Consider the following 60,948-nt stretch of genomic DNA (forward strand, 5'->3'; position numbering starts at 1 on the left):
TTGTGAAGGGTGCTTACCCTTGGGAGAAACTTCGCAGACGACATTGAGGCTCAGATCGCAGACTTTTGCCTCGATCTCTCCGGACCGTGTGAGAGCTGCACAATCCAGCATCCCGTTGCCAGGGGAACCAGGAGCCCACAGACTCGTCTGCCAGTCGTTTGGTGCCGTGCAATCTACCCACCTCCAGTCACCCTCCACGGAAATGTCGGAATAACCTTGGCATTTGAGGTAATGAGACAGTTTCGTTTTGGAAATGGAACAGACAGACAGAAAGGGAGAGAGAGGGAGAGAGAGAGAGAGAGAGAGAGGGGGGGGGGGCAAAGGAAGAGTGAGAGAGAGAGAGAATTACCAAAATAATGGAAATGCCATGCTTCAACTTGACAAATTATGTCAGTGCTTATCAGTATATGGAAAAGGGAAAGGAATTGGAAGTAATGTAGCCACAACCACAACACATTTTAGCCGTATTTGAAACGTTATTGGACAGTCCCAAGATGATATATCATCACTAACCCCGAACTTACACACATACACACACACGCACACACACATCCCATATGCACACAAAGTACAATGTACTACAATTACGTTCAAATCACATACCTATCCACCAGGCACCGGTGTCGCTGCTGGCGTTGATTCGGTCCATGATGTAAGCCAGCTCGGCCTCATCGCTCACAATGGCCAAGTCCGAGTCGGTGGCCCCCATACATATGGAGCGACCGTAGTGCCAGAAGTCGTCGTCGTCGTCGATAAAGCGATAACACCTGCCGTTCGGGGCGAGTTCGTAGTTACTTGGACAGGGGACTGCGATGTTTGACAGAAATTCAGTGTAAAGCAAGATTACCGTGGTTACAGTTTTTTCGGACCTTTGTACTTTTCCCGTTTCTTCACAAATATGTGTATACATAATGTACATGTAAGTATTTGTGTAATATAATATAAATACGTATATACACATTTATGTATGTACCTTATCAGAGCTCAATAGCCATGGCTGACAGCATGTAATCACTGAAGTCATTTAAACTATCATCGTTCATCACAAACGAAAAATTAGGAAACTAAATGTCACGTTTTAAACATGCTAAACATAATGACGAAAAAATGATGATCAGCGTAAGTTAGTACTATTACGGGTATTAACGGCTTTCTATTCCGCAGATTTGATACCAGTTAGTACTTACGGGTCTTGGCCACGGCTGGTCCTACGGGGCTCAACTCGATGTCTTTGCTTAGATAGGCAGCGACGCGTATTTCGTATTCGGTGTCGACAGGCAGCCCGCTGACCAACGCGCTTGAAGTGTCTCCACCATACACCGTGACTGCCAACCGGACAGGAAATTGTAATTACGATTTATATACCATTTTTTCCCACTCACATGTACTAGTATTCACACTCGCTTGCACTTTCAATGTGGAACGGTCTTTTTTTTTCAGTGGGTCAATTTGCTTATCAAAGAAACGCTGGAAATATTTGCTTTTTTGATTTTTTTTTTCTGAGCATTCATTACTGAAGTAATAAACTAGTAACTTTCTGTAATAACGGCAAAATGAAGCACTCTTAAGTGATAAATAATATAAGTAAATAAGCAACAAAAAAAAGCAATAGCGACGGCAAGCTAAAACCATGCAGGTGTTTCAAAAACTCTTCTACGACAAACGTTCATCAATTATCAAAGCATTTTTATGGAATTATTATCAAACAATGGGCGGGAGAAAATCATATTCATGTAAAACACCAATTCATCTGTTTTATTATTTTTTTTTTTTACTCTAAGCTAATAATACATTTTAGTTCATAAAAAATGATCGTCAATCCACTTTTACCCGGTACGTGACAATGATAAGAATCAAATACTCACTCGACTTCCTCGTTGAAATATCGCCGGCGATGTTGTAATAAATGCGGTAAGCAACCACGTCGCAGCTGGTCGGGGAAACTGTCCACGTGACCTGGACTCCGTACGACGTTCCCATGGCAACGACGTCTTGCACATTCGCATCGTCTTGGCTGAACCCTTGGTAAGATGAGAGGGGATTAATCATTACACTTCGCTTTGGAATATAATCTCTCCCCACGCAGTTTCACTTCCATTCTCTGGCTTAGAGAAGACTTCATTGTTTGTTTGTTTGTTTCTTTCTTTCTTTCTTTCTTTGTTTGTTTGTTTGTTTGTTTGTTTGTTTGTTTGTTTGTTTGTTTGTTTGTTTCTTTCTTTCTTTCTTTCTTTCTTTCTTTCTTTCTTTCTTTCTTTCTTTCTTTCTTTGTAATACAAAGTCTGTAAATCCAAGGATGACTTTAAGTGGAAATAAAGTGAAATGAAAAATAAAATGAAAAGATAGCAGTGCAAGAGTTTTCTCTCAATATTACTGTAAAAGTGTAAACCCTGATCAGTGACGAGCCTATCACCAATTGGCCTTTCCTCTATTGGCAGCTGTTGATAACTACGTGATAAAGCCACATTAAAGGGATGGTACAGTATTGGTGGAGATGAGAATTGGGCTTTTAACTTTTTGCGAGATACCAAGAAAACACTTATGAAATAGTACAGAGCATACCGTTTTAAGAGGAATTCAGTTTATTTGATGAAAATCGGGTTTGGAAAGACTGAAACATCCAAAAACAAAGTAAAACAAAGCGACCATAATAAAAGGTGGGTCCCACACCTTATTGAAATCGCTCTGTTTTGGATATCTCAGCCATTTCAAAATCAATTTTCATCAAATTAGCGTTGAATTCCTCATGGAATTACATGCTTTTTTCATATTTCATAAGAGGTTTCTCATTATATAACTCACCAAAAAATGTTAGAAACCATAAATTAGGTCTCAATCAAAACTATACGATCCCTTTAGGGCAAACATGAAAAATTTTACTCCTCACAGGATTCAACCATTAATTTGCGGGGATGGAGGAGAGGGACAGACAGATAGATTGTTAGATAGACGGACAAACGGATAGACAGGCAGACGGGGGAAAACGCAAAGAAAGGGGAAAGAGTGAGAGAAAACGGATTGGGAAGGGAATGAATTAAACTGTATACCATTTAGCTCAATTAGGGTGTACGCTTTTATCAGTAAAATGAGATACCTTTTGGTGAAACTTCACACAAGAAGCTAATGGAGGTGTCACACACAATGGATGTGATTTGCCCATCCGGCTGAAGAGCTGCACAGTCCAGACGACCGTTGCCAGGGTTACCGGGTGCCCAGAGTTCGTTCTGCCAATCAGATGACTCGGTGCAATCAAGCCATCGCCAGTCACCCTCGTTTGCTTGGTCGGAGTACCCTGCGATCGCAGACAATTTTCGTGGTAACATTGCAACAGGACATTGGCTCTTCAAAATAGTAGTTTGATTGACAGTGTGTTTATTCAAAACTGGTAATCTAGCTATAACGGCAATAATATCTATAATTTTGTTGAAAGGCAAAGAAAATAAGACATGGGTCAATAAGACAATTGGTTGAATTTACTTGCCGAGATACTGAAAGTTTCATATATTTATTCTATGCATATACATGATTGTGTATGCGGTTACGTCCATTAGATATCTAAAAGCGTTGTCATCTTCATACTTCCTGGTTGTAGATGACGGACTTATGCAACATTTACTTAGTTCATTCCATCAATTTTATCTTCATTATGAAATCTGCAAATGTCCCAACATCCCATATCTCTCAGTACAGGTAGCGGCCAACATTAGCACCACACAGGTTTTAAATCACAGAAGCAATTGGTATTTTAATTTTGAATTCACTACCACATAACTAAGATGATGAGCACTTCACTGAAATGCATGCATGCTATAACAAGTATAACAGGTATTCCACGTCACCCACCCCCCCCCCCCCCCCCCCCATTAAAAAAAAAGAAAAGGAGGGAAAAGTGTACTTTACCTATCCACCACATCATATTCGGGTCCAAGGTTGATGTGACGTTGAGTAGGTAGTCGAGTTCTTCCTGATCGCTGATGATGGCGAGATCGGAGTCCAGTTCGTCGTCGCAATAGCGCCGACCAGTTGGCCACCAGTATCCGTACTCGGGGTTAACAAACTGGTAGCACCTGTGGTTGGGACCCTCTTCAAAGCCATCCGGGCAGGGTACTGGATCGAACGAACAAAAGGCATAATGTGGTATTACGCTTTAAATAACGGGAAGAGTTGACACATTGTGGGCAATCTGGTGGGAGTCGGGCGACTTTGAATATTTCTACAGATAAATGGCGCTATATGAATGCTGTTTCATCATCATCATCATCATCATCACCATCATCATCAAGAGTTCTACATACTGCTGGGTGTGTGAACATTCTGTTGAATATTTTTTTCTTCTATCAGTTTATTCATTTCTAATAGATTTACCTCTAACTCTATTAAGTACACATTTGTAATATTCTCTGTGATACCCCTAGTTCCAGTGAGCAATAAGTGCATTTTTAGAGCCCATGACCATTTTTTTTTCTTTTCTACAAAATTTCACAGAATCTTTATCTTTGATACATGTATAGTTTTCGAGGTGAGAGCTCGCACTTTTACGGGCTGGTGTAAGAATGTTTAGTAATTACCTCTACCGAATCAGTATTTCACTACAAGTTGCACTATAATATTGCAGGACAAACATATGAATGCATACTATCACTACGGTATTTCACAGTCTACACCAGTCTAGCATTTCATTTGGGCTTGAAGGCGAGCTTTACAGCTCCCTGAATGAGAACTTTACAAATGGTCTGCGATCATTTGATCATCTTCATCCAATCACTGACATCTGGCATTTGACTAACTCAGAAGCAAAAGAAATATTTATAATATTTTCTTCCAAGGACCACTGGGACACGTTGCGAGCCATGCCCAGACATTTGTCTCATAATAGCATGACGAATGGTAGCTTATATTTCACATCGCCTTTTATGGCCGACAATGGCAACATGTAGCTTCGTTGATGACTTTTAATTTCGATGAAATGCCGTTGAGGTCACGAATAAACTCACGAGTGGTTGCGGAGACTTGTTCGACCGGATACAGCTCGTAGTCCTGACTGAGTACAGCTGCCACTGTGACGTTGTACGTGGTGTTAAGCATCAAGCCTCTGATTGAAGCGCCATCTACGTCACCGCCGTACACAACCACTGTAAAGAGGTGATCAGTGGCAACATTATTTTGATTAACTGTAATTCGTAACTCAAAAATGCATACACATTTCAGGGAAGAAATCTAGAGGACGGCACAAGCTATAGAGAGAAAGAGAGAGGCAGGCATATCAACAGACTTATGAAGTGTAAGGGAATTGGCTTTAAAGGGGATGGTTAGTAACTGATCACTGGGAATCAGTGGGGATGCTGTATGGGGATTATTGTTCCAATACTTGTGGGATTCATTTAAGAGTACATTATATATCTATTGTTGTGTGAAAATTATTTGCTTCAGAATGGTCTCATATTCAAGTAATGTGCAGTTTAATCGCCCGTCCCTGTACAGACACGCTAACCTGGAAACATTAAACTGCACATAACTTGAATACGAGACCATTCTGAAGCAAACAATTTTCACACAACGATAATGTACTCTAAAATAAATCCAACAAGGATTGGAGCAATCATCCCCCAGCATTCCCACTGATTCCCACTGATCAGTTACAGACATTCCCTTTAATTACTTCATAATTATACTTCAGGTACATTGCATTTCAGAAGGCAGTAAATGCACAGAAAGACTTGAGGTACAAACCGGATCGACCTTACATAATTGATCTTAAAAAGCGAACCTATCAGACAAAATATGGTGATGAACACTCCTTACAAACTTCCTACCAAATTCCTAATCACATTTTCAGTATGATTTAAGTGCAAAGGACTAGAACGCACATAATTATTATAGCAGTCAAAAAAAAGAACTGAAAGAGAAGGTGTCTATCTTTTTTCAATGGTAGTTATTATCAGTGGTAATTATCAATGGTAGTCAGTCATTTTTTATCAATGGTAGACTTATCCAGAACTCAGTAAATTCATGTAATCATTTACGTCGTGATTTTACGAGGCTACAGTTGAATTAATTTGTCCTGCTTCCCAGTATTGATAGATTATCATAGTCATTCGACTGAGTTCTCCCCTGTGGACAAATAGATAACCCTGGGCACAAAGTACTGAAAAACACAGTCTTACTAAACTGATCACGAGCGTCAACTTCGTCCAGCGTGTACGTCACTTTGTAGCCGATAACGTCACAACTGGTAGGAGAAACCGTCCATGTGGCCTGGATGCCGTAGGAAATGCCAGACGCGGACAAATCGCGCGGGTTGGCGTCAAGCAGGCTGAAATCTGACATAGAGCGAGTATAGGGTGCAACAGCAATGTTGGACTTTGAGTTAAAGAAAAACAAGGAGTATGACTAGTTACTATTAGTAGAAATGTGTAGGTCATCGACGACGCACAAAATAGCAAAACACACACACATACACACAACAAAACAAACGAACAAGCAGCAAGTGAAAATGTAAAGTTTGCGTTTCTTGATTGATTGTAATGCAAACAGGTTATATGGGCAATTTCTGTTTATCTTCAATCCACAGCATTTACAAATTACTCTCTGGGACAGCACCTTGAAGCCTGAGGAACTGCGCCAACACGCCCATGGACCTTAAGCGTAATTCGTGATGAACCCATACGACAACATTTAGGGATTCATTTTCTTGGGGGCTTGTCCGGTAATAACTGTCCCAGTGAGACTCTAGAAGGAACCGACAAACCTTTGGGAGATATCTCGCAGATGGCGCTGAGCCTATCGTCACACACTCGGTCCTCCACCAAGCCAGACGGTCGGAGCGCGCCGCAGTCATGGGCTCCGTTGCCAGGGTAACCTGGTGCCCAGAGAGATTTTTGCCACGTGGTTGACGACTGACAATCAACCCACGCCCACTCGCCCTCAACGGACTGGTCGGAGAAACCTGTTTTGAAATAAGCACAGACAAAGGGGGAAAGATAAATGGATAGCAGATATCAAATGCGATATCTTTTGCTATTGACCGTAATCATGATGGCAATGTCCTGGCTGATGATGTCATAATGGTAGCATAATGATAACAAGGTTGTGATGAAATATGTATCTCCATTGATCCTGAAAATGGGTGCGTCCTTTAAAAACGCAAATGAATGTATGTATGGACATCATACTATGCATATAAAAAATAATTGTATTAAGGTATGTATGACGCCAGTTATGTCTCTGGCTGCAATATTGTAGCAACAATAAGCTTTTTTTGTATGTGTACAATACATAAATGCAAGCACAAAAATGTTCAGTGATAATTATGATGTGAGGATATATGTTACTTCAGTTGAAATAAATTCTATGTCACTTTGTGTGTCTCATATAACCCAAGAAGGTTCAGTAATGACATTCAAAATCCTCTTTACCAATCCACCAGGTCATGCTTGCATCGATTTCGGCCGTCCTGTTAAGTAGAAATTCGAGCTCTAAGTCGTCGTTGATGATGACCAGGTCAGAATCGGCCACGTCATAGCAATCTTGTCTACTATACGGCCACCATTCCCCGCGGTCTGGTGGGTTGAGGAAAAGGTAGCATCGGCCGTTTGGTCCTTGCTCGTAGTCTGGATGGCAAGGAGCTGTCAACATGACCGGAAAGGGAAAATGGAAAGGTTGTAGCATTCTGTATCATTTTTGAGTGACACTTTTAAGCTATTACCTCAGCCCGTTACATTTTCGTTGCAGTTTTTTACTCTCTCTCTCTCTCTCTCTCTTTAGCGTTTTTTTTTTCTTGAACTAAGTACTCTATGTGGAGATTGGGAGGGGGAGGAGGGGAGACTACAACGGAAAATGGGCCTGTGTAAACGCATCCATGAGACACCAATTAATGAAAATACCCCTTCTGTTTCTGTCATTTTGCTTCCGAACAAAATTTGAGTGCATCTTGTTTGATGCTGAGTGTTGTGATTGCGTGTGTTGTGATTTTCAATTGAATGCTTTTGAATTGAGAAGCAAAGACTTCTATGTCAAGTCAAAGTCGATATTTGACAAATATAATCATGGTCACCGAGTAGCACATTGCTTAAACCCTCTTATCCATGAGTCGCAAACACTGTAAAATTGTAAAACGCATATTATGACAGAGAAAAATGATTTGAACTGTTATTTCACAAACCGCTATAATCAAAGATAGGACACCTACGTACCCGAACTAACAGTTATAGGTGGTGATTCGTTGAGCTCCACGTCTTTGTTGGTGTAGATGGCGACCGTGACGTCATATGATGTGTTGGCTTGAAGACCTCGTATCACGCCACCCGTTTCCTCACTGCCAGAGACGAACACTGATCGTGGCAAATTGAACAAAAGCGGATACGATTTTCCTTTAGTCCCATAAATTTACAAACTTAGACAGAGACGGGTTTACTTAAAGGGAACGATAGACACGTGATAGACACAGCAGTTCCGGTAGCACGCGGGACTGCTTATCGAACGAAAGAAAGAGAATCTTTCTTTCCACAAACAGAACGCTAGAATTTGTGCCAGTAAGAATCGTTTCCTATAGTTTTTATATCTGCCATTGAATTTGAGAAAAAAATGCAAGTTACGCATAATATTTTTAATAATGCTTGACAAATCTAGGATTGTTCTAGGTTTATCAAAAAGTGAATGAATACACCTGCGTCACATCGATTATTCCAACCCAAGTTTGAGCGACAAATCAGTCATGCCCTGCGACCCCATCATGATTATCCTCGTCTCTAGCACTATCACTACAGTGAAATTAATAAAGGCAAAACCAGACAACAGCGAAATAGCTCAAAATATACCAGACTGTTTATCGACAGCGCCCTCGTCGGCCAGCTCGTAGTAGATCTTGTAGCCCACCGAGTTGCAACTGTTCGGAGGGAGTGTCCACGTGACGTCAATGCTGTAGGTCCCGCCCACACCACTAATGTCTTCGACCACCATGCCATCCAGATCGAAATCTGCACCATACAGACACACGCACACAACGACATTGACAAAAATTAATCTTGTTGTTCTAATGTTTTCTCCCCATCATCCTCCTTCATGGCGTCATACAATTTATAAATTTTCTCTTGCAAAATAGAAAACACTTTGAATTACGAAATTTCATACAGAGAATCGATTGCATATTCCCCAATTCGTAAAGCTTTATATGATCAATTAACTGTTTGACTTCATTGTTGATGCATTTTTCATTTCAGCCAAATCATCATCTCTAATTGATCACACTTAAGTTGGTATTAAAGCATACCAAAGCCAAAAACTGATACGGTTATGACGCAAGAGAACACCGTTGAATTATGTTGTGAAGGAATACAATCTAATAATATAAATAACTTAAAGAAGAGTGATATGATACTGTATCTGGTGACATCATTTTCATTCCGTAATAGGGAATGCTTTCCCGTCGAAAACATAATAAATGTCATATTTTAAGTTGAGAGAAAAAACAAATTGCCGTATTCGACATCAAAAGTTAGTACCTTTAGGCCACAGCTCGCAGATGTAACTGATCCTTCGATCGCAAGGGATGTTGATCAGGTCCCCGCTGGGCTGGAGGGCGACGCACGTGTAGCCCTGGTCGGTCGGGTAATTTGGAGCCCAGAGTGTCTGCTGGTAGGAGTTGGGAGTGGTGCAGTCTACCCATCGCCAGTCGCCCTCAACGGCCAAATCGGACAAACCTAGCGATTCAATAGAGGTCAATTTGGTCTATCGTTGGATGTAGTTCAATCTTGAATCAAATGTGAGAGTTAGGGGATTTTAATTTGTCAGGCATAATAAGCAATCAACCGACAAGTAAATACAGCCCATAAAACTTTACTGAAATTCAGTGTCTTCAAATCAGATGTTTTAAATCTATGCAGAACATTGACAAAATGTTGGGTCCTCAAAATACAATGCCAAATTTATTTTGTCAAAACTTTCAATTCTTCCATTTGTATATTGGTAACCATGGAATCCTTTCTCGGAGTCAGTTTCATTTAAATTGAAGGAATGCAATCTGTTACGTCACAAACTTATGCAAGGTCTCCACAGTATCACTTATTTTGATAGAGTCGACAAGTACAACTCTTCACATCTACTTTGTGATGGTAAGAATAAACTAAAGTAGTTTTTAATAATTCTATTCTTTCTTTTTTTTTTTTTGCTTCCTGTTAAAAGATGAAGACTTATTTAACCTCCCAAAAATTTTCTCTTATTCTGTGAAAAGCTGCGGCGAATGCGTCCCATAAAACCTTATGGTGCTCATATACAGAACTCTGGTAATGCCGTGTGCTTTGGATGCAGGTGTGATAAAGCATGATGTACTCACCCACCCACCACGTCATATCCGGGTTTATTTCCTTGCTCCTATTGAGCAGGAATCCAAACTCGTCCGGGTCGTTGATGATGACCAGATCGGAGTCGACTTCGTTGTCGCACGTGCGACGCCCGGTGGGCCACCACGATCCGTTGTCGAGTATTCTGAACCTATAGCAACGTCCGTTTGGCCCCTCCTCGTAGTTGGTAGGACACTCGGCTGGTTGCGGTAATATTCACGTCGAAATTATTGCAGTCAGAGGGGACAAAGACCTCATTACAATGTGTAATTTTTGTTTCAGTCTTTTTAATTTGCTAGAGGAATATTGCGATAGAATGGCACACTCGAGAACGCAAAAGCACAAAAGCCTGTGCACATCAATACACACTTAAGAAAGGATTCGTCAAGAAACAACAATGACAGATATCTGTGAAACACTGTTCAAATCTGTAAATTGATCATCCCAGCTATAGACTGATAAAGATCTGATTAGTACGAGTTCAGACCGCTTGCTGTTAGATGCCTTGCCATGTAACAAGTAGGTCTACGATTCTTTCCCCTTGCACTTTGCCTCTATGGTCTAGAAAGACATCATTACATTTTCGTGTGTGTGCGTGCGTATAGATGAGATTACAATGTCGTCAGTCATTCTGGCATACTCTTATTTTTTTTTTTTTTTAATGTAGGCATGATCGGTTTGAGTTTGTCTGTAATGGTCGCAGACTCACAAAAAAGTGCGTTCACTTACATGTTGTGGCTGTCAAAGGTTCCGATTCATCGAGTTCCGTGTCCTTACTCGTGTAGATAGCAACCGTGACACTGTAAGACGTGTTCACCCGCAGTCCAGTTACCACTCCACCCGTTGACTCGACACCACTGACAAACACTTTATAGGGAATTATTTGATGAGATGGTGAAACACTGATATCAAAAGTTAACGTTAGAATTTGTGCTTGACTACATGTGGTCTATGTAATAGTCACTGACAGTGTGATTTATACCGTGCTTCGATAACTCTGGGGACTTTTTAACGATATATTCACGTGATCGTCGCTACAAATTCATACATTAAACCGAGACCAATTACAAGATTAGAATAGTTTCAAAAAGGCTTCCAAACGAAGAATGTACAAAACCTTTGTTTTGTTGCTTTAAACAAATGTCACTGAATTTTTTATGCCAACGTACAGGTTATATTTACTCGATGTATTTAATTCCATTACATAAATTCTAAATTTCAGATATGGAAACATCATAAAGAAATATTACTGACTCATTTTCCTTTCTCCTTTCTACTATCCTATCTCTATGCGTGTCATCCCTCCCTCCTATTCTCTTTTCGATGTGTATTATGTGCGGGGGCTGCACGCAAATCAAGCCACGATTATGCTGTAGCCCCACTGTATTATCCATTGTTGTATTACTTATACGTTTTGCTTTACATTGTGTAAAGGCAATGAAGAAAAAATATTCTGTGAACAACTTGTGTCTATGTATGTACATGAATGTGCATGCACAATGATGATACAGAAACCAATAAATCAAATCAAATCAAAATCAAATCAAATCATTTCATTAACTAGAGAATGGACATCTATGCACAAATGTGTGTAATATAGATCTGTGTTGTCATTAAAAAAAAAAAAAGAACATACAGAATAGAGCTCCAATACAGAGAATGTAAATTCGAAAGAGACATATACCGGATCTCTTGATATCTGTGAAATCATCTCCATTTGGCTGGTAATAGATTTTGTAGCCGACGAAATCGCAGTTGGGTTCGGGCACCTCCCACGTCACATTGAGGGAGTACATGCCCCCTGTTACCGCCACATTTTGCACAACCATGGATTCCAAATCAAATCCTGCAGGGGATATAAGAAAAAAACAACAACAACGATTTGTTACCGCATCCAATCACCATTAAATTATTGCTGTCCATTAAGAGTATCTTTTGCTTCTATAACTAGACATCGAGACCAGGTAATGTTGAGGATGCACTTGTTATGTTCTCTGTTTGTTGTTAACTACTTAGTAATCAGTATAAAAGTCATCTACAAACAAATATTTTTCGATTGAGTGATTTCTCACACAGACTATTGAATTGACTTGTGCATAAAATCGAACAAACAAACAAGATCAGCACAAATTGTGTAATCATAATGGCTGTAAAGGCTGGAGCTACACATTGATTGCAAGTATCATGGTAAGTCACAGATGAGCGTAATGTGACAGATTTCGAACCTTTTGGCCACAGCTCGCAGAGGTAGCTGATTCTGCCATCGCAGGGGATGTTGATCAGGTCCCCGCTGGGCTGGAGAGCAGCGCACGTGTAGCCCTGGTCTGTCGGGTAGTTCGGAGCCCAGAGCGTTTCCTGATAGGAGGTGGGCGTGTTGCAATCTACCCATCGCCAGTCGCCCTCAACGGCCAAATCGGACAAACCTGTAAAGAATGATTTCAATATCCATAAAATCCAACATTGAGGAAGCTATACGGAATCTTTGATTCACCAAAGATAGCAATTGTGGTTACCATCAACACCAATGGCAATATGAATACCATAAATTTGGTGTTCTCAGATAAAGTTGTATTCTCTGAGCATATTCGTGTTTGCTTTATTTTTTCTTGACTCTTGGCAATAAGAAATGAGAACCTCGAAAGAAATGAAATCACTGAGGTTTTTCTTTTTTTTTTTCGAACCCTGCATGGCGTCATGATTTCAGCAAAGATAACTATGGTGACGTTCTAGCTGAAAAAAAAAGAAAAACAATGACGATTCAGTTTTTGCCTACTCACCGACCCACCACGTCATGTTCGGGTCGACCTCGCTGCTCCTGTTGACAAGGTAAGCCAGCTCTTCGGCATCGTTAATGATGGCCAGGTCGGAGTTTGCCACGTTGTCGCACGTTCGTCGTCCCGTCGGCCACCACGCCCCGTTGTCGAGAATCCGGAAGCGGTAGCAATGGCCGTTTGGTCCCTCCTCGTAGTTATCTGGACAGATCACTGATGAAAACGCAATTACGCACAGTGGAGCACATGTTCACTGAGAACGCGATCGCAAATAATTATTTAGATAACATCACTACGAATTTTTCTTGCTTAAATCACTTGCAAGCAAATCTTTCCACTTAACATTATCCCATGACATGTAAGGCTACAGCCCCATCATGAAGCCAAAGTTCATCTTTAATTTCTGAAGAAGAAAAAATCCGGTCAAACCATTGTATTATGTTTCAAGAAATCTGTAATAATGAAAAATAATATAGAAGACTTAAAGTTGTTTTGAATGTTCCTTAAAAGAAACAGTTCAATGTAGGCTTGTTCAGTAACAGCTAACATAATGATCGCGTTGATAACCGTTCAAATGGGATGTAATTATGCAATAATCAATGCTAATATCTTTTCAGCATGTACACTGAGGCGTTGGTGTGGCAGTGTATGGTGTCCGATATGAAATCATAATCCACATCATATCACATGACACTCACGTGTCGTGGCTGTTGCAGGTCCCACGGGCGGTAGCTCGGTATCGGTGGTGATGATCGCCGCTACCGTCACCCGGTAGGTTGTGTCTAACGGGAGCTCTTCTATTGACACACCAGCCACGTCACCACCATATACAATCTCTGCTCACAAGGAAAAAAATCAATAAATACAAAATATATGACAAGTAGATGTATAAAGACGACAGTCACCTAATCAATACTTTCACCCTGCTGGAAAGAACACAGTGTCCCACAGTGTGAGAAACACACTGTGAACACAACACAGTGTGAAATCTCTTCACACTGTTAAATTCGAGTGTCCCACAGTGTGAGAAACACACTGTGAACACAACACAGTGTGAAATCTCTTCATACTGTTAAATTCGAGTGTTTTAACAGTTTGAACACAATGTGAGTTACCAATTCACAATGTGAAACAAAGCATTACTGATGTGAACAGTCTGTGAAAACCACACCACAGTGTGAAATCATCTTCACACAGTCGACTATAATGCACACTGTGAACACACTGTGAACACACCGTGGGACACTGTGGTCTTTCCAGTAGGGCAGAGCCATGAAAGTTGAGAGTCTATCATGGTTCTTTCTTCTTCTTCTTGGGTTTTTTTTTTTTTTTTTGGGGGGGGGGGGTGATATAAAAATACTGTAGAAAAGAATAAGCAGGTCTATGAAAAGATGAATATCAAACAATATTATGCCAAACACTGCCAAAAGATCATCAGTAAAATCAGCCTGGAATAAAAGGAACACAAAACACAACAATAAAATGTTTGTCTGTGACTCCAGTCATTATGAGATGACAAATCAAAATTACTGGTGAAAATGTCAGCTCCCTCCTCTGCCAGCTGGTAATCTATTCTGTATCCAGCTACGTCACAGCTTGTCGGCGAAACCGTCCACGTGACCTCCAGTCCTGCTACTACGCCCTCTACGTTGAGATCTTGGACACTCGCGTCTTCGAAGTCGAAATCTGTAAGAATAGCACAGTTTTACGCACAAATGAATTAGAGTTCAAAGTACTATGCAATTGTCATAATTGATGAGCAAATCACATAGACATATAAACGGCCGTGTTTGGTTTATTGCTAAACCATCACGAATGGATGTCAGGCACGACGGTATTACGAATTCACGCCGTTTCGGTTTATAATCATAATGGTATCTTAAATTTTGTTTGAGTCTTCAAGCAGACCACGCCCAGTTTTGGGTGATTAAGCTCTGCAATTAGACCAGTATTTCCTATTGTGAAACAGCTTGCTTTTAGTTAGGCGTCGAAAGAGAAACAAAATAATATTCATATTCACATTCGTACAATAATGCACAATTTTATCAATTTCTCAGCTAAATGCAGATAAATCAACACTTTAGCGGAGACATGGTATCAAAGTTCAAAGTTCAAATTTATTTTCATTTTCATCAAATAAACAGAGAAAATTATATACAATGCATAAGCAGAACATATTTGTAATAATTGCAAAAACGTAAATTAACAAAATACATGTGATGATGAGTAACAAAATGAAGAAAACACAATGTTTTTTTTTTTCCGCTAAAGGGGGGGGGGGGCTGGAGCATGGGTTGGGCCCTTTAGCAGCTAGCTGACTGCGGCATACCTCGTACAGCTATCTCACACACGAAGCTCAGCGGTGTGTCGCACGTTAAATCTACGACATCGCCCGTTGGTCTCAGAGCAGCACAGTCGTGTGCCTCGCTGCCCGGGTAACCGGGGGCCCAGAGCCCTTCCTGCCAGTCGTCTGAGGGTTCGCAGTCCAGCCATCGCCAGTCGCCCTCTACCGATTGATCAGAGTAACCTGATGGAAAAAAGAGAGATGCGGTGAAGAAAAGATTATCATCTCACTTTTAAGATTGTCCAGCATTTAATTTTCGTTTTATTTCATTTGATTACATCTCATCTCATCTCATTTTTCATTATTAAGTTTCCACACAAATTACATTTGTAACACACATTATAAGAGCAATGAGAAATAACAAATATTTGGACATTCAGTGCTTACAGACTTTCATACTGTAACTGTATGATATAGAATGGATTTGAACCGTTCTCATTCACATTCACGTTCGCGTTTAATAATTACGATAATGTATTGGGAAATCTACAAAACCTACATCACTTGTATATTTGCATAAATATTTCTTAACATCTTCAAGAGGGAAAACACTTTGTTTTATAAAGGAAGTCAAAGACCGGAAGACAACATTTTCTTGGTCTAAGGTGCTGCGCCTAATCAGTTTGCCAAAGTGCTCATTGCTTTATAGTGGCAATCCCTGCTCTCTCGCACACACATACTTAATCATAGAAGTCATAATATGATATACACGCTAAATAGATGAACAAAACTGTCTCGCACGCAAGCGCAAATTCATATTTGCACAAGTACATTACCATTCCTAATTTATACGGATACGCACATCATCTACAGTCAACGTGTGTGTAGACATTCAAGATCCAACCCACCTATCCACCACGTCATGTTAGCGTCGATGGCCGACGTCCGGTTCTTCACGAATTCCAGCTCCTCGGCGTCATTGATGACTAGTAGGTCGGAGAACTCGATGTCGCCACAGGAATCCCGGGCCCAGGGCCACCACTCCCCGGGGTCTGGGATGTAGAAGCGGTAGCAGTGACCGTTGGGCCCTTCTTCGTAGTCTTCGGGACAGGAGACTAAGTACGATAAGATAATGATAATGCATATGTACGTAGAAAGAACACATGAGGATGGATGTGACTGTATAGATACAGAGTGAGAGATAATGATCAAAATCTCGATAGTCACAGATATTTTTCTATTAATTGTCATTGTAATCGACTTAATTATTACTATGCGTTGCATTGATACAACATCATAATTTTCATCATATCATTCATTTCATTTATTTCATTCATTGCTCATTGCAAAAAAAAGCGATATGGTTGTTCTAGTGATGCCTTTGTCAATACTATTATCATCATTGCTATTGTCTCGTAATAAGCAGTAGTGTTGTAGGATCATCAGATCATCATGATAGTGAAGACTGTGTTGCTTGTGTCATCATCATCATTTCCACAGAAATAGCAAACAGCCAACATAAACCTCTAGTCAAACACAAAGAAATTATCACTGGAGCAATATCGTACGTGACTCCTACAAAAGTCGCTGCGGTCTTATGGCGTACAGTGGACCACTGCCAAGAAAGGTCTAATCTGCAATACACTTAACCCTGTGTGTGTTTTGAGTGCTGATTGGCATGGAAAACCTCATAGCGTTATACACACTGTTCAAAGTCCCTGGTACAGAAAGGGTTAAGAATGTTCCCTTTGATCCTACTCATTCAGAGGCAAGAGGAAGAAACCTTCAATTAAATAGCAGATTTCAGAAGAAGCAAGTGCCTCTCACCGTACAACCCTGTAGTATTATAACAGTCCCTCTCCAATGCCCGAACTCACCAGTGGTCCCTACCACGGGCTCCGTCTCGGCTAGGACTGCCTCTTTGCTGGTTACTATGGAGACCGTGATGCTGTATGGCGTGCGGACGGTCAGACCCCTGATGGTTCCACTGGTACCACCGCCACTAATGTCGACTACCATGGTAACAAGCAGAGAATACAGAGACAGTTTATTAGAGAAGACTGTGTGGATGGATAACAACGGACAAATAATAAACTCTTATATTCTGCATACAGAACATGTAAATGTTATCAGTTAAAATTCGTGTACCCTTTTTGCAAGTCTAAAAATGTGATTCCTTTCAGAAGCTGGTATACAGTTGAGTAAAATAATTAAGGCCTTTTTCAGGATAATATAACGGAAAACTTCTTTATGATGGAGGGGGAAAAATTACTATAGATTTCCAGTGAACTTGTTCGGACCTCAAAAAAAAAAATCCAATCGTTATTTGTCGGTACAAAATAGGAACGTATTCTCGAGTGACACGGAGCTAGTTTTTCATTTCTTTTCACCTTCTTTTTTTAAACTCTGAGGTGTGTTGCCGTGAGATTTCATAGATGATGTTGGGCGACATTATTCTTCTACAATAAGGCAATACTTTTTTTTTCACAAAGAAATTTTGTTTACTTAGACATTCAGGTACTAAATAAATGTCTACAATTCATAAAGACAATAATACAAAATTGACAGGCAGCTACAAGACGTCTAAATAGTATACTCGGCAATACAAGGCAATACTTGGTGAAATTTAAAAAACTAACCAAAAACTTACTTAAACTACAAAATAATGATCTCACCTGACTGGCGCCCTCCCTGGCCGTCTGTCCGCTCGTAGCTGAGTTGATAGCCGACGATATCGCAGCTGTCCTCTGGAAGCTCCCACATGACCCGGATGCTGTTGGACGCCCCTTCTGTCGTCACGTTATGAACCATCAGAACATCCGAGCTGAAGCCTATTCGTATATATCAATATAATCATACAACATGATATACGTGAGCCTTCATCACAAAATCCCGCAAAACTAAGATTAGATCTTAAGAGTGTTAAGGTTAAATGATGTAAAAGTCACAGATTCCGATACTGTATCATAGACAACGATAGATGAAGGGAGAGAGAGAGAGAGAGAGAGAGAGAAGGGGGGAAGGAGGGACAGACAGAGTGCTGAAGAAAGTAAAGAGACAACAACACACACAACCTAAATTGGTAGGCAGGACTAATAAGAAGCTAGTCCAGATGGTGTCACCCTGGACTAGTGTTATTCTAGTAATGCTAGCTTGACTTGCTTATTGGACTACCGTGAAGTTAGTAATGACTACTGGACTTGGTAAGCCAAGGCAAGTAATGACTTCTGGACTTGCATAATGCTAGTCATGATGTTAGTTAACACTGCTGGACTAGGGAAATCAAGCTAGTAATGAGCATAAAACTACTCATCATGTTAGTAGTGATTGCTGGACTAGTTAGGCAAAAGATAGTCAAAGAGTGCTGGACTAGCACAAAGCTAGTCATGTCTGCTGAACTAAGTTACTAGCTTTGGATTTCCATGCTAGTCATGACTGCTGGACTAGCATGAGACTTGTAATGGATGCTGGACTATGCTGAGTAAGGCTAGTCATTGCTGCTTGACTAGAAAACGACTAGCTTTAAACTAGTGTAGATGGTGTCAAGTTACACTAACATAGAGCTAGTACAAATAGCTAGACTAGCTTATTGCTGGTCTGGCCCTTTTGACTAGCTTTCACCAAACCTAGTGCAGCATGCGTGACAAGCGAAAGCTAGTCAAGGTCTCGGAGATGAATCTGAAATGAAATTACATGTATGCAGATAATGTAACTGTGACGAAAATACATTAAAACAAAAGCAATAATATCAGGTTAAAAATCTCAAATTTTATTCATCCAACGAATAAAGCAAATTAATGTAGGCATCATGAATATCACAAATGAATCTTACATAATTGAAAAGAAATTGAATTGCAGCATTGAATAAACATATGAATATACAGGGTTACATAAAAACACTCAATGCACAATGGGAAGCATGAAATAAATCAAGAGTCGAGCTCTACAACTGCATATCTCCTTATATACAACATTTATATAAAATTGAACCCGTAAATGGCCATGTGTTGTGAACTTGCAACCCAAAAGGGTGGACCAAAAAAAAAAAAATTATGTTATGATTCATTGTTATATGAGCTCATTAAGCACATGAACTTGTGACACGGCAAGTGACAGAATAAAAAAAAAAAAAACGATGAAGGTGCGGGGGAGGTGAGGGGGAGAGGGGAGAGAAACGGTACACATGAAGTCTATGGGAGCGATTTTTTTAATTATGTGAATAACTTTGCTATACTAGGAACTAGGCAGTTGATTTTGGTTTTTTCTTACAGCTAGGACAGGTATAATAATCCAACTCCAAATGCATTATAAATTTCTCAATGATAATTATCTCAAATCAAGTCACAAAAGCTTTAATCATATGACCAAGTCAACTTAACACTATGAGAGCAAATTTATTATAATTCATAATTTTGGTATAATATGGGCTACAAACTTGATTTGAGTCTTTCTCATCCTTCTCATTATTTCAGCTTCATAACGCATGTTTTATTGTACAGTGTATTAAGAACTATAAATTATATGTGGCTATACAACTCGAAATCTGTGTCAAGGAGTAGCCGCAAGGCAAAGTCTGAAACTAAAGCAGAAATTCATTCCCAAGGATTGTGTACTAAATGTACAGTACATGTATTTTGGAATTTAATTAGAGAAATCTGACTCTGGTTGCTTTCTTACAAATGATTATAACATAGGCATATAGTAATAACTCATTGAGATAATGTGTGTGGTTCCTATACAATTTCGTTATTACAGAGTATATTTCATAAACTTTCACACACAAACACATTACTGTCCATAAGAATAAGATGTAATGAGGCTTGCAGTGATGTAACATCCAATACAAATGTAGGTACATGTAATGTATTAATCTGATCTAAAAATACAACAAACGGAAAAAATTCTCTAAAAATTTCAGATTTTGACTTTCTTTTTATATCATGCCATTTTGTACAGAAAGGATGCATTTCTGAAGGTGGTATCAAGGTATGAAATCAGACTAGTACAAGACCGATGTTAGTACACAAAACAGTCTATCCAAAGGGGTTTTCCGAGGTATTGTCATGAACAACATTTCATGAATATTCTTTATCTTTAAGGTATCTACTTAAAACGTATCTTGACTGTAATGCTTTCGGGTCTGGAGAGCAAGATTTTTTTTCCTCTCTTGGGGGCCCTAGCCTCTGCCCCCCCCCCCCCCCCCGAGCTCCAAGGAGGTTATCATAGGTATTGAGGCATTGTCATGAACGTATATTCTTCACCTATAAAGATATCCACATACACCATATCTTGCCTATAATGCTTTTGGATCTGGAGCACAAAAGTTTCTCCCATCTTCCCTTGCCGCCCCCCCCCCCCCCCCCTCGACCACATGCTCAACATGAACAACCTTGGGACCCTACCCACTAAGGATGATCCCAACCAAGTTTGACTGAAATCTGGACTCCGGTTTGAAGAAGATGGTCATGTGTTTTTTCCCCTTGGCCCCCACCACCGAAACTTGGGTCTTTCCATGAACAAACTATATTCTTTATAGGTAAATTTATAGATCTACAAATAACATATTAACTGCATTGTTTTGGGGTCTGGAGAAGAAGATTTTTAAAGATTACCCCCTTTTTCCCCTTGGGGCTGTCCCCCTGGGCCACATGCTCCACATGAACAACTTTTGGTCCCTACCCCCTAAGAATGATCCCCACCAAGTTTGGTTGATATCCGCCCACCAGTTCTTGAGAAGAAGATGAAAATGTAAAAGTCTATGCACGACGCATGACGAACAAAAAGCGATCGATCAAGTTCAAGTTCAACTTTATTTTCATTTCCATTAAATAAACAGGAGAAATTTATATTCAATGCATAAACAAAACAAAATTGTAGTAATTTCGATAAACGTACATCAACAAGATACATGTGATGATGAGTAACGACATATAATTGCATTTATAAGGTATATACATATGCATATTACACGAATGGTAATGGAAATGGAGGGTCCCACTAAAAAGCCAAGCTTGTACGATATGGGACCCTCAGAAATATATACATAAAAAATGTCAACTGACAAGAAATGAAATAACAGGAAAGAACAAAAAAAAAAACAAAAAAAAAAAAAAAAAAAACACGCCATCGTGGACACAAGCAAACAGATTTCCAGGACGTATAGGAGTAGTAATACGCACCCTTGAATGATATTGTGAATATAAGGATTGGGTACATATACCAGAAAAACTACAAAAGCGCGGACATATTAAAAGCAAAGAATAGACACAATGATGCATTGTTCGATGACTGTCATATTTGAGGAGAACTTATATTCGACAGATTATTTTACTCTCATGATAGAAAATAATTGATGTGTAATGATTAATGCATAAAAATAAGTGATAACTTAATTGAGTTAATGAAACAAACCTAGTTCGGTAATATGTTATAAGATTTCAATAAAAATAATTTCAATTTATTCTTGAAAGAATTCAAAGTTCGCACTGTTACAATATCATTAGGAAGTGAGTTCCAAAACTTTGGCCCATCATAAATAAAGGTGTTCTGGGCCAGAAGAGTTCTGAAAAAGGGCAAATGAAACTCATTCGAACGCCTCGTTGGGTAATTGTGGACGGACTGATTTCTTGGAAACATTGTTTCAAATATATTTGGAAGATTTTTTTTATCATAATTAAACATAAATTGTCCTAGGTTATACAGATACAAATCCTTGATTTTCAATATTTTGTTTTCAAAAAATAACGGGTCAGTATGAGACAGAAATGCAGTATGACATATAATACGGAGTGACTTCTTTTGTAATAAAAGTAATTTATCTAAGAATGTTTGATATGTGTTTCCCCAAGCAAGAATACCATAATTTAAGTATGGCAATATGAGAGATGAATATAATGTAATAAGGGACGACAAAGGAAGACAAAATTTAACCTTGTTGATTATACCAATATTTCGTGAAATAATTTTACATATACTATCAATATGGAATTTCCATGAAAGCTTATTATCAACTGTTATTCCCAGGAATTTAATATGGGAAACAATTTCCAGTGGAGTCCCATCAAAAACAATGTCGACAGGTGGTTTCTCTATAGAGTTGCTAAAAAACATATATTTTGTTTTTTGAAGATTGAGAGATAATTTATTTGCCTTTATCCATTCGGCGACATTTTCTAATTCAGAGTTTATTGTATTTACAAGAGTAAGAGGATTATTGTTCGAAAAAAATAAATTTGAGTCATCCGCAAAGAGAATAAAGGAAAGAACATCTGATGACCTACAAAAATCATTTATATAAACAAGAAACAAAAGCGGACCTAATAAACTTCCCTGTGGGACCCCACATTTGATATTCAACATTTGTGAATTATACCCATTCAAAGAGACATATTGCTTCCTGTTCATGAGGTAGCTCCTGAACCACTCCAAGGCCTTCCCACGCACTCCATAATGATGTAATTTATTAAGTAAAATATCATGATTAATGGTGTCGAAGGCCTTGGAGAAGTCCAGGAACAAACCTATTAGATGCGAAGATCTGTCAATAGCGTGTGCCACTTTTTCTACAAAAGTTAATAATGCATGTGTTGTGCTGTGTTTTTCTCTAAATCCAAACTGAGAATTTGAAAGTATATGATTGAATTTAAAAAAAGTAATAGTTCTTTTATGAACGATTTTTTCAAGAATTTTGGACAATGTACATAACAAAGAAATCGGTCGGTAATTATTAACATCTAATTTGTCGCCTTTTTTAAACAAAGGAATAACTTTTGCTATTTTCATGCTCTCAGGGACGATGCCATTGGAAAGAGATAAATTGAATATGTGAGCTAAAGGATCCGCAATTGAAGATATTACCCCCTTCAAAAGAAAATTACTGATGTCATCATGTCCAGCACTTTTTTTAGAACTAAAATCTGAAACAATATTAATTATCTCCTGCTTATATGTTGGACTAAGAAACATTGAACTAGAATTTGGTGGACCTAAAAATTCTGTAAAATGTTTCGTTGAATGGGGTATATTGCTTGCAAGGTTTTCCCCGATTAAAGAAAAATGATTATTCAAAATATTACAAATCTGATGAGAATCTTCAATGATTTCATCTTCAAACCTAATTTTAGTAATATTACATTTATCATTTGATATATTCATTGCTTGCTTTAAAACCTTCCATGTGTTTTGCATATCATGCCTATACAAATATAACTGCTTGGTATAATATTTTCTCTTTTCTATACGTATAATTTTCGTCAACGTATTTTTATAACTAGTATATTTAAGTTTCAATTGCTCAGTAGGTTTCATTTTAAATTTATAATATAAATTATTCTTTCTGTTTATTGAACGTAAAAGTGATTTAGAGATCCATGGGAGCCTAGGTATTTTTTTATAATCAGATTGTTTTTGTCTACGTTTTGGAATATTGATATCCAAGAGTCGAAGAAACTTCTGCATAAAATATTCAAAAGACAAATTTACATCATTTGTATCAAAGACACAAGACCAGTCTGTCATGTCTAAACTAGCACCTAGACTGGCTATGTTTTCATGAGTGATTCTTCGTCTCAATAAACAACCATATTTATTATCAATACTATCATTTAAAGAGAAACTAATAAAGATGGGGAAATGGTCTGTTATATCTGAAAGTAGTATAAGGGAATCGGGAGGAGGAAGAATATTACAAAAAATATTATCAATAAGGGTGGCAGATTCATTAACTATTCGTGTGGGCTTAGATATCAAAGGCAAAAAAGAAGCAGATAAAAATATTTCCAAAAAATCTTGTGACATATTATTTTGTTTTAATAAGTCTATATTAAAATCTCCCATTATGAAGCATTTTTTGTGAATAAAAATTGGGTTCTTCACCAAATCCGAAAAATAATCTAAAAATGATTTAGTGTTTGTATTAGGAGGTCTATATACTACACCTATGATAATATTCTTACTGCCAGGAACAGATATTTCAATAAAAAGAGATTCAATCGAATCAGTCATGCTGTTAAGCTCATCACGAACTACATAATCATACATTTGTGAAACGTATAACGCAACGCCCCCACCCACCCTATGTTGCCTGTTGTTAACGACAAAATCATATCCGTCGAGAGCGTATGGAAGACTTGAATCCTGGGAAAGCCAGGTTTCGGTCAAGCCTATCACTGAGAATTTTTGCCTGATGGGTTTATTCAAAAACAACTGCAATTCTTCAAAATGTTTATTAATACTTCTAATGTTGAAATGTATAAGAGAAAAGGTGGTATCATCATACTCCTTAACAACATTATTAAACTGGTTGAGAGTGAGATATTCAGAAGATGGACTTTGTAATTGGTTTTCTACGTCAAAATCATATTCAAATTCTTGCGACAATGAATTAAAACTATCTGAAACATGATTATCAAAAAAAGTATCATTTTGAGTGACATTTGCTTCACATTCTGCCAAAGAAGGCCCGGCCGTATCAAAAAAGTCATCATCATTAATTGAATTGAATGCTGTGTCTATTGTATTGTGGATCAAAGGGTGAACGTGATGTTCGTTGCTTGTGTCCACGAAGGCACCTGTAGAGGGCAGTACTGATGAGTTTGACATCTTAAATATCTGTGATGTGCGAAACTAAAGAGAGAGAGAGAAAAAAAAAATGCTGTGTCTACTGGGAACCAGAGTCAACGTATACTAGAGTCAACGTATACAAAACGAACTATGCAAGTATGTCAGGACATTTTCGGCAAGTGACATGAAAGGTGGCTCCAGATGGCCTGTGGGTACCAAGGAAATTACACAATGATAATAATTATAAAAAGAATAGAAGTGAGGAATTGACATAAGTTCCGGAAAAAAAGAGTTGCTTGGCAACCTAACACAGTGGTTTAAATTCGTTGGTAACACTCTCTTGTGTGATTTAGATAATCGTAAGCATCTTGGACAGAGAACAAATTATTCACTGTGGTTACAAAACTTCAGCATTCTGCATTCCGAATGCCCATGTATGGACATAAGGCTAAAATAACATTTCTAAAACTACCAGTTGTTAACATTCATGTTGGAGGACGATGACTGGGGAGAATATCGTTGCGTACGCTGATTAGAGAGAGTACGAGTGCATCTGAATGAGGACTGTTACATAAGTGGCGTAATTACGGCTGACATGCTACATGTGTGAACAGAATGCAAGCCTAGCGATAATTCTAACATCTGTGTAGGAAGGTAAGTGGAGTTCAAACCGAAGCAGTGTAGGCCTACAATGTATAAGTAGATATCAAAGGGGCGTATTTGATGCTCACACTTCACCAGAAGTATTGTCCTCTCGAGCATACCACACACCTGCAAAGCTGTACTCTCCCTTCCTCATCGCCACAGCATTCCACCCTTCAATGACACTCAACAAACCTTACCGCGATTAATGCTGGTGTGTGAAAATTGAAAGTATATATAGTTTTGAAAATAAGCAAACCTATGTATTGAATAAAAACGTCAGAATTTCGTTTCTCAATGTGTAAGAATCGGTTCTTTTCTTGAGTGCCAGTGAAGGTGGCCGTGTGAGGGTGAAAAGGATTGCAAAAATTCGAGGTGAATTAAAGTATAGTTTACACAAATACTTTAGCAATTTCATGGGTATTAAGAATACAAAAGTAATTGAAGGCACACTATAAAAGGGACCAAAGTTAGGTTCCAAAGCCCCATGAGGGTACAGTACCAGGCAAATACCAGAATTAAGTATAATAAACGGGAGTATGCAGATATTAAGAAAGATAACTTCTGCTCCTTACAATTCAAAAAAGGAAAGAAAAAAGGAGAGAGGACAATCATAGCTGTAATACGCATACAGCCGCCATTATATAGGAGGCTTTCACGTTCAATTCACCATGATGGTCTGTAGACTACAATTTTGATTCAATATTGTATGGTCGCTTTCGTGCTAGCTCAGTGAATTAAAACTCTTACGTTTTCGGTAGTAAATACAGACTTCATGTCTGTTAATACAGATTTCACTTCGGTAGTAAATACAGACTTCATGTGACGACTTATGAGATGCTTTCTGTTGCTCAGACCAAAAACCAACAACAATACAAAAAAAAAAAAAAACTTATTTCATCTTGCAAATACACTTTTATTATCAACATCCCATCCCCCCCCCCAAAAAAAAGGAAATATACTTTTGCATCTTTTGTCAATATAATATTTCTTTAAGACAAATATCGGAGGAAATGTGAAGAATATACATTTTGTTGAGAATTCGAATGCTAACAATGGATAAAGAGGAAAAACAATATGACCTTGACTGACTATGCTGAAAACTGGGATTTATACGTTACATGACAGGTAGATTACTCCGTGTATCTTGCCCAGCTTTCAGGTGTTCCTCCATTTCTGACTTTTTTCCGAGTTTGGAGCTGGATTTGTGTGCCGGATATCTTGATTCTCGTAGAAAGGTTGTTGTTTCGTCGAAGATTAAAGGCTATTGATGCTAGTCTGCCCCTTTCGCGTTTCATCTTAGGTGGCAAATCTGTGCGGATCGACACTCTGCTATAAGCGGTCGGGTCGATGGCTTGTTCGCTTCCTGGAGGGGCCGGTTGCTGGCGCGGTTGACGGGGTCGGTGCTCGAACGCGTTGAGGAGCCGGTCTCTGTCGATCATCCGAGCGAAACGTACAATGATGGCAGGCGGCTGGAGGTCCGAGGTGCTCCCGGCAGTGCCTCGCTTCGGTTGTTGCAGTCGATGGACTGCCACGAGCGGGATCCGTTTAGCATCCTGCTGGGAGATGTTCAGAAGATGGCAGAAGACGTCACTCACTGTTTCATGGATATCTTCGTTTGGTTTGCACGACACTCCGTAGATGAGTAAATTCTGCTTTCTGTCGTGTATCTCACTTAGGGTGAGTTTTTCGTCAAGCTCAGCAATTTTGCTGTCGATGTAGTTTCGCATGCTTGGAATGGCGTCATTTTCAACATCATGCAGTCGATTTGATGCATCCGTCAGTCCAGTCTCCAATTCACAGACGGTTTGTTTCGTTCTTGCAAGTTCAGCCTTCATCACGGTAATTTCGTTGACAACAGAATCGAGTTTCGAGTTTACTTGCGTGGTGAAGTTCATGAACATGCTTCTCATTTCTTTCATGAAAGAAGACAGCTCAGGGGGGACTGAGAGGGCAGCGACCGGCTGGCCACTGGCCTCTATCAGCGAAACATCGCTGGCACTGGACGTAGTGGAGACGTCGGCGAGATTACAGGCGCCTGTAGGTGCCTGTGTCAGTGTGGCGCCATTTGTAGAAGCTTGCTTAGCCACACCCTGAGTTGCTTCCTTCCTCGAAATGGACGTATTTGACCCCTTTTTGGTGGCTGTGTGAGGTCGAAAATTGTAGTCTTTTTTCCTCACATCCATATTGCGGGTATTTCTGAAGAAATTTAGCGTAATTCCACCAAAATCTTGAGTATATCAGAGAGCTTCCTGAAATGCGTTGCCGCTACTCTGGCATCACGTGACAAGATCGCAATAGCTCACTCAAGCCTTTGGCTCAGTTGAGTTTAGAATAGACACAATGAACATTACCCACTTCACTAGCAGTTGTTAAGACCACATTTTGAAAACAGTACATGGATCGACCATACTGTCCTAAAAATAGATCATTTTTTTTTCACCAGAAAGCCAGTTTCTGACTAAAGGCAGTTTATTGTGTTACTGATATTTGATCATCTAATATTCAAATCAAATATCAACTAGCACTAATTGACAAAATTTGAAACAGTTAAGCAAAATAAACTAACAATTATACCTCAAATGACCTTGTTTTTTTACTTTTGAGGCTTTGACCCTGTCATGTGACTTCAAAGTGTGTCATAAGGGGAAAGTTACCATAGTGCACCTATTATCCAAGTTTGGTTACGATTGAAGTTCAAAAAAGTTACTGAAACTGTAACAGATGGACACATGGAAGGAAGCATGGATGAACATACAGAATTTGGATCGTTTTGTGTCATCACAATATTTGGTGAATACTGCCAGTTGTTTGGGAAAATAAAATCTTCCCTATAATAAGGTTGTTTTCAGGGCAGCTTGAAGTTTCAAAACAAACTCTTTTCATCGACGAGCCCTGTTCTACTTTTAGTGTTGAAGTGCTGCAGTACGTCCTGGTAACAGCTTCATGTTCAACTACAGATGAGCCTGATGAGGCTGACTCTTCAACAAGAATGTAAGTTCCAACTTCAGAGGAGCATTTAATGTATCTCAAAAGAGGAAAAAGCAAGGATATGTACGTAGGCCTATACACCGATGGTAGCTGTCTCTTCTCGTTGGCTTCTAATCTAACGTTGGAATTGTGTTCAGTCAGGGGCTTGGTGGGAGCTGCAACTACTCTCACTCTGCCTGAGTTGATGAGTGGTGTCATAGCTCCTCAAGGTCTCCAAACGATACTCAATGAATCCCGAGATCCTTGTCATACAGGTACTCCTGAAATATAAGAATGCATTGTAGGTCAAAGCTTTTTCTCGAGTCTCAACAAATTTCACTTTGGCACAGAGTTGACTATAACTGATGAAGATCTGATAGCAGTAGAAATACATGTAGTGGCATTCTTATGGAAGAAAACGAGAATAGGTTTATAATAAATGAACGGCGCAACTGGCATGTTGGAGCTTACGTTACATTACGTTACGTTGGAGTTTACGTACATCCAACCTAAGTCATGGAATCAGACCAATCTGCACACAAAATTTATTAGACATCTATGAACATGTACATCAAAGATTATCAAAAGCCCCCACATTGCCTGTATATTTGCCCAATGATTTAATTAAGACATAGATGCAATTAATTTCCCTGTAAAGGCCATTTTTTTTTTTTTTTTTTTTGGGGGGGGGGGGGGGGGGGGGCTCATGACCATATCCTGAACAACTTTGGGTCCTTGCCCCCTAACTAAACAAGGATGATCAACTCCTAGTATGGTTGAATTCTGTCCACTATCTCTGGAGAAAAGTTGAAAATGTTCAAGTTTTTAAAAGCTAGATGAATAAGATACCATGTATGTCACTTAAGCTTTCTGCTAAAGAGGGCTAAAAAGTTGTAGATCACATAAACTTATGAGTATAAACTTACATATCCTTGTGCACCTTGTGTGGTGTCTCACAAAGTGGGGTACTGCATCGCAACTGCCATGGCTTCAACGCGTCTTTTGCTCACTACTTGGGTATCTGAATTTAAAAAGGAAGCAAGAAGAATGTTAATCATATTCTACGAAGCAAATATATAACATCAAAAAATTGACCCTCATTTCAATCTTTTAAGGGCTGAACTATTTTCATGGTTTTTTTTTCTTGGCATTAATTTCTATTGCTATTCAGTACCGTTGTTTCAAGTACATTTATTCATGTGCTTCTTACACCAAATATCAGTTAATACAAATGAAAATTTCATGCAGATGGGTTAAGTGTGGATGTGCACAGTTAGTAGAAAAATACAAGATGTGATTATCCATCGAACTTTATGGCAAATCAATTTCCATTTTTTTTTATTCATCATTATTATAATTATATCATAAGTATTAGGACTATTATCATTTACATGTGGCCCAATGGGGCTACCAAGAAAATAAGTCAGCGCGGAGTCTTGTAGGTACACTCTGTTTACATGTTTCATACAAGTATATCAGTCTTTATTTTTAAATCTATAACCATCACTTCATTTACAACGTTATACTTACCGGTCCCTTCATTTTTTTTTTATTTTTTATTTTTTTTTTTTGGGGGGGGGCACATTTTAGACTGTTATTCTCTATATTTGAGAAGACAAAAACAAAAGTGAACAGGCAAATTAGATGGTGCTATATTGCATGGAAATGTATAGTACAAGACATGACAATGGGAAACTGGTTTTCCAGACCAGTATTCAAACAATTGAACTTACGTTGTACAGTTTTCTGCTTCCATTATCAACAAGAAATATGCTACGATGATCTGGATAAGCAGGTGTCTCCTTGGAGCAGTCAGAACTCCTTCCATCAGCTATTGAAGTATCTCCTCCCCCTTGGAGTGATGTGTGTGTCGAATTCCTGGGCAAATAAGTAAAATTTAAAGGTTTTACAAATCATACAAATTATGGCATGAGGATAATAGGTCCCTCCAGTTTACATTATAAACTTGAAGTGCAAAATCATTTAATATACATATTTGCCATAAGCAACGTTCAGCTCTACTTACACAACTCAAGACTGACCATAACATGGTTTTCACTTCTGTCGATACAGCAAGTACACATTTTTCTTAAATACGAGTACTAACCTCTCAAGGCTTTCATTTTCAGAGAGAAGGACAGCTCCAAAACTGCTCCATGAAGAATAATTAATACTTGAAAATCATTTCTTCAAACAAAACAAAACCAACAAAGCTTTCAGTCTCTTAATGTAGCCTCTTATGTAATTACTGAGACTCTAGAATGTAAAATAAATGTGAATCAATTTCAAACTAGTCTCCCTTCATTAATCATCGTGGAAAACAACAGAATAGCTTACAGCAGGGTTAGTGCAATGGAAGTCCATATCTCAGAGGCTCCTTCGCTGATGTTGGCCCGGTGTTTCCAGCATTCGTCAACCCTGCATTCAATGGCTAGTCGTTGGCCACATCTGTTACATGTACTTCTTCAATCTGGTGATCTGCACCCTCGTGGTGTGACAGAGACTGTACAGCTATCAATCTGTCTTCGTTCTCAAAATGATGACCCCTATACCGAGTTCCTTTAAATCACCATCACTCCCGAAGAACTGTCATGTTACGTCTTTTTATCTGGAGGAAAGCATGAAAACACAATGTTCAGAAATGGATTTAGAACTCATCTCCACAAGACAATATGCAGTTCCGTTTTGTTCACACAAATACTAAGTGTGCATCAATAGAAAAGCTAGAAATTACTTTTTAGCTACATCGATCAGCATATTTAGAAAGACCCAAAGATGATCTCTGCCAAATTTCAATGCCTAAGGTCACCTGTAACTTTCATAAAAAACAATGTTCAAATATAGTACCCGTTGTCGTCTGCTAAAAAGGGGGATCGATCTCCATGATGTGTGAGCACGTTGATCTTCAGCTAGAAGTGTGATGTCACAGTGGACTAACACTTAACAGTGCATGCATCGTATTTCTTAATACTTAGATGATTGCCACACATGACGTGGGAGTGCAATAGCACTATGGTATTCTCCCAGCTGTGTGGATGCTCGAATGTGGTGGCAAATAAAAGTCCTTTTTACTACATAGGTCATCACAATCATATGAATCACCTAATTTCACCATTTTTTTTTTTTTATTACCGTATCAATCGAGATCACCTTCTGGCAACACAGTGTCAGTGATTCGGCTGTCGACTCAATAGCAATGTAGAGTTTCTAGACGCTTCTAGTCTATTGCATTAACCCTATTTCAACTGGGCTATTGGAGACCAAGTTTTTACGGGGGGGGGGGGGTCAATTTGACCCCCCCCCCCCCTTCAGATCTCGGCCGCCGATCGCGCGATCGCCGCAAAATTTTGCCTGAAAATAGAGCCGGATGTCAACTACAAGATTACACGGTCATACAATAGAAAAAATCTTGATATTATATTTTTGAATAAATTAATTATGCAAATTTATGCATGGAATTATATTTTTACATATAACTCCAACAAAAAGACTGAAGGATTGCTAAATTTTTGTGTCAGAGTTCCTCAAGACACATCAAACAATTTTCTTTTAAAAAAATAGCGCAGTCAAAATCAGTTTCTTTTGTTTTTTATTGTTTTGTTGATTTTTCATGTATTTTACTGTTTTTTCGATCTTTTGTTTTCCATTGTTTGTTTGTTTTTTTTCCAAAATTTGTTGCAGGCACTTTTTCAAGCTTATCTACATTAGAATTGATTAATTTCAATGGCTAAAAGTTGAAATAATCTAATTTATATCAATTAACCAAAAAAAAAAACAAACAAACAAACCACAATTTGCATAGGATTTGCACAGAAATCATGAATTTGAGCTGTTTTCAGGTTGACATGCATATGCAAAACATTGCGTAACTTCAAAACGGTGTACCTGGACGTCGCAAATTTGGTCTCAAAATATGCGGGAGACTTCAATGAAAAAAAGTCATGAAATGACGCGGCAAAATCTTTGCGCGTTGCGGAATCATGGCGTGAAATGTCGAGAAGGGGGTCAATTTGACCCCCCAGTTAAAATAGGGTTAATTATAGCACAGCTTTATATACGTCGATCTCTAACCGTGGTCTAAACTCGACCAGACGTCTCCCTCTACATACTTTACAGTGATCATCTCTGTGTGCATGATGCTATGCAGTATGCTTGTAGTCCATGTAGAGTTCATACCACTGCACTGTAGGCCTAACGTTAGGTCTATAATACCGCAATGAGAACCGGACCTAGGCCCTAGGATATAGCTTATCCTGGAAAACCGTTCAATGTAGGCCCTAGATGTTTAACAGTGGTCTAGGTTCTGCTTCTACTACGTTCTAGGGCTAAATCGTGATATCGGTCCCCTCTCATTCTGCGTGTGTGTCTCCACTAATGCGCAAAGTCTATGGAGGTTGAAAGAAGTCCCCAGCTATAGCGGTGAAGGGTGAGTGGGGACCTAACCGGAGTTCTAGACTACCTACTAATACTAGTTGGGCCTAACCCGTTAGTAATAGTAGGCCCATTTTGCGTTAATGCTGTTCTAGTTGGAATAGAATAAATGAGTAGGGCCTACAATTAACGCCAACGGTTGTGAGACTTGTTTAGACTAACGGTTAGACTTTTACAGTTAGACTTAGAGTAAGCCCTACCTCAGTAGAACCCCAACTTAAGTACATGTAGACTAGACCGTGTCTAGTTCTATTAGTTTCTCTAAGATCTAACATTACACTGTTAGTAGTTAACGTTAGGCCTACGACTAATGTTCTGGAGAATGTAGACTCAGAGTTTAGTGTGTCCCAATATTTTCTGAAGCGCATAATGTTAACGTTAGAACTTTTAGAACTCTATTAGAAGATAGCTCCTGATGATCGATGTATCATGAGAGGCATTTTTTCAACTTCGCTCTATAGGTGCCTACAAAAGTACAAGTAGCCCCCTCACACAGTTACAATGTCAGATGTACAATGTCAATGACGGTTACATTCGTCACTCATTTTTGTTAATTTTGGAAATCATAACCTGGTCTAGACTCTATTTTGTTTGAAAAATGCGTTTCTAACGTTAAAAAGTTAAAGACTTATGAAATAGTCCGCGAATAGGCCGAGCCCCATCCCAACATGCACAAAGACTCAAAGTATTACTGTAGTATTAGATCCTAACACCTAACAGTTGAGTTTCGGCCTCGGATTCTAGCTGTTAGGTGTTTATGGTAAGGTAACTGCGACCAGCCCCATAGCTAACTGTGTAACTGTTACACTAACGTTACAAGGAGCGTCCCGGGCCCGGGGTTATTCGTAAGGTAACTTAGATGGTCGTTTACGGAGAGGTAGTAGCCCATAATACTGGAAAAACTCAACAAGTTATAATTAGATCGATCTATGGTTTGCTTACCTTCAAAAATGTGAATAATATCTCCGCCCCACTCCATTTGAAGACAGAAATTTTCTCACGTCCATTACATCCAGGCTCTGATTCTCACGATTGCACACGCACGTAAATCCTATGCATATAATACACGCACAGCACATCGTATACACATGCACACAGTACGTCCACGCACAGGCGACAGACGCGTCGCTCAGGTAAACCTTCCCGCGCCCAAACCAGGGGAAATTGCGGCTGGTGATTGGCTTAAAGTAAACACATGACAGGGGAATTCTCAATTTCTATTGGCCTAACCAAATGCATTCAAATATGTATTCACTGGAATTCACCCTAGTTCTGCCAGCTTGACTTACTAGTTCACGGTAGTTCCTTCAGTTTTACTAACATGCGCTGTTTTCGTAAGATCAACGAGTTTATGATAGTTTCTCCACTTCGACTAGCTTTACACTAGTTCCTCCACTTTGACTAATTCTTGGCGTATACACTGCAAACTAGTACAGCATACAATTTTATGCTAGTCAGACTTGATTGACTAGCTTTGGGTTAGTAAACCATGGCCTGATTTAATCCAGCAGAGCATTACTAGCTGCATTGCCGCATTTTACTATCATCATGTTCGTATAGCAATTTTTACTAACCGTGCTCGACTAGTTTAATGCTAGTCAGGCCAGGAATTGACCCATTTAGGTTGTGTGTGAATTATTAGGATATTATGTTGTTATTTTTGTTTCCATTTCATCTGAAATGGTCTTGAGAAAGAATTGAATGAAAAGTACAAATTGCCATTATGTCGTCCGATAGGACATAATGGAGGGCCCGTATGCAATTTGATTTGATTTGATTTTATTGTTCCACATTTCAAAACATCAAACATGATACGATCGATTGAACATAAGATTGAACATAGCGTCGTAATTACAAAGAATACAAGAGAAGACAATTTAACAAACATGAAATGTGGGGACGTACTAAAAAGCAAAGCTTGTAATGTATAGGTCCCTGTACATATGAAAGTGTTGGTCTTCTTAAACAACCTAGTAAAGAAAACTATGAAAGGAAGGAAAGGGACGTAAAAGAAAAGAGAGCAAAAAGAGCAAAAGAAAGGAATAAAATATACGAAAGCATTGCGAAATACAAAGTAGCCACCTGTAACGCGCTTACAAGACTCCTTGTCACCCGAGCAACACAGTTACGTAACTGTAAGAATGCGCAAAAATGCACATGATACATAATGATTCATTAATTCAGGAATAGCTTTGACATAAATGACTCAGTAAAAAGAACAAAAAGCAAACATGGAATACATATGATAAACAACGAATCTGATAAAGAAGAGGGAGTTCAAATAAAATTGCATGTTGTATTATTAGATATAAGCCTGCACAAGGGATTTTTTTAGTTTACGTTTAAAACAATTCAACGACAACGATTCAGTAATGTCGGAGTCAAGGCTATTCCAGAATGTCGGACCTGTATTTATATACTATTGTTTTAAGAGCAAATGCAGTTCTCACGGGAGAAAAGTGAAATGAATTTTCCTGTCTTGTAGGGTAGGAATGTATAACTTTATTTTTTACAAACATGGGAGTGAAAGCATAAGGTAATTCGTCTTTAGTTAACTGGTACATAAATATCCCAAGGGAGTAAGAATATATATCAAAAATCTTTAAGAGGTTATTACTTTTGAACAGAGGGCTTGTCGGTGCTAAATAATTGGTACAATTGATAATCCTTATAGCTCGCTTTTGTATTCTAAAGATAGACTCCAGGCGTATTTTGGAACAATTCCCCCAGGCCAGTATGCTATAATGAAGATACGGCAATAACAAAGTCGAATATAAGGTACGTAATATACTATATATATGGGGAAAACATGCGATACTATTCATTCATCGAAAAGAGCATGGCAAGGCCTACATAACTCGATGGAGTAGTCCACCTCACATCCAACTGGACCCCGTGGAATGACTAGCTAGTCCAGCTGAATATGAGCTATCCAACCATCTTCTCGGATAAAAAGTGAAACAACAACAACAAAACACAATGATAATGTTTATGGTTTGGGGACTTGATTGGTTTGCACCGAACCTTTGGCTAGCAACTCGCAGATGTAGCTGAGCCTCGTATCACAGTGGAGATCCACCACATCACCGCTGGGCTGGAGCGCTGCGCAGGTGCCCACATCAAGGCGAGTCGGGTAGCCGGGGGCCCAGAGGCCCTCCTGCCAGGTCCCGGGGCTGGTACAGTCGATCCAACGCCAGTCAGCCGGCACCGACAAGTCCGAGAGACCTGGAAGATGATTAAAAGGATAGTTTCACCTTTGTGATTATCATTTCACGGAGTGCAATGGAAAAGCGGGCATTTTAGATTACCACACAGTAAGTAGACACGTATTGTTACCGCCATCAAAGTTCAGCCCAATCTTTTAATGGCGAGCCCCGGCACTCATGGTACTTTCGCTTTGTCATATTTTGACATGATGTAGTGAGCGATGTATAGTTCATGTAATCTTCGTACGTCTTATTCTTTTTTCTCTTTTTTTTTTGGGGGGGGGGGGAGTGGGAGGGGGTGTGACAGTAATGTCCATATCAGGAAATAGAGTCTTTGTATCATATCATATTCTTGTATCTTGTTATGTTATGCATGTTATTCGTAAATGAATTTGGAGTCGATGCAAAAGCAATTCTAAATCAAAATCGAACAAAACAAAAAATGTAGAATATCACACACGCCAACTCATTCTATTTTCTCTTCTTAAGCATAAGATATAATATTCTGAGTACAACTAAGCCGCAGCATCAAGTAAAATTGATAAATGATGAACATGAAAAGTATTGTCGTAGGCACCAGTCGCAGTGTTTCATCATGTACATGTAGGCCTATATACATTCGGATTTTTTGAAATATTAGGGCAATATTTACGTCGAAGTCATGCTTTTAAACAGCAGCAATAATAATAACAACAACAACAACAACCAAAACAACAACAACAACAACAACAAAAACAACAACAACAACAACAACAACAACAACAACAACAACATCATCAAACATACCTATCCACCAACTCATTTCCGGGTCGACTTCTGCGCTCCTGTTGACGAGGTATCTCAGCTCTTCCTCGTCGTTGATGATGACGTAGTCAGAATCGACCACGTTGTCGCACGTCTGTCTCCCCCTCTGCCATCGTGTTCCGTCGTCGAGGATTCTGAAGCGATAGCAGTGTCCACTCGGCCCTTCTTCGTAATCGTATTCTGCCGGACAGGGCGCTATCAGGAGTGGAAGGGCATCATATTAATTGCCAGGTGACAAGCACGTTAAACGTAGTTTGATGACAAACCTTTGGTATGACTTGTGGCAAAAGAGAAATATTCAAGCAACTTTTCAGACAAAAAAAGAGAAAACATTGGGTGTTTTATTTGCTTGTTTTTGAATGTGGCTATTTAAAAAGAACTTCACACAATTATCAAAATAATGTATCCTAGATGAGTGTTTGATAAGTAAGTGAATTAATTACTAAATGCGGGTACAAATGATAGCGAACGTAATTCCTAGCACTTTCTCAAGTAAGCGTTGTTACACGATGTTGTTTCTCATCTCCGTTTTAAAGATCTGAAATTCTAGATGTCACACACATTGTCAAATACTGTTATCATGTCAAGGTTGTTGATTCTCATTAAATACCTAACTATCCGAAAATTAAGAAACCGGATTCCTGTGTTATGATAAGACCAGTATAATGAACCAAGATGGTACTGCTGATTATTCATTATATTGTTGCTCAAGCAGAACACTCACGAGTAGTTACTATTGCTGGTCCTACTTGACTCAACTCGAGATCCACAGTTAACAGCGCCGCCACCGTCATGCTGTACGTGCGATTAGGTCGAAGGTCACTCACCAAGGCGGAAGTGACGTTTCCCCCGAATGCAATGCCTGTACAGAGTTAGTAAAATAACGTAACGTTGAATCAGCCACAAACCAACAACGTTTTTAAAAGGGAAGAGATTTGTCTGTTTACAGCATAAGTTCATGGGACATCTATGAAGTTGTCTCCTTATCGATATCATGGCCATCGTTTTCAGCGCATAGTAATATCATTACAAAACAACAACAACAGCAACAAATCAATGAGCTAGGTATGATTTATTAGGAAAATGTCTAATGGCAAAAATGTGTCATGTGCAACCATACATTTTCAAATTCAACAATTACAACTTGAAAAGAAAACACAATCATATTATTTCTATTTTATGTTTTTTTTTCCATTTCAAACTATAAAATATTTAAAAGCATATTTGATTCCGTTGTATACATTGTGTACGTCTTGCAGAGACATGGGATGTCATAAGGGATGTTAAAAAAAGATCAGCGAATCACACCCGTCTAATAATGAAAGGCACGCCATTGAGAATAAAAAAAAAAAAAACAGAGAGATGAAAGCTACTGTAGCTTGGTGTAAATAAATTGTTGGTATTGATGAAAGTCAATTTCTCTTAAAATCTTTTTCAGTTAAACGCTGAATAGGCTTTTTTTTTAACTATAAAAATATGCTCTCGTTTTGTTAGGGCACATAGTTGTGCAAGTGAAAAAGATTTCAGAGACAAAAAAAAAAATCAGGCTGAAGTAAAACGAGTTGATTTACTTGGAGGATGCCAATCATGAAACACATCTTTCTTTCATGTGTTTTGTTTTCTTTCCTCAATCTTTTTAGATGAAACAAAAAAAAAACATACAAAGAACAACAACAAATCCAGTCTTCTTACTGAAGAGGGAATCTGAGTCCTGCACGTTTTCCCGATATTCAATCCTGTATCCATACACGTCACAATTCGTTTCGGCATTGGTCCAGCTCACCGTGGCGCCATACATGACGGGAACGGCAGAAACATCACGAACGTTTTGATCATACCAGTCAAATCCTGGAGATGCAGAATTGCACAAGCATCATGGTGAAAAGACGTTCTATCGGAGTGAGATCATAATATGATTGCTCTTTATTGTCATAATCCTTTGTCACTATATTACTGATTAAGTATCATAGTCATTATTTCGTTGTTGTCATCGTCATCTTGTGAGTAAGCAAAGAGGGTTAAACGGTAAAAGAAATAAATGCATTGACATGGACGACAAGGAATACCTTTCCTTTTTAGAGAAGGATACTAGTAAATCTTGTCAATGTCATTTCATTTCTGCAGATAAAAATTTAATATGGTGAGATCTCACCCAAGTGGGCTATTTCTTAAAGAGAATACTTAATAATCGGTACGTATTTACGTCGATGAAGAGCAATTCGTCAATCAGTTGAATTCAAAACAATTCACTGCAAAGTTCAATAATTTAGATACAGGTGCCTACTACGCAACCCCTCGCCAAGATTGTTGTTTTTTTAAAGGAAATCGCCTTCTGGTGGTACAAACAATCAGTCGTTATAACAACGATACATTTTAAAAAATGTTTGACACTCAGGAACAGTCCAAATAAGACAAGAAGGGCATAAGGATACAAAGTTTGTTTGTTTTTTCTCTGAACAGATGCAATTTCTTATTAAGTATTATCTTTAAAAGTATTCTTTTCCTTTTTATCCCATATCACCGTATTTATATACCAGTAGTCACTCGAAGGCATTATCAGAAAAAGAAAAGTCATTATCAGTAAAAGAAAGTAATAGTGAGCTTTCGCAAGCACGACGCGGCCGGTAGTTGAGCGTGCCGTGTGCAAAATTTGCTTCTGCGCATGATCAAATCCGAGAAACGTCCCGTCCTGGGTAAAACAAGAACGGTTCTCGGCCAAACTAGCGTCTCGATGCTGGGCAGGATTGAGCCAGCCAGCCAGCCAATCAGTGATCTTGTCGCTACGCCTCCGTCCTATTAAACGGGAAAGCGAAACTCAGACAGTGTGTCAAACATGGAAACGGGATTCCGAGTGCGGGGACTGTCACAGCTGATTGCTTCCGCGTACTCTCGGTCTTCCCGTCGTGTACCGAAAGCTCCCTAATATTACGATGGGTCACCATTTTGGCAAAAATATCTGTATATTTGCTTGTCTGTATCAAAAATAAAGATTAAAAAAAAAACAATTCTTTCTAATGTTCAACTAATATCGCAAGGCTTAACTACTTTGGTTTACATATCCTTCATACCTCTGGGCTGAATCTCGCAGATGAAATGATGTTTAGCGTCACACACATCTGCCCGGATTGTGCCGTTCGCCGTCAGGGCACCACATCCTCGTCTCTCCTCGGCCGGCGGACCCGGCTCCCACAGGTCCATCTGCCACGATGTCGACGCGTCGCAGTCCGTCCAGCGCCAGTCACCCGCCACTGACGAATCGGAGAAGCCTAAAAAAGTAGAAAACAGCAATTACATTCATGAACACATTACGCCGACGTCATGGAAATGCGTTACACTTCAATCGTTCAGAATTTGTACCAGAGATTACATATCTGCAATGCACACCTAGTGGATATGAGGGAGATGTAAACGAGATACAAATGAGTCTTTATTTGACATTGTAAGTTGTAAAAGCACATTGATCCACCGGATATTTATCGAGACGATGAACTTACGAAGAGAGGATCCCTATCTTTTATTCAACCTGTCGTGTACGTTGGTGGATATGACACGCATGATCCAAAGGTTATATAATATAGAGCATAGTTATATATAATGTATATAGGCCTTTGTGTGCTCAAGAAGAGCAGTGCATGCTAACACTGATGAGCTTTTTTTTTCTTGAAACTTACCTATCCACCAATCCCTGGTCGATGACGTGTTCATCGTTGATGTCCGAGTCAGGATGTACTCGAGCTCTTCCTCGTCGTCGATGTTCAGGAGGTCGGAGTCGGTGTCCTGTACGCAGTCCCTTCTGGCGTAGTGCCACATGTCTCCGTAGGTCGACTCGTAGAACCAGTAGCAGTGACCATTCGGACCTAACTCGTAGTTTGCTGGACACGGGTCTGAGATCGAACAATAAAAAGTCTCCTTTCGTTTAAATTTTGGGCGTAAGTGTATTGTTGTTGAATACACAATTATGATACTCATCACACTCTGTAGAATAATGAAATGCAAGAATACAAGACCAGTAGGTAGCATTCAACAGAGTTTGAGCCTCTTTCTCTTCCTCCATGGTACAGTCCGCCGCTGGAGAAGTACCTTGTGTTTGTCAAGCGCTGGGTGTTCAGTGAGCAATGAAAAACCATCTACAATTTTCTATGTGAAGCTAAAAAGCAGCCAGGAGCTCATCGGAGCTTTCTAAGTTGCACCCTCTTTTTTTGAAAATCACCAAGAAGGTGCAGCAGTATTCTTTGTGGCCACAAGGAGCTCTAAGACAAAGGATGCGTTTCAGACTCACAGAAAATATGGCTATAATGGAAAGTACAATGATAGGCTAAAGTGAATATGTAGTTACCTGCCAAAATGCGGTTTATTTTGGGACTTACCAGTGGTCACTTGGACAGGTCCAACTTCGGTCAGTTCTTCGTCCACGATGACCAGCGCTACCACCGTCACGTTGTAGGTTTGGTTCGCGAGTAGATTGCCAACGACAGCGGACGTTGTGTCTCCACCCATTTCAATTTCTGCTCGGTCAAAAAAAAATTATTATGATGAATTTGCTTATAGTTGTTGGGCGTCGTAAAAACGGATATTCTGCACATTTAACCATAGTTATAGAAGTAAACGCCATGGTGCAGATATACGTTTAGTCTTCTTCCAGTCTGACCTTCATGTAAATTGCTCTTAATCATTATCTGGCGAATGACGAAGGGACGTTTATCAAATTAAGTATTCAATACTAATAATGCCTGGCTGTAAGAGTGTAAAAGACGGTTGGTTGTTCCCTCAAGTCGACCTTGGCAGAACGGATCTTCAAAAATTTGGTTTGTCCATACCCTACTGACTTAACTTGAGAATACATGGTCGATCTAGACCTTCATTATGAAACATGCGGACTCGACGCAAATCAGTGTAATCATGATTTTCCCTAAGAAGTGTTCTACAGGACTAAAGTAAACATTCAAAATATACAATTAGGAATTTGTTTGAGAATTCTTCATCTTTTCTGTTTGTTTTTTAGTTTGTTTATTTTATATTGAATATCCAAACTTCTTTTTGCATTCCCCGTTTACAAACATACATACACACACACACACACACACACACACACACATATATATATATATATATATATATATATATATATACATGTTTATTCATTTATTTATTCATTTGTTTATATGTATGTATAAATATACAAATATTATATACAAACAGGTATATGATAAGTAACGTACGGAATCCTGGGATTAACAAATCCTCGAGGTAAGATATCTTGTATGCATAGACGTCACAGTTTGGTTGTCCATTGGTCCAGCTCACTGCAAACCCCTCCGTCTGTGGAGTGATGGTGTCAATGCTTTGCACGTTCTGATCTTCCCACGTAAAACCTGGAAGCATGCATCATCTTTAGTAATAATGCTGATCACGTGATTAATGTAGGGGGCGATTGCTATCGTTATCATCATTATCATTACTATCAGGTTTATCCTTATCATTGTAAATGTTATTGTTTTTATTTTCATTTTCATTATCGTCATCATCATTGCTATTACTAGTAGTAGTAGGCGTCGTTGTAGTAGTAGTAGTAGTTGTTGTTGTTGTTGTTGTTGTTATTGTTGTTGTTGTAGTAGCAGTAGTAGTGGAGTAATTAGTAGTATGCAGTAGTAGAAGAAGAAGTAGTAGTAGTAGTAGTAGTAGTAGTAGTAGAAGTGGTAGCGCCTCTTTAGTATCTTAATCTCTTCAGTTCTCATGACAACATAATGTTACTCCAAGGTTCCACAACTATATTTTTCTCAGTTTACTTTGTTTTGATTATGCAACCTTATTCTCTCTTTCCAAAGAAAATGAAATGTCAATGTTCTTTTCGAAAATGAAATAAGATTTGTATTGTATTGAATTGAACTGAATTGAATCTCCATTTTCATCATAATAAGTAGCAGAAAAGATATTATGATAGTGTCGATAGAAGACGTTGTAGTAGAAGGTAGTGAAAAATGCAACATTGGATATCAAGGTATCAAGACATTGATCTAACTGTTATAGCTCTTTCACAGTATAACATAATGTATTGTTATGAAACAAGAATGTGATTAAGTGTTGTTATTCTTGCATGGAACTTATACTCTTTGCGTCATACCTGTGCATACTCATGTCTTCAGTTTCTAATGATGGTCTCATAAAGATTATTTCTCATTTATTAGATACTCTACAAGAGATTCTTATCATACATCGGGGGCTTTAAAAAAAATGAAAATCAGAAGAAATTTTTGCCTTGAACCGACACGAATTATAATAGTTCTCACCTCTTGGCTGAATCTCGCAGATGGAATGATGTTTGGTGTCACACTCCGCTGTCATGATAGTTCCGTTCCCCGTCAGGAAGCCACATCTCGTCTGCTCGGACGGCTGACCCGGCTCCCAGAGGTCTGTCTGCCACGACGTCGACGTGTTGCAGTCCGTCCAGCGCCAGTCACCGGCCACTGACGTATCGGAATAACCTGCCAAACACCGTTGATCAATGATCAGAAGTAAGGTCGGGCGATTATGTCTTGATGTATTTCACACAAGCTACCATTACTCAAATTATTACATATCATTTCAGTAACAGCGTCATTACCATTAACAAATACAAATAAAACAACTTCATTTAAACATAATGAAATAGCCACAATTATTGCAAATAAGGATAGAAAAAAGCAAGAAACAAAAATTTTCAACAGAGTTGTTACGATCTGTTGGCATTTAATTGCTTGCGATAATGTACACGAAATGTTCCTAAATTATACTGTTGCATATTTCATGCATAATTCTAATCGATAAAAAAAGGAACAATGCATACATAGTATGGCTGTGATCATTCACACACAGTCAAGCACCAAACAAACAAACAAAAAAAAAAAGAAAAGAGAAAGAAAAAAGGATGATGTTCCTATGTTCCAAGTTATCAAGGAGGCCAGTAGTGCAAAGAAGTCATTGCAGATTCGAAGTGATACTCATCGGGTGATTTTTTTTTTTTTGGCTTTATTTTGTTTTACCAAAAAAAAAAAAGTCTGTGAAAAAGATAGCAAGCTTCAGATCTGGGACACTAATGTTCACGACACGTCGGACAATTGGAAACAGCTGTCTCGCGCATGCGCAGAACATCAATTTTTGCGTTGATAGCAGCGTCTTTGAAGTGGAGATTGTATCACAGATTTAAAGCTCGCTGATGATGTTCACATTATCATGATGACGGAGGCACAGCTTCCTATCTCGACGCACCTATCCACCAATCCCTGGACGATGACGTGTTCATCATCGACGTCTTGTTCAGGACGAACTCGAGCTCCTCCTCGTCGTCGATGATCAGGAGGTCGGAATCATCATTTTCCATGCAGTAAATTCTGGCGTAGTGCCAAGTGTTTCCGTAGGTCGTCTCGTAGAACCAATAGCAGTGACCATTTGGACCTAGCTCGTAGCCATCTGGGCATGTATCTACATTACGGACACAATAATGGGGAAAGCGTATGACACATTACAGACACGCCTGACGTCTTCCTGCCATTTTTTCAGTTTTACTCGTTTTTTATACATACATAGAATATACATAAATACATATTTATTCATCGATATATGTATCTATCTCTCTCTCTCTCTCTATCTATCTCTCTGTCTTTCCCCATCTCCTCTGTCTCTTTCTTTGTTAATGATAATTATAACATAATGTATTACATGTAAAGTATATTTTCGTTCCTTTGGTTTTTCTGTCTTATATACTCGAGAATATGATTTTCGCCATGTTCTAGGTGTGTGTGCGTGTGTGTGTGTCTCCATGTTCATGGTGTCTGTGTAGAGTATAAACTCAGTGGTGCTCGGTAATAATCAATTCTCGTTTTTATTTGGCTGCAAACATAAAGGACCATTAAAATACGCTCTGCAAACCATTCAAAATTCCTGTATAATCTGATACGCCCCAACGCGTAAAACTGCCGAAAGTGTATCCGCCTTCAAAGGAATAAAAGCAAGCATCACCTCAATGCAGTGCGTAACCTTTCGCAATCCAATTTAGAAATATCGTATAACTTCGACATTGCAAATATTTGTCATTAACTTAGATAAGAAAAGAGTGCGTATGATTCGAGTTGAGACTGAATTCAAGTTGCCGTTCAAAACCGTTCCATCAATGCAAGTGACCTCGACTTCAGTGACAATTTTCTTAGATTTGTTCGTGTGCGACACAGGATTTTGAAGAGAACTAGTTTTCTCGCAGAACCCCTTAACATGCTTTATGGCAACAGACCACACATTTTCAGAGAATGATAGGCAATAAAGAGTCATGGTTTCAAGTCAGATTATGGCCGCGCGTTGGTGCAGCTCACTGCGAAATCGTTCGTCCGTGGAGTCATGACAGAAAGTTTTGTTTTAATCTTCACAAAGAGAGTTATTAAAATTCTTTAATTGTGGTAGAATTTGGGTCCTGATTGAAGTAGCAATTTGGAATTGTTTATCATACCTAAACCTCAAACTTCATGACAGACAATAACCCGAATCTGAAAGTAAGCTCAATCTTTGTCCCATTGTTGTCGGATTATGACGTAGCACAACCTTCCCCACCTTGCGCACTATATGGGGCACCAAGTATCGCATGGAGGATTTCCTTACGAAATCAGACATTTCGTCGACGAAAAGACTTATTCCGTTACGAAATGACGGATTTCGTCACAGACTGATTTCGTCACAAAATCCTCCATGCCTCACTTGGCGCCCCATAGCCCATATGGGTATGACCAACACGTTTTCAAAGAGACTTAATGAAGCCTATTTATTCAAGCTTCCAATCACTAGAGTACACTACTCAACAACAACAATAACAACAACAACAGCAGCAGCAACAACTCAATATAATTATTTTGAAAAAAAATCTCGTTTTTGGAACAGAATCCACTTCATGCAACCAATTCTGAACTGGTAAGACCTTTTCGCAGACAATCGTGACAAATGAATATGCAGGTTTGCGATGATAATATTCTACACCTGATTATGATGTTGACACGTTTCCCCCATGACGGCATTTCCAGTTTCGTCAACATCACCGCCTCCATCATATTTTTCGTTAAAAGTACCTATCAAAGATAATAAGTATTGACGCAAAGTATTTAATTTGTTTGTCGTTTATTTCTGTTTGTTAGTTTTGTGTTTACCTAACTTTTGTTTTGCAATTTAATTCAGTTTGTAACCAACAGTTCTAAAAACGCTATCATGCTATATTATACACTGCCAAACTAGGAGAAGGGCATGCATTAGTATAAGAAGTTTCAGTTACCAAGTCTAGGAAAGTTCTTAAACTCTACATCACGTACCAGTAACCACTTCAACGGGTGCAGTTTCCTGAAGTTCTGTATCCATGCTGGTGTAGAGGGCGACTGATACTTTGTACGTGGTGCTTGGATGCAAATCGTGTATCACCGTTGATCGGGCATTACCACTGTTTACGGAAACTGACATGTAAAAATAAATAATATGAATAATGAGTAAAAAAAAGAATGACAAAAACAAAATGTTTACCTCTCAATCGCTTCATACATGAATTTGGTAAATTACAACTTTATGGACACTTTAACTCTAAGATAGACAATCTTCGAAACGTATCTCGCAATTCGATAAACGTTGTTTCTGTGGGAGCAAATCCACCCATGCTGGAAAGAACGCAGTGTCCCACAGTGTAAAAAACACAGTGTGAACACATTACGAACAGTGTGAAATCTTTTCACACTGTAAAAATTCGAGCATTTGCTCTGTGAAAACCAAACCACAGTGTGAAATCATCTTCACACTGTTAAATTCGAGCGTTTTCACATAGCGGACTATAGTGACAACACTGTGAACACACTGTGGGGCACTGTGGGTTTTGTTTTGTTTTCCAGTAGGGACTACACCCAAAGAGAGTAAGAAAGGATAGGAACGGACAAATATAGGGGGTCTGGGAGTGTGCATGTGTGTGGGGGGGGGGGGGGAGGGGGGAGGGGGAGGGGGGGAGGAGGAGGAGGATGGGAGAGAAAACTCAAAGAAGAGATACCCTACCGGATTTTTTGTCCTCTGGTGAGTCTGCGGCTGCGTAGTAGACCCTGTAGCCCACCACGTCACAGCTGTATGTCGGCATTGACCACGTGACCTCCAAACTCGTGGTCGAGAGGCTCGTGACCGTCAAACTATCGGCAGTGAGCGATTCTAAGGCAAATGCTGAGGACAAAACCAAAACGAAGAAGTGTCGAATAAGAATTGTCAATCTATAGTTCCCTGGAAAAGATATTTTTAAAGTTGTTTTGTTTGGAGATATTTAAAACTGTAAATACATGCTTAATTAATATGCATAATAGAATTGTGTGTGTGTTTGTGTGTGTGAATTAAAAACAATATTATTCCCCATTCTTTCTAATCGTCTTCACGGGAATGATTAAGGCCTACGCATGAATGATGGTTATTATAATTGTTATCATTAATATGACTATAACATCATCATATATCATTATCATGATTTTAATCATTAATACTCGTTTAGAATAATAATCTGTCTTGCAATAACATCTGCAAAGAATGTCTTTTTATACCTCGAACACAAAATAAATGCAGCCGAAAACATTCGACTGGTTCAAAATCCACACGAAGGAAAGTGAGAGTGATAAATAAACTATACTTTACCTACCTTTTGGGGTAATTTCGCAAACGAATGTACTGATCTGCGTTTCACACGCCGTCCTGCCGATTTTCCCGTCCATTCGCAGAACGCCACAGTCTCCGTTGCCAAGGTTACCGGACGCCCAGAGAGCCCGATGCCACTCCGTGGTAGCCTGGCAGTCGGTCCACCTCCAGTCGTCTTCCCGTGAGATGTCCGAATAGCCTGGTTGGATGATGATGGAATGTTATGGAGTGGGGAGAGAAAGAGGAAAGTAGATTAAACTTGATTCGTCGCTGGGGTGACAAAACCATGTATCTCAAATTTTTGATGGAAATCACTTGTTTGGACTAATTGTCAGATAATCAGTTAAGTGATGTTCTGTCCAAATCCCAGCTGTCTTTAAAAAAAAATGAAAAAAGATGAAGCCAACACAGCAAGTCAAAGGAAAGACGATCCCAATAATTGTTTTAATGGTTTGGCTACCATGTTTTTTTGCTTTTGTTTTTGTTTTTGTTTTTGTTCTTTTGCTTTCCTGAACATTTGACATTATGAGATACGAGGTTTTGTCACTCAAACAAGCTATGTTTTATTTCGTTTATGCAGTTTTCCTCTCGATTCGACTTCAGTGCGTTTGAAAACCTGCTGGGACCAAATCAAAAGTGACTGAATGAATAAATAAATGATGTTCGGCGACTTTATGAGGCATACGTCCTTACAGGTTACAACTGTGTCACTGAGTTTGAAATGAAGGCTATCACGATCATCCGAGGACAGTGTCTGCAGGCCAACGTGACGTAATACTGCTACAATCAAACATCCGTTGTTACCTGTAGGGCATGCCGTCAATCCCTCGTTTGAGGCGAGTCCCCAACTGGGGCATACCCAAAGTGGGGTGCGTATATTTGTCGTTTGGGAGTTGGGAGTCGAAGGACTTGTCCATTGCAAATAAACTTTCTGCTCAGGCGTGACAAACCTGGAGGCCAAGCCAGGGTTTGATGACTCCAGCAGCTGTCGTATTACGTAAGAGCATGATAAGGATATCTGCCTGTGGCAGACCATTCAAAGTGAACTCAATTTTCTCTATCCTTTCTAAAGTTTTCAATTTTATATTCTATTGAGAAATTCTATGGTCATCCATTTTACATTTCGAACGAAAAAAATTGACCCGTAAATAACGAAAATACAGGAATAAGAAGGAGAGCATTGCTAGTTTCCCGGTGCTGACAATGTGCTATTTGGCAGTGAGTTACAACGGGGAGGTGAGACTACCTCCCTGGTTACAATCAGCCTGCTGACTGGATCATTGAGAAAGCAGCTGTCGTATTACGTAAGAGCATGATAAGGATATCTGCCTGTGGCAGACCATTCAAAGTGAACTCAATTTTCTCTATCCTTTCTAAAGTTTTCAATTTTATATTCTATTGAGAAATTCTATGGTCATCCATTTTACATTTCGAACGAAAAAAATCGACCCGTAAATAACGAAAATACAGGAATAAGAAGGAGAGCATTGCCAGTTTGCCGGTGCTGACAATGTGCTATTTGGCAGTGAGTTACAACGGGGAGGTGAGACTACCTCCCTGGTTACAATCAGCCTGCTGACTGGATCATTGAGAAAGAGAGAGAGAGGGAGAGAGAGAGAGAGAGAGAGGGGGGGGAGAGCGAGGGGGAGAGAGGGAGGGAGAGGGGGGAGAGATGGGGGAGGGAGAAGGGGAGAGCAAAATGGAATGACAATAGTTCCGGTCACTACAGTACAGGCATGCTCTGTCTGCATACGCTGAATGTCTACACTCACACACACACACGTACACACACACACGCACCATGGAGCTACATGGCCCATGCCAAAACCAAAACAATCTCCTCCTCTCGCGGTGCCCCCCCCCCCTCCTGTGGCGCTGTGGCGATGACTGATGCTTAGATTAGGCCAGGGTCAAGAAACAGGTGTTTTATATCTTTGACTTTAAGTCATTGATTGCCAAGATATGCACTGGCATTATTTACTGGGGTGTAGCCTCTTCAAACGAGAGATTTGCGTCATGGGGCTTTTAAATGAGTTTATTGCGCGCCACCGACAATGATGAAGTATTCCAGTTTGAATTGTGGCCATTAACACTGATAAAGAGGTTCATTAAGGCTGGACAGTGTTCATCTGGATAGAATAATGTGAAACTTAAATAAATCGGTCGTCTTTGACCCATGTGGTGCTGCCTCTGTCCACCAATCGTCGTCTACCTGTCATACCTGTACTGTGAGCTGGTAAGGCATACATTGGAGGAAAAAAACTAACCATATATCAATCTACCAATGATTCGATGCGCTGCTATCAAGCCACGTTTTATGTTATTGTGTGATCGTGTCTTTGTGTGTAGAGATGTGTATACTATTATTGCCAACATAGCAAAGAAATTATTTTCTAATTGTAATGGTTGGATTTAAAAGGTGCATACATAACTATGACATTGGTTGGGCCACAAACAGCCGAGGTACAATGATACCAGCAACAATTAATTGTAACAAAAATAGTAATAGCAACAGTGAATAAAACCATCACTACGCTTAACCACTTCTACACCAGCAGCAGCAGCAGCAGCAACAACAACAACAGCTACTACTACTACTACTACTACTACTACTACTATTACTACCACTACTACTACTACTACCACTCTTACTATCCGACGACTACTATATACTACTACTACTGATCGCAATAAATAATAGAGGTAAAAAGTGATAATGATAATAGTTCTTAAAACTAAAAGAATCATTGTTATTTAACATTTTGATGTAATCATCCATACTTCGTAGCTTGCAATGACTTTGACATTACATGATTGTTAGCTGTTTCTTTCTTTTTTTTGTTATGGTGTTTTCGCTCAATTTTTGTGTTTGTTTTTCTTTCAAAATCATAATTATTATGCATTGAGGATACGTACCAACATGTGGAAATTTACTCGGCCCACTTAATGTATGACCCCCCCACATCAAACAAACGCACACACACTCATACACACAGTACATACACACAAACACACACACACACACACACACACACACACACACACACACACGCACACATGCATGCACGCGCACAACATCAACGTCATACGATAAGGAGGGCGTTGTTGCCAATATTATGTTGAAACCTAAAAGTAGATATGAAGGGTAAATGCAAATATTTTTGAAGACGGCTGCACAGCTCAAGGTCCATTTAATTACTATCAGACCCGAATAACGCGTTGTTCGAAGATCCCATTCTTGTAATTACACAGTAGGTTTATTGGCTCTTCGTGTAATTACTGTCGTAAAACGCTCGTAAGATGTCCCATTTAAAACTGCCAAGTGGCTAACCCGACCTCTATAGAAACTTGTGTAGATCAAAGGTATCATCGTTTGTGTGATCCGCCTGGCCATCTGCAGAATATACGTAAATAGCTATTAGCTCACAATCAAATATTTTTAGAATAAGTTTGTGCAATGGGGGTTGTATTCTAATTACTCGCTTACAATTAACGACAGATAGTATAACGTAAAAAGAAATTACTTTAACCTGTCAGACATCAGCCTTGTCTGACTGTATGGGAGAGTTAATATCAATCACAAGCTAGCAACTGATATCCGTCTATTTCACTTTAATAATGAATGCATAAATTGATAACCAAAGTACTGAATGAAATGATATTTTGGATTTCTTTTGTAGACCCATTGCAACCTTCCATTCACAGGATTATAGCATATCAGAGACTCACAGAAAAAAAACAAAACATGTGCGATTGAGTAAAATTATGGAAGAATTCCACTTAGCACTCATACTGCCAGAAGAGCGAGTTAGTTGACATGTTATTTTGACATTATGTGACTTGTCTTTATGATTGAATTGTGGGGCAGCAGGGGGGGGGGGGGGGGGGGTCGCGATGGTAAATGACGGCAAATATGTCCCATGCAATGCATTCACGGACTTTGCATCAAATATTGTTCGATATGTTTGACGCACTAATTAGCACATGGTATACCGCTTTGTATGTAATAATAGAGTCAGGTGACACGAATATGTGCTGTTTGACTTTGATCACTTGGGGCAATATTTGTCAGCAAAGTTTACTTCACACGATTAAGTAGCTTGCGACGTTTCGATTCAAGTCTTATATTCTGTCTTTTTACCCCCAACTTCAAGAGTCAACAGCTTATCAGATGTGCAAACTGATAAAGGATTCACTGGCTTGTCTGAACTTCGGACACAAGTTTTCAATTTTCGGAGCACATTACAGTTACCATTTTCTCACAGCGTCTATAACGACTTGGTCCATTACTCACTCATAGCATCTAGAAAAAAAAATTATCTTCTTCGTTCGGCGCCCATCAATCAATATCGAACAACATTTGAACAACATTTACATTTCCGATGTATTTTTCAAACGTTCCTTACGGAATCTATCGATCTTGCTTGATACTGAAAAGGCGAAGTGAGAATAGATATTTATTTTGCTCTCAGATGTTTTCCCACAATCATCATTATAATAAAATTATGCAAAAGATGAATCGTGGAAAATAAATCGTCATAGTAGATTTGTTTCTTACATTGAATAAAAATGTCATCCAGACTTTTTCTCGTGATATTTATTTGAAGAGCAATGATGAAAAAACAAAAGGTAGCAACTGAATTAGCATTAGCAATGTATGTAACGCCATTTTCATAATGAACAATATCAATTACAACAAACCGGGATTTGTAATAAATATTTGAAGAGGCATACATGTAAATATACTTGCCGCTCAATAATTACATGATTACATTGTCTATTTTTTTATATTTGTATTCATTACAGTATCCATTTCATTGTTCCGTGACAGCGATGCGTAAATCATTTCAGATGCATTAAGCAGAATCTCCTGATTTTTTTTTTTGAAGTTTTAATCTATAACGGCGTCGAAAAATAGTAGACCTAGGTAGCTGTACTAAGACAGGCCTTTTCAATCGCTATAGGAGGACGTGTGTGTGTGTGTGTGTGTGTGTGTGTGTGTGTGCTTGTATGTGAAATAGAAAGAGAGATAGAAAGATAAAGAGAACTGATTGCATAACCCAATTTTTCGGACACTCCATGCCACTAATACGACAGTAAAATCGTCACAATATTACAAATTAGTTTAGATTATTTTTTAATAAATGAATAATCTGAAAACAAAAATAGGGCTTGAAAAACCAAGAGCACAGATTACAAGAACATAATTCCAGGCACCAACCTATCCACCACGATGAATCCGGAACCCCTTCTGCACTCATTACTTTGATGAGCCAGTCGAGCTCGTCCTGGTCATCGATGACGACGAGGTCGGATCCGACGGTGTCGGCACACAGACTCCGTGCCGCCTGCCATGACGAACCCTGTGTTGAAGTGGAGACAACCCTGTAACAGTGACCGGTGGGCCCTTCAATGTAAGGACTGTCGTCTGGACATGCTATTATAAAGAAGAAGAACATTTGAATTTGATCATGATTGCAATTAAGATGACGATTTTAATCATGATCATGATTATGATTATAATCAAGCTTATTATGAAGATCATAATATTAATCATGGCTATGATTATGATTTGGCTAACATTGGAATGATGGTTGATTTCATTTTTTCCAATGTACCATTATTGCTGCAGTTACTATCATTGTTTTTGTTGTCATTGCCAATAATCATTATAGACCGTGCATTAGTATTGTTAGCTTTATACTATCGTATCGTGCTTTGTCGAGGATATAACTTTTGCTGTTCTTAGTAGTCATACAAGATAAAGTGAAGTTTCGGTTGTGGTAGACAAATAGAATAGCAAGCCTGTAATATAACACGTGCGTGGTGAATCATCGATGTTTGATAGTATGAGCTCTTTTAGTATGTATACATATTACCTTATTTCTCGCTAATTAATAAAGGATTCAACGGAGATGGAAATAGAAAACATGCCTCCAAAGTATTTTAAACATCAAACACAAACATTACAAATAAGCAAGTAGCACACTTCTCGTATAAAGTGAACTATTCAATTCAATTCAATTCAATTTAAAACTATTAATACAAATGCATCTAAACACTATAAAGGTATATACGTGGTACAATGCTACGTGGTATGCCACACACAATCAGTAAAGAAGAAGAAAATATATCATTGTTTATGCGGAAGAAATTTAAGAAATGTTGATGAATACAATTTTGGTAGCAGTGCAACTGAACAGAAATGAAACGAAATATTTCGTATTCGATAAGCAAAGGAAGGAAATGAAGGACTTTCTTCAAAACGTATTTTTTTTTCTTCCTTTTACTTCGTTTTCTACCACTGTGACTACAGCAGGGAAGCTGAAGAAGAACCCAAAACAAGAGTTTGAGGCAAACGAGTATTATGTAATTCGTTGGGCGTAAAATATGGGTTTCACTAAACTTGTTGTGCTTGAGCCTATGCTTAGAGGGTGGTGATTGCAATATCGTCGCGATACCCATTAACTTACCTGCCTGACTTGAAACAAATACCAGACAAAGAACGACCAAACTCTTAAATACAGCCATCCTTTGCTCAAATTAAATCCATTCCGTCCGTTGTTGATAAGGGCGAGGCGTGCAACTAGCAAAGCCAATGGCGCACGTTTAAGATCGCCGCTCTACACAGGTAATGGGCGAGCTACAACAAAGTCAATATTCCACGCTTTCCTGACAGCGCCATAAAGTTTATCTCTCACTGAGAACGACATTACTACTGAGTGATACTCTTTGATATCTGTCTATCAGGTATGTCTACCTGATGGCACGCCTTGATCAAATCTTTGAGGACTCCGTGGACAAGATAGTACTCCTTGAATGTGACATGATCATAGTCTGGCCTCTCTAGGAGTATGCATATAATTATTTCTAAAATCCAGGAGTATATCGCAGGAATATGTAAATTTTAGAGCGTTGAACAACGTCTATAATAATAATCTAAGTTCATCTCCAAAATCTCCAGTACGGTAACAAACTTCCTCCAGTCGTAAGGACCAAGAGGTGTACTAAAATCATCCTCTAGAAATGGTATAATATTCTTCTTTCAATCGTCTTCTTTCACTGAGTGGATACCACAAGAGACGATTAATCGTATGAACAATATAGCTGAAATAAAATTTTTAAAAAGTTGATAAGTTCTCATGTAGAATGATAGCGTTTTCTGGTAGTCTTCTGCTAAGGCACGTTTGGCTTATCGATAATAAGACACTCAGTGGAGAATTTATATTCCCGATTTTAAAAGATATTGTAAGACCCTGAAATATGAAAAGTAAGATTTCAGGAAAACGCATTTGTTAGCAGTCTCCGGTAGATATGATACTCATTAAACTTAGTCATATAATTGAATCATTGTTGCAGCCCCCCCCCCCCCCCCCCCAACACACACACACACACACACACCATGTCAACAATCCTCCTCGCCTTCCTATCGGGGTATCACCCAGTGGGGATTCATCGTGAACAGCTCCCTCTAGCACTGCAAAGTAAACATGTTGGCAAGGAATCACCGACGCCTTCCTGTAAAGCTATATGCTTATCGGTTACCCCACGAGCAGACTCCGATGTCGATGGAAAATGGAGAATCTTTTTATGTCTTTCCTTCAAAGAATATCGAAGGCACTATATTTTTGGATTGTCCGTTTGTCTGCATACATTTGCATATTTTTAAGTTTACTATTGTTTTAACTATATGTATTTGTTCATCTATCTATCTCTGCTTGATTGATCCTGATATTTGTTTAGTTTACATCAAATTTACTGCTGGCGCCCCAGGTTTTGGGGGTAGTAGGCGGCTATAGTGTACAACACCCGCTCTTCATAGAACTCTGTTTAAGCAAGTGTCTTATTGGCCGAGCTATTGGTCCGTTGGTGGACCTTTATGCGATTAAATCATCTCATTATATATTATTCAAGTTATGTACTGCTTCCATATCTAAACCTGCCTATGTAAATCTGCCAAACAGATTATCACGCCCTCGTGAATAGCTAATTGATTGCATTACTTGCAGAAGGAAATGACGGTTTTTTGTGAACACGTTTGTGCTCTATGGAAAAAAAAAATCTATAAAAATCTATTTATATATCACCCACATCCTTTCCCAGCATCGATTGACATCACGTATTTCTTTACGATAATTATCTGGTGTCTTGCAGTGTCACCTATTTAATCCCATGATCGGATCTAATCTCTATAATGTGTACTTATCTTATCGTTCTGGAGAGATGATAGTCAATATATTTCCACATAATTATACTCTACCATCTTGAACTGTACTCTAGACATTGAGAACGGTCAAGTATCATCACGCAGAGTGTAAGCGACTTGAACTTGCATGACCTAGCTAAAGATAACGATGCCATGTCGCATGTCAAATGCGTCATAATTCTTACCATTTTCGTTAATTGATTTCGATGTGTTCACAGTCGTGTGCGTGTATGTTTCTGCTTTTTTTATACAGTTTTTGCAATTGGGTAATTTAGTTTGTTGGTTCGCTTTATTTTCAGTTCTATATTAAGTCTTGGTTATTCTAGACAAGATTCAAGATTCAAAATTCAAATTCATTTTCACTTCCATCAAATAAACAAAGAAATTATATACATTGCATACTACAGGATATTTGTAATAATTGCAGAATGTGATTTGACAATGTACATATGAAAACGAGAAGGAGATGAAGAAAAAAACGCAATTATGTCTTTGTGAATATATACATAAAGCGTGTAATACAAGTCAACTAATGATGAGGATGAAAGTGGGGGTCCCACTAAGGAGCAGAGCTTGTACGATATGGGACCCTCAGAAAATACACAAGACAGCAATATAAAACAAAATAAAACGAACCGATGTCAACTGACATCAAAATAATTGAGAAGGGAAAAAGAAAGAAAAGAAAAAAGGGGAAAAACTACAGACAACATTTCTTTTCTTTTCAGGATTCACTTATAGATGAAAAAAAAAATAATCATAGAGGTGTATACGAATGTACCAGAGCCACAGATCACAGTATGCTTCAACGCTTATGAGAGACGGTTAAAAAACGTAGAATTGGCTCACATTCGACTGTATACTGTTGTACTTATGTAAGTACAAAATATATTTTTATACATATTAAAATATTGCAGTTCTACCTTCGATGAAACACATTTTTTTGAGTGCCGTGCACATGTTGACGATTCTACAACACAACGCAATTTTATATTACAAATATAAAATGTTAACGGATACGCTCTATACATTTTTGTAAACTACACAACTTTTTAAAGAAAGGTTACACCTAATTGGAAAATAATCATTTAGAGTATCCCCCCCCCCCGTTAACCCCCCACCCACACAAAAAAAAAAGAAAAGGAAGGAGAAATCATTGAAGTTGTCTCTTGCGCAAGGTGATGGTGATAACCATTTACAAAATTGGGGACACAGCCAGAATAAAAGAACAACAACGTCAACGCGACACCGTTTTTTAGTGTTGTTGAGTCTGTCCTCTATCACATTCTGTATTGTAGCTTCACAATGATCAATCCCACTCTGCTGCTGCACACATTTTCTATGCTGAGGGAATCTGGGATTGGGACAAGTCAGTGCCACCTGTGCATGGACACGATAGAATGCGTACAGAACGTCTGGCTCTGGGACCGCGTAATTATTCTTTTATACTGCCCTCTATCGACAATATTACACAGCTCTGATGAAGAATAAACCCCTCCGTTGCTAGTTGATGCACAGTAAGTCCCTAACACCATCAAAATTTTAGTAATCTCCCATATAATATAAAATCGATAAAAAATATATAATTATATCATTTACACAAGATTCAAGGGGTTTACATAGTTCGATATCCAAATAATGAATATTATCAATTTGTTTAATTTCGATAATTGTATTTGTCTCATGCCTTGTATTAACGCAATCTCTGCACTGGATTTCCTTAAATTGAATTTAGAATAATTGACGAGGCACTTTAAACTGACCCTCATTAGAGTACCTGCACTCACGCAAACAATGGAGAAAAAAAACCCGTATTTATCTCCATATGTTTGGGAGTACTCCTTCATCTCCTACAACCAAAATCTTTTTCCCAAAAAAAATAGACATTATCTCTTTTTGAATAATTTGAATTGTGTTCTTAGGGGGATAGTTCATTCTGGAGGTACGACATTGCGAAGAGGCCAGAGAGGTTCCATTACACTCCCGGCATTTCATTTCATTTCATTTCATTTCATTTCATTTCATTTCATTTCATTTCATTTCATTTCATTTCATTTCATTTCATTTCATTTCATTTACAAAATTACAAAATCAACAACCCAACAAGAATTTCTAGTACATCAAAAACTCTTATTGATAATATAATTTCAAATGTAATAAACACAGAATTCACAAATGGTATATTTTATTATGATATATCCGATCATTTACCTGTTTTTACCATCAACAATAGTTCTTTGAAAATAAAACAATATTTTGAAAATAAAAAATCTCAAATGTATTATAAGGAAACAGAAAGTAATATAAATTCTTTGATATTTTATTTAGCGCAGGAAGAATGGGACGATGTATTTGATGAAAGCAATGCTGATACTGCTTATGAAAAATTTATCAGCAGATTATTGTATTATTATCAGAGAAATATTCCTTTGGTTAAACGGAAACCTTTAAAGAAAAATAGACAACCCTGGATTACCAAAGGTATTATGCGGTCTATATCAACCCGTAATAAGTTATATAAGCAAGCAATAAAGAATCAAAGTAATAACTCATTTATGAAATACCGGAAATATAGAAATCAATTAACATCAGTAATAAGATTGTCCCGAAAATTGTATTATTCAACTAATATAGAAAAAAATAAGGATAATCTTTTTTCATTGTGGAAAACTGTCAATGCTCTTATGGGAAAGACGGTAAAAGAAACTACCAACTCTATCATCATTGACAATGAGGAAATTACTGATTTTACCACAATTGCCAATTCATTTAACGATTATTTTATAAATATTGGTCCTAGTTTAGCATCTAATATGAATTCATGTAATACACATTTTACTGATTATTTACCCAATCCTTGTGAAAATTCATTATTTCTTACGCCTACCAATGACCATGAAATAATCAATATTGTTCAGAATCTGAAAACAACTAAATCGAGTGGGCATGATGGTCTTAGTGTTCATTTATTGAAACAAATAATCTTTTACATTGCAAGCCTCCTAACTCACGTATTTAATATGTCTCTTTCAACAGGCATTTTTCCGAACTCATTCAAACTTGCAAAAGTTATTCCCATTCATAAAAAAGATGACTTTAAATTAATGAGTAATTATAGACCAATTTCATTATTACCAAGTATATCCAAAGTTCTTGAAAAAATTGTGTATAAAAGGTTATATCAGTTTTTACAAACCAATAATTTATTGATACCCAATCAATTTGGATTTAGAAGTGGATATTCTACTGACTATGCAATCGCTCACATGTGTGATAAAATGATTGAAGCTTTTGCTGATAAAAAGCATGTTATAGGTATATACATGGATTTGTCGAAAGCATTCGACACCATCGACCATGAAGTATTGATACATAAACTTAATACGTATGGTATACGAGGTCACGCTCTGCTCTGGTTTATAAATTATTTGCAAAACCGTCAACAGTATGTTAGTTTTCAGTCTTATGAATCACACAAACTTGATATTAAATGTGGGGTACCTCAAGGCTCCATTTTAGGGCCTCTGTTGTTTAACATTTATATAAATGATATTATAGGTTCTTCTCCATCTTTGAATTTTATACTTTTTGCTGATGATACATCCATTATTACATCAGATTATGATATAGGGACACTTGTTAATCGTTTGAACACTGAATTATTGAATATATTGAATTGGTTTAAATCAAACAAGTTATCTTTGAATGTTAATAAGACAAATTTTGTTTATTTTAGAAAACCCTACTCACAGGATCTTAATGTCAACATATCAATTGATGGGTTTTCTCTTTGCGAGAAACAGGTTATTAGATTTTTAGGCATTACAATCGATTCTCATTTAACATGGAACGAACATATATCCTGTTTACAAAGGACCCTATCAAGAAATATTGGTGTACTCTGGAAGTTGAAAGATCTCTTATCAGAACGATCCCTGATTATTTTATATAATTCTTTAATTTTGCCTCATATATTGTATTCAAACATTGTATGGGGAAATTGTAGTATTACTAAACTGAATTCATTGTATTTACTCCAAAAGCGTGCTATTCGTATTATTACTAATTCCACATATTTATCTCATACAGATCCTTTATTTCATCGTTTGCATCCTTTGAAGCTTCAGGACATCCACATTTTACAAACAGGTATATTTATGTACAAGTATGCAACAAATCAACTTCCCTCTTTATTTCATAATATTTTTCACTTAAATTTGAATATACACACATATCCAACTCGCCGTTCGACAGATTTTCACCTTGTAAACCCCAAAACTGTTTTAGCTCAGAAATCAATTAGACATTACGGTCCCGATGTCTGGAATAACCTACCTGATCAATTAAAGCAGTGTACTTCACTGTTTTCCTTTAAAGCTCATTTAAAAAAGTATTTATTATTGAAATATGTTTCCAGTTAGTAGTTCTTGATCAATGTACTTTTTCTTCTTTTTTTCTGAAGTCTCAGTAAGCCCTGATCCATGCAAAGTGTTTTTTTCATTCCCTCCCGTTCCTTTCCTTTCTTTGATAATGATATTGCATACATTCATTAAAGCGTATACCTTACCCCCAAAATAGGCATGCTACAGCCTTTATTCTCTCTTGCACTGTCACCTGCACACACGACGCACTGTCACTCGCACACACCTACACTTTTATTGTCTACTATACCATGCAGCAGTCAATGGTGCTGCGTGCTGTTTTTTTTTTCTTGTTCTAAAGCGCCAAGTCACCATTTTTCTTTTCTTTTTTTTTCTGTAGCAAAATGTGTTTTGTGTATTAAGATTAAGAGTTTTATGAGTACATATATAATTGGTGTTGTATTACATTGGTATCACATATTCAGATAGGGCCTCATCCACGTCAAGCTCTGCTTATGATGACGGTCCCCTGTATTGATTTCTCCTTTGTTATTAGATACAGTAAGCCTTAATATGTTATTTTGATTCATAATTATGCCACTTCAGACTGAATGTTGTTACGCAAATGATTTTTTTTTGTATTGATTTGTATGTATCTGTATCATTTTGTTTTCATTTGCAATTGTATTCGGAGAAAGAAAATGCAGAAATAAACC

General features: G+C 38.5%; 1 protein-coding gene across 1 annotated transcript; it reads right to left on the reverse strand.

Annotated features, from left to right (window-relative positions):
- Nucleotides 1-35,982: 35,982 nt before the first annotated feature.
- On the reverse strand, nucleotides 35,983-54,196 carry LOC139733660 (uncharacterized). The gene is made up of 14 exons (XM_071644473.1): nucleotides 54,139-54,196; nucleotides 52,887-53,102; nucleotides 47,670-47,864; nucleotides 47,048-47,206; nucleotides 46,327-46,464; nucleotides 44,249-44,461; nucleotides 43,291-43,485; nucleotides 41,371-41,508; nucleotides 40,675-40,887; nucleotides 40,072-40,269; nucleotides 38,696-38,851; nucleotides 37,728-37,865; nucleotides 36,986-37,198; nucleotides 35,983-36,218 (listed from the first exon to the last, which is right to left on the reverse strand). The coding sequence occupies exons 1-14, from the start codon at nucleotides 54,194-54,196 to the stop codon at nucleotides 35,983-35,985; spliced, it is 2,466 nt and encodes an 821-aa protein (XP_071500574.1).
- Between the last annotated feature and the right edge of the window lie 6,752 nt (nucleotides 54,197-60,948).

The sequence above is a fragment of the Diadema antillarum genome, unplaced genomic scaffold (assembly GCF_040938485.1).
Source record: "Diadema antillarum isolate AM-2024a unplaced genomic scaffold, OU_Dant_1.0 seq00000486_RagTag, whole genome shotgun sequence".
NCBI lineage: Eukaryota > Metazoa > Echinodermata > Echinoidea > Diadematoida > Diadematidae > Diadema > Diadema antillarum.

Bases quoted from the DNA above. Each gene is read 5' to 3' on its own strand.
- LOC139733660 (XM_071644473.1), bottom strand. From the start codon at position 54,196: ATGGCTGTATTTAAGAGTTTGGTCGTTCTTTGTCTGGTATTTGTTTCA. The intron at 53,103-54,138 runs GTAAGTTAATGG...TCTTTATAATAG, and splicing joins ATTTGTTTCAAGTCAGGCAG to CATGTCCAGACGACAGTCCT. The intron at 40,270-40,674 runs GTAAGTTTCAAG...CTACTTTTTTAG, and splicing joins GACCAGGGATTGGTGGATAG to GCTTCTCCGATTCGTCAGTG.